This window comes from Cupressus sempervirens, chromosome 5, assembly GCF_028749045.1.
Source record: "Cupressus sempervirens isolate cs-2001-9-10 chromosome 5, ASM2874904v1, whole genome shotgun sequence".
NCBI classification, from domain to species: domain Eukaryota; kingdom Viridiplantae; phylum Streptophyta; class Pinopsida; order Cupressales; family Cupressaceae; genus Cupressus; species Cupressus sempervirens.
The window spans coordinates 671,858,267-671,930,355 of record NC_143122.1 but is presented as its reverse complement, the minus strand read 5'-3'; the positions used below and the strand labels follow the sequence as shown (position 1 = coordinate 671,930,355).

Here is a 72,089-nt window from a genome sequence, read left to right as displayed (position 1 = left end):
TGCCACATCTAAATCTATAGACACAATTTTAGGGTTTTTAGAAGCTGAAGCTCATGCCTTATAATCTAAAGGGATCTCCCCCTCTTCTAGCCTTCCATTATTTTCCTCCATTCTCCAATAATTATAAGGAGAAGAAAACATATTATCAATACTCTCAAAGAAATGGTATCCATATATATAATTATCCTCATATCCAAACTCACCATTAGCCTATTGCCCAAAATCACCCATACTCTTAGGGATTAGGTAGATTTGGAGATGCTCCGGAAGAATAGCTCAGGTCACTATCTCCCAAATAAATTATCTAGCTAAGGAGATCTTACCTTTCATCTTCTCCTCATCATGGGAATTGGATTTGGAGTTTGTATGAAATGACCATACCTCTTACATTTTTGGGAGTGTAAATCTACATTATCATAAATAAGATCTTGTATCCATAAGCCCCACTTGGATCTTAAAGAAATGTTGTTAGGGAGGAGTTTATTAATAACCACATTAACATTAAATTTGAAAAACCCAAGATAATATTTTTGGAAACTTATACAATCTTTCTTGATGATATGTTCGAAAGAGTTCCCAAACCATCTTAAATTATTTTTGTCATAGTATTCCATGGGAATTTCAAGAATTTAATGCCAAACTAGGGCCATTCTATTGGGATCAATACTAGGGTCAAAACCCATCTTCTATTTTGCTAGATCCAAATAGTTATTTCCTTAAATCCATATTCCCACCAAAACATGTTTATGTTAATCTTCAACAATAAATTAATAAAAGAAAGAGCATCTTCTACAGAAGCCACCTTCGCTGAGTTTTTCAAAATCTATTTCCTTGATACCCATTTCTTGACCATTTCAATTGTAAGTCTGAAACACATGAACTTTCCCACTAGAATCAAAGAAAAACCACAAAAAATATTATTAAGCACATAATCTAGGAGAAGGACCTCTATCCCACTATATCCATACAAAAATGTTGGTAGTTTCCTAGGTGATACACTATTTTTTGACTTGCCCACTAACACACGTTTCTATAATTATGAAGGAATGAAAAATTATCTTAAAAAATTATGGCTTCCTAAGAATCAACCACATGTAAGGGACAAGAGTGATTATGGAGAAAGGGGGCTCATCATTAGAAGAAGTGAGAAGGTAAATATCTAAACAATAATGTTCCAAATTCGAAGGTGATTGTTTCTCAAGGATAGTATCCAACATGAGTGGAGGTTAAAAAAGATTATTCCTACCAAAATTATTCAACATAGGAAAAATGCATGAATGAATCTTTGTGTAGCTTCCTTTACAAGGAACACATTCAATAAGCACCTTCACCAAGGCTAGCCAAACCCCTTACATCATCTCTTTCTTAAACATGTGATGTAACCTAGTTACTTTTTTACCTAACTCTCAAAAATACTCCCTGACATCTTTGAAAGATATTTAGTATTTCATAGAATCTTGACCCCTTCCATACTCAATGCAGTAATGGTAGAGATGGACTCTGGCATGATAACAAATGGGACACATCCCATTGTAATCTTACTAGCATCCCATGATTCCATGATTCTATATTATAGCCCTTCATGTCTATAGTCTATTTTTTTATTCCTTGCTTTTCAAGGGTCTCCCATAGCTCCTTGTCTTTGTGGTACTCTCTACATTCATTATGCTCAATATGATAAGAGTCTCCTTACATCCTTTTGTTCTAATGAAAGTAGAAAAAAATATAGGTTCAATCTCTAACAAATCCACAAAAGAAAAGAAACTCAAACTCAATTCTCTTGGTAGTTACATTAAACTGTAAAACTAAATTAGCAATCTAGGTCATAAAATATTTTTGGTAAATAGACCCCATAAATAGTAATAATGGAAATATCATTAATGCACAATCATGATAGATCACTTTGTATGACTCCACTAGGATCAACAAAGGGTCATCCCAAATTTTGAATCCTCCATATATCTTTCTATGGAGATATATAATCTCCCAATTTGAAATTTTTCTAGACAACTTCATCTATAATTTTTAATAGTATAATCTCCCAATTTGGAATCTTTCTAGACCACTTCATCCATTTGGTCTATTCCATAAAATATTAAGGTATTCAAATGAATTAATTTTGAAAGGTAACTCATTTAAAAGAATCTTCAAACCAATTGAACTCTATCTTCCATATTACCCTATAGCCATTATTTCCCAATACTCCCTAACCATTAATCCCATTCTATTAGTAAGCACATCCTTTAGAGACAAGAACATAAGATGAAAGTAAAATGCATGCATATCTACCCAAGCATTTGTCCAAAAATCCATAATTGTCCCATCACCCAACTAACGGGAGGAACCTTGCGACAGGAGAGAGATGGTCTTATTCAAATTATCCTAAATAGTCAATGCCAAAATAAGGATTTCCTTAGAATTTTGATCCTATTTTCATTATTGAGATACTTACCTCTTAAAATCTTTTCCCATTCAAAATCTAAATTCATCACATTCCATCCAACCTTCAAAATTAAGGAAAAGTTCATATGGTCAGAGTCCCCTATATTTAGGTATCATTGATCACTATGAGAGTAGGCCATTTCCCATTTTACAATAGATATCCTCTTCTTGTCCTCTAATCCAACCCATATGAAATTTCTATTATAACATACATCATTTTTGGTACAAAGAATTGGCATATGAAATATGGACAATACATATTAAGAAGAGCTTTATAGAACTCTTGTGAGCATCTAGAGTTTCCTAGCATTACTTCGAATAGATCCTTTCCAAGATACTAATTTTAACTAAATTCTTTCTAGAAAATTACAACAAACATTATTGTCCATCAAATCCAAATTCAAGGGCATACCAAGATGTACTATAAAAAGTTGAGCAATCTAGCGACGAATAGTAAAAGCTATTCAAATTTGGATCCTCTAGGGGGTATTATAAATGTACATATCACTTTTAGAAAAAATTAATATCTGATCTATAGCTAGGGAACAAACCTCTAGATTATTATTCTAGGCTTTATCTTTAGCTATAGTAGCTTCTCCAACCATTAGGTTGTCATCCACAAATGGCTAGTGCAAAAGAGTCTTCACCATAGATGAGGTTTTCAAGCCTTTGATAGTACTAGTGTCCATGATCCTACTAAGATTTCTACCAAGAACATCATCTCAAATGATAAAGAGATGAGAAGAAAAAGGAAACCCTTGTATTAGATAACCTGAAATGCTAAAGAAACCCTTATGGGAACGATTAACCGACACAAAGAATGTAGCCATTTTGAAGCATTCACCCATCAACTAAAGGATTCTCCCTCTAAATCCTATTCTTAAGGACCTCAATTAGAAAGCCCCAAAGTCCATGTCATAAGATTTAGAAATTTCAAGCTTGAGAATCATACTTTATTTTATTACTTTATCCATAGAGTGAATCACTTCATGAACTGTAAGGATAGAATTAATTTTTTTCCTTACAAGGACAAAGCCTTTTTGTCGAGGGTGGATAGAGAGGTCAAGAAAAGTTCTCATGCAAGAAACCATAAATTGGGAAAGAATCTTATGTATGGTATTAAAATGGCCAATAGCTCCAAAATGCTTCATATAATTGGCCCCAACCACCTTTGGAATGAGAACTATAAAGGTAGTGTTGATCATGTACCACGTAGCCACTAAAGTTTAAAAGTCTTTGGCTTCCCAAAACACATCTTTTTCCACTATCCTATGGTATTTTGGCAAGAATAGTGGGGGAAAGTTCCATCAATTCCAAGCTTGTGGGGTCTTAGGATAAAGGTTGCAGCTCTAACCTCATATGTAGTAATAAGTTTCTCTAACACCAATAGATATTCAGGGAGGATACAAGTGGAAACACAGTCAATAAAATTGGATATTCGAGCTTCTAAAGGATGATTGGAGGGTTGGGTAAAAATGTCCTAAAAGTGAGAGACCAACTTCTACTTGAATTCTACCTTATCCATAATTTTTCCTTTCTTTATAGCTAACTCTTTAATCAAGTTCCTTTTCCTATGCTTTAAAATAGATTGATGGAAGAATATGGATTTTTGGTCTCCTTCCTAGATCAATTGAATGTTGGAAGCTTATTTTGAAAAAATCTCCACATTAAGAATGGTATTATGGAGATAAAAAAAGATACTTTTACATCTTGTCCCTTTACTGGTCCAATCCCATAGATTATTTCTCCTTTTGTAAAGAATGTAAATTGTCCTTTGTATATTTTTTTGCTAAAAAAATATTTCCGAAGAATAATCTATTCCATTGTTTAAGGTACTCCTTTAGTATTTTAACTTTATGAACATGTTAAAACATGTTAGTACCAATAAGTTTATAATTCCACCATTCTTTGAAAAGATTGGGAAAATCCAAGTTAAGACTCCACATCGTTTTAAACTAGAAAGGATATTTATCTTCTTGTACTAAGGGGGTCAATTTGCATAAAATTAGATGGTGATCAAACCCAAATCTGAAATAGTAGAATCTAGAAATCATTAGTGATGTTCCAATTTAGGGAAAGAATCCATCTATCTAACCTACCTTCGATCAAGTTATTTCAAGAGTGCATGTTGTACCATGTAAAACTCCTACCCTACATGTCTAAATCCTAGAGCTTCCCCTTTGAGATAAATTTATGAAGATCTAGCATTGAGTCAGAAAAAATGATGATACAACCATTTTTTCAAAATGGAAAAGAGGTGTTTTGAAACCCCCCATTACCATCGAATGATTAGACTTATTGTCCTTACTAACCGAAAGGAATTTATCCTAATAATTCTTCCTTTCTCCAACCACATTTATGTCATACACTTTAGTCAAATTCCTATTGGAAATATAGGATAGGCTAGATTACTGAGAGGGGAGGGGTGAATTAGGAACTAGTAAAGCTTATTCTTACTTCACCAAATAATCCTTAATATTTATTATGATCTAATTGTATGTATGAAAAACTAAAAGAATTAAAACATTCATAACACTTTGACACAAGATATGGTAACCTATAAACCCTCCAAATAGAAAGTAAAACTAGGGTGAGGATAATACCCACAAGCTTTAGTACTGCAGTATAAAGTTGGTTGATTAAGGCTTACAATTGATCACTTCTAATGATCTACCTTGTTAGCAATAAGGACGGGTAGGTCCACCTTGTCAAAGGATTTACAAAACAACAACGAAGTACGCACTCACTAAAGAGATTTGTAAAAGACTGTTAAGTCTACCTTGTGAAAGGATTTAACTGTCCCACCTATTAGGATGAATTAGTAGCTAATATTTGATCCGCAACTCTGATTTGTTGGTTGAGATCCCTTTGGAGTGTAATTATCACCTTGTTGTGATAGATAGATCTATTCTACTCCTTATACTACTTGTAGCCCTTTTAATTTGTACGCCTGCTCTTATTACATCTAAATTATATATTCTTCTATTTCTTATTTGGATGTGATACAATACATTACATATATACCAATCCAAGTTATAATTCATCAAAGTCAACTACAATACAAGTTTCACCAAAATACACAAAGTTGGCTTAATTGTTGGTATTAAAGTTTTGAAGAAAAACTTGGTGAGGTTCTGATACTCAACAACCATTCTCAACACTCAACATCATCATGCTCTCAGTAGATGTAGAACCTTAGTTCATACTACTCGCTTCCAAGTAGTCTAAATTCGATCAACATTGGTAGCTCAATGAACACTATGAAAATTAGAATATAAAGTAAATAACTTGGTTGACTATCATGTCCCCTTTTCAAATTATTAAAAAATAATAATCTTTGATAAGGCAGGCAGGCCCAAGAAAGTGAAGTTTCGGAAAAAGGGGGTTAATCTTTGGAAACCGTTGGACTAATAGATGAAAATTATTATTAAAATATGTTTCATTAACCTGTCTTGGACGTGAGTTATGGTTATGCCCTCTTTTAAAGGGGTTGGAGGCATTTTGGCCTGATTCCAGAACTTGATTTTTGCTCATTCTTTGTTATTCTTCAGAGGCTACCAAACCTGTGGAGAAGGAGACCCAAGAACGAGAGTTTGCAGGTTTCTAGGGAGACCCAAGAATGGGAGTTTGCAGGTTTTTAGGAAATCTAAGGACAAGAGTTTGAAGCCATTCCATGTGCATGCTCATACAGAGTTTGACTTTGTGCTGAATAGTGCAGATTTGTGGGTTTTTGGGTGTGTTTTTTGTATGAGTTTGGTGTTTTCAGTTGAGTATTTCATATCAGTTTGGGTTGCTGCTGTATATCAGAATTTTAAATGTTAAAATAGAGCTGAATATATATATTGGGACGTGATTAAACTTCTGAGATAGATTATTAGTTTTTTTGTGGTGTTTTCGAGCATTTTTGTGTTAATTTCAGGAGCCCGATGAGCATAGTTTTTGTCCTACATTTGTGAACTATTGTGTAAAGGCTATATGGATCTTGAAATATCATTTTGTAGGCTGTTATGCTGTTGAAGTTTCTATAAAAATATCCATTTTCAGATTTATTAATAATTTGTGAAGTTGTGAAGCTTTTGGCACTATTTCTGGCATACCCAATTTGGGGTTTCTTGAGAAATTTGGTGGATCTTTGTGATATTAGTTGTTTGATCTTGAAAATCTGATTAGAGGCATGAAATATCACATAAAAATCAGAAAAGGGACATTTCAGTGGTATCAGAGCTATGATCTTTCCAGCCTGAGGGTTTGTAGAAGTTTGCATGTCAGTTTTGAGAACTACCCAAATCTTGCATGTCATAATTTATGGTTGCATGTTGCTTCTAATCAGCTGCATGTCAAAATTTATGGTTGCATGCTACTTGGTGAATTTGGTCATTGTAGAAGTTTACATGTCAGTTTTGACAACTACCCAGATCTTGCATGTCAGTTTTGACAACTACCCAGATCTTGCATGTCAGTTTTGACAACTACCCAGATCTTGTATGTCAGTTTTGACAACTACCCAGATCTTGCATGTCATAATTTATGATTGCATGTTGCTTCTAATCAGCTGCATTTCAAAATTTATGGTTGCATGCTACTTCTAATCATTTGCATGTTAGTTCTTGGTGAATTTGGTGGTTGCATGTTGCTTCTAATCAGTTGCATGTCAAAATCTATGGTTGCATGCTACTTCTAATCATTTGCATGTTAGTTCTTGGTGTTTGAAGAAGTTATATCCTATTGGGGTTACACTCTACTTTATCTAGAATGGACAGGTATAGTACAGAGTCTCAGAGGACACGATCTTGGACAATTGATGTCCAGAGTCAAAATAGTACAAAGGATGGTTATTTAGACATTCGAGATAAACTTATGAAAATAAGCCATGATATGTCTAAACAGTTGGTTGAGCCCCACCATATGATGAATGACATGTTTTTCAACCCAGCTAAGGTGGATAAGTTGACTAGATTTCTATTTGGCAAATTTTCTCATAGGACAGATGACACAATTACCAAGAATTTGCATGAGGAGTTTGAGAAACTAGCTTATAGCCAAGTAGAGGTCTCGGATTCTACTCTGCCATAGGAGGTGGTGGGAAAGGATATTACACAAATTGATAGTAATGGTCAACTTGATACTCAAATTGAGACAATTGTTTACAGGTCGTCAAAGGGTGATGCCACAAGTATTCAGGATGGTATAGTTAGAACAGGCAGTGACTACAGTGTAGTGGGTTCAGATGATGATTATGAGGATGTTGTTGTGGAGGATGGCGAGATACCTGGTAGAGATGAGAAGACATTGAGCATTCATGACTTTGCTAAGAAAGAGTACCAAGCATAGTTAGATGCTTCATCACATGAGGTTGAGGCTGGTAGTACTTCACATGATTTGTCCAGCCAGCTGAAGGTGAACAAAGATAGTATTGTGACTTCATTATCTCATCATGATAGGTATTTGGAGTTAGTTGGTATTGGTCATATTACTCAGGTGAGGAGTTTTCTTGAGTTACCAGTTGATTCTAGTTTACGAATATGGACTCTAGATTGTTATATTGGCATTTGGGATTCAGTTGACTGGAGATCTTTAACACTTTTTGGTAGCAGTGTTTGTTTGGGTGCTATCATGGATTTGATTAGTAGATTACACGGTGTTGTCTTTTCTTGTGCCAGTATCTTGTCCGATGTTGGTATTAGTTTTTATACACCGATGTTGGGCTTTGTTCATATATCCAGTTGACCATACTTGCTGGAATGTGTTGATGATATTTCATATTTGGTAGTGTGTATAGATGAGTCCCAGGATCATATTGGCATTGATGACATCCAAGAGGATGCAGTGGGCAGTTTTGAAGACTTAGTTTCCTTGGGTATAGAGGAGTTGGACAGAAATGCTAATGTTTTTGATACTCCATATGTTGATATGAGCTTTAGATTTGATTCACAAGATATGGATGGTAATACTCTAGAGACTAGTAACTTTGAGGATACTCGTTTAGACAGTGCATCAGAGGAGATTGGTAGGAGGCAGTCAAGCCAGTGCCATCATGTGTCTAATTAGTTGAGATTTAGTGACCGAGACATTGCTATCATTTGCCAGCATTTCGATGCTGCTCGTCAGTTGTTAGCAGTTTATGGATGGGGTTCTTCTAGTAGTGATGAGCAGGAAGACAGTTATCTTTCCTTGATAGAGATCCACTCTTTATGGGAGGCTATTTGGATTTTGAGATAGAATTATATGTAGTTGGTAGCCAACAGAGATTATCTTATGGAGTGGGGCAGTACAGGATATGATGCATTGTTGGCCAAGGAAGATGAGGTGAGTGAGCTTACTGAGCAGCTTGAGGTGACTTCTAAGATTCTTGAGAGTACACTGTTGGATTTCAAGGAGTCACAATTTCATTTGGCTAAGGTGACGATGGAGTTAGAGTGACTACAATCTTTACCTGATTCTATACAGTCACAAGCTGTGGTGTTTGGTGATCCAAGGATGTCCATGGCTGAGATTGTCAGAGACAATGGAGATGGGGATGCATCCATCGTTGATACTAACATTGGCATATCAGGTTCATTCCTACTAGAGTCAGGTTCAGTTGAGTTGGGTGTTGTAGCAGATTGTTGTATGCCTGACATAGTGGTGGCCTCTAGTACTAATGGCACGAAGACTAGAGATGTATCAAAGATCATGTGTGATGTTGGTGAGTTGGCAGTTGGCATGGTTCCTGCTAGTAATACTACTCCCTTGGTGATATCTTCGAAGGTAGTAGTCAGTTCCAACATGGTTAATGATCAATTGCAGTTAGTTTCATCTAGATTACAGTCTAAGCCACTGACTGATATTGGCGAATTCTATCGGTATTACACTATGAGGTACGCTCATCAATTTACCTTTGATGACCATGTTGATGAGATGATGATACAGAGATGTACTTTGGTTCCTAGTGCTTATCATCAGTTATAGGACAGTTTGATGCCTCAAGATGAGAGTTGTGATGGGCATGACATGGTGATAGGTTCTACAGTTGGCAGCTTGATAATATGTGACTTAGAGCAGGAGTTTGGGAGTGATGCTTCAATGGGTGTTGTTATTGATTCTACTCCTTTGGCTATGACATCTCCTGACTTAGCTAGTGATCAGTCACAGTGGATTGTATCGCTTATTCATGGTGAGCTGTTGACTGAGGTTGGTTTTTTTAATCAACATTATATTGCAGAGTATGTACATCAGTTAGCATTTGATCCTTTTCTTGAGGAGTTGATGGCAGGCAAATTTGGTTTGGATTCCATTTCTTACTCTTTATCTTGTAATGTCTTTTCACCATCAGCAGTCCATGGGAGTTATGGTTATGAGATAGTGGCTGGTGATTTGCAGAGTTGTGTTGACTGCAGGAGTTGTACAGTGTGTGGATTCTCCATACTTGGTACAGTTTCATTTGAGAGCATTCACCATTGTTGCAGAGTTGGATTGTACATTCCATATAGGCTAGTGGGATGCATTGATGGTATTTACTGTGTTGGTAGTTTGATTTGTCCACTTTACTTGGGTTCTAATGTTCTAAGAGTTTGTGTATCATGGGTTTTTGACTGTGGTAGTGGTGATTTTGGAGTTTGGTTGAGCTATAATTGTTAGTTTGATTATGGATTCCTCTTGGTCATATTGCAGAGGATATTGCAAGAGCCTATGTTAATTGGTAGTAGTATAGTTCATGACTACATTTGGGATCCAGGTGGATTGATTGGTTTGTTGTTTAGCCATTGCTTGAGGAAAAGAAATGTTTGGGAGGGGAGGACTTGTCATGTCCCCTTTTCAAATAATTAAAAAATAATAATCTTTGTTAAGTCAGGTAGGCCCAAGAAAGTGAAGTTTCGAAAAAAGGGGGTTAATCTTTGGAAACCGTTGGACTAATAAATGAAAATTATTATTAAAATATGTTTCATTAACCTCTCTTGGATGTGAGTTATGGTTATGCCCTCTTCTAAGGGGTTTGGAGGCATTTTGGGCTGATTCCAAAACTTGATTTTTGCTCATTCTTTGTTATTCTTCAGAGGCTGCCAAACCTATGGAGAAGGAGACCCAAGAACGCGAGTTTGCAGGTTTCCAAGGAGACCCAAGAATGGGATTTTGTAGGTTTCTAGGAAGGCTAAGGATGGGAGTTTGAAGCCATTCCATGTGCATGCTCATACAAAGTTTTCCTTTGTGCTGAACAGTGCAGATTTGTGAGTTTTCGGGTGTGTTTTTTGTATGAGTTTGGTGTTTTCAGTTGAGTATTTCATATCAGTTTGGGTTGCTTCTGTATATCAGACTTTTAAATGTTAAAATAGAGCTGAATATATGTATTGGAAATTTATTAAACTTCTGAGATAGATTATTATTGTTTTTGTGGTGTTTTCGGGCATTTTTGTGTTAATTTCAGGAGCCCGATGTGCATAGTTTTTGTCCTACATTTGTTAACTGTTGTGTAAAGGCTATACAAATTTGGAAATTTCATTTTTTAGGCTTTTATGCTGTTGAAATTTCTGTAAAAATATCCATTTTCAGATTTATTAATAATTTGTGAAGTTGTGAAACTTTTGGCACTATTTCTGGCATACCCGATTTGGGGATTCTTGAGAAATTTGGTGGATCTTTGTGATATTGGTTGTTTGATCTTGAAAATCTGATTAGAGGCATGAAATATCATATAAAAATCAGAAAAGGGACATTTCATTGACACTACAAGACCTGATCAACATTGACAATGTAAGCTTAGTATAAACTAAATCACTTGGTTCACACTTATTGGCTTGCTCAAAGCTATATTCACATCATTGATGCTACAAACTTGGCAAACATTAAAGACCACAGTTTTCATTGTACAACTTGATAAATACTATGAAGCTTGGTTTGCACTGATACTCATCAACTTGGTAGTTACTACTCAATGTGAACTAAATACTAATTTTGGAACTTAGTAGCAACTATAGAACTCAATAGCACCTAAATTACTCAATTAACACTATAAACAACAAGATAAGCTCTGCAAATACTAACCATTTGACTAAGTGTGAGTCACTAATAAAACAATTTAGTCATAATGTCAACAATTCCACTCTAGGTCTATGTTATTGTGAGAAAAGACCATATGCTGGACATATTTTCCATGGCCAAAATTAGAGCTAGTCAAGAGGATTGACCTGTAAAGAATGGCTAGCCTACCTAAAGTACCATTAGAGTTAATAGAAAAATAGAGTAATCTAGACTAGATTTACTTGCTAAGCACCAAGAAGAGGTAGAAGGAATTTTTATTTATTGTACTACAACAATATCCTAGTTAAGATTTTTAGTAAGGTTAATTACAATCATCTTCTTTTGTAGACTATTGAGACCCCTCATATTCTAGGAGACTATAATCATTGAGATCATTTAGAGAAGAGGTGTTAAAGAGTGCTCTAGTTCCTATTAGAAATGTCCTTCTCTAAAAACTTATTTCTTAAGTCTCTTTCTAAATGCCTCCAAATATTTACAATATGACATTTGGGGTCAAATTATAATGACAATTTCTAATGGTAGTGTTATTTGTGTTTGATTTTTATGTTTTTTTTCCAAGTGCCCCTGATGTTGTGATTATAAAGAAAAAAAACACATTCCCCATTTGGTCAACAATGATCATTCCCATGTGGAGAGATGTGAAGGAGTTGAAAGAGTGTGGTGGAAGAGTTGGAGGGAGTTGAAAGATGCCAATACTAGTTAGAGATGCCAATTCTTCCATGTCAATGCCGTGATGTTGTACCCTTGCTCTGCATTTGTCATTTTCCAATCCCCAAATGTAGTTGTGTGTGAAAAGGATCTAGGGAGAACATGAGCTAGGAGGATGCATATGTACTACAAGAAATTGTGCTACTCAAAGAAGTGCATTACAATTTCCTTAGGGCATCATTGACATTTTTTTGTGTTACTCTATCAACAAATAGGATGCATACTATTCTTGCTCCTAGTTTTTGAATTTTTTGATGCACTCTTTCCCTCTCTAACTATTTCACTTAGAATTATCATTATTGTATTACAATATTATCTCCAAATTGGTATTATGGTTATCTCCAAACTGGTATTATGGTGGGTTGGGTGTTCTTAGAACACAATATCGATATTGATCCTATTTAGATAAGAACAAATCTTCAATAAAATCTATAATAAGATAATCGATAGGACATCTTGAGAACATCTCTTAATCTAGATTTTTTAACTTTCATGATACATTGTCCATTACTGTTTGTGTTTTAATGGACCCAGCTTCTTGATTCCTTTCTTTTTTAATGTTAAATCTATTTAATGATATTTTTCATTAGGAAATTATTTGTGATAAATCCATCTTTTGTTAAATTTCATATTCCTGTTGATATCAATATATTGATTTTTCTCAAGAAATCTACTCCTTTCATTGATAAATCTTTGATGGTATTCCTAGTTTGGAAAAAATATAAAGGGATTAATTTTTTCATATGACTTTTGTAAAATTTTATGTTCTATTAGCATGTAGAACTTTAGTTAACCCGAATTTTAGTTAACTTGAATAGGGATGAAATGCAAAGGTGGGATGTTAAAAAGGAATAATGATGAATTTAAGCAAGTTGAGGTGAAATGCATTTCCCCAATTTGTTTCTGAGTTTTCCAACCACTTAAGAGTTTAATTGAACACCATATTTAATTCTTGCTAAACCCACAACAACTATTAGTTTCATATGGGTTTTTAGATTAGAATCACGCATGATAGATGACAAATTCTAGAGAGATCTAATGTAATTCCTAGATGAAAAGCAGTTTCTAAAAGACTAAACCTTTCTATAATTCTACTATCTTCAAAACCTTATGTCCAGATATAAACATTAAGTAAAACATGTCCAATAGTTTTTTCAATGTTTTCTCTCTAATATTAATGCGTATGTTGAAATGGTTATCAATGATAGATCTAGCAAGCACAACCAATTTAATAAGGGTACAAGAAAAGTTATTCACATGAACATGGGTCGTGTTAGATAATATAAGGAAATTTGATTAAAATAGGGAGACAATTGCTAGATTGTTGTCTAACTATCAAAAAGAAGGCAATGATAACTATTATTGTCCTTGCAAGAGTTGTAATAGCTTAGGGACAAGAAGAATCAAAATCAAAACAATTAAAGATATTGTAGGGAGAATGGTCACATTGAAGGGGGGTTTTATTTTCATCCATTAGTAAGTTTTTTATATGGTTTTTATAATTAATATACATATGAACCATGGAAGGGGGTTTGATTATCATGATTTTCTATATAGGTCAATCTTCATAGGGTAGTACATGATATGGACCACTACATCTTAGAGGAACATGAAGATGTGAATATGGAGGAACATGGAGTTGTGAATAATGAAGTTGAAGATTATGATCCCATGGAAGATGATGATCATGTGCCAGAAAACACATTTGAAGTTGATGGTACAAATGCATTGATCTATGACACATTTGGTACTAGTGCTACTATTGTTGATGTTGCTACTACTAATAATGATGATGATTATAATGAGGCTAAAAATGACATCATCCATGATATACTTCTACTTTAGAAGGAAAACATTGCCATTTACAAAGGATCCCAGTCAACTCTTCTCTTTTTTGTATTGTTGTTGGTGAATTTGAAGGTTACAAAGGTTCATCCAACACAACAATGTCACGTATGTTAAGATTTGTCATATACATCATTAAATTCTATAAAAGGTGAAACATGTACCATTAAGATTTTTTATACTAAGTACTTGTATTTTTTCTTATAGATTGATAGGTGACTTTTTCTTACCACCATAAAATGTTCTCCCTCAGTCATACTAAGAATTATGTGCCACTATGAAACATATTGGAATAGAGTATGAAGAAATAGAGGTCTATCCTAAAGATCATGTTATTTGTCATAATGAATATGAAAATGAAATAGAATTATCCAAATTCCATATGAGTAGATATTGAGATGATCAAGTGACAAAAGGGTGCCTCGCAAGGTTCTTTGTTACATCCCCATTATTTCACCTCTTAAAAGATTATTGAGGTGTAGTAGCTTGGTATAATTTATGGATTACCATGCACACAATAGAGGTTGAGATGACATTATTTGAATTCCTGGGGATGGCTCAAAATTTGTGGACATAGAGGGAAAGTTCCCACACTTTAAAGAAGGACCTCAAAATCTCAAGCTTTCTTTTGCAACTAATGGTTTCAATCCATTTGGAGAGATGAGATCTATTTACTCAATGTAGCCTATTTTCACTATATATGCCAAGTACACAATCTATGTCGAGTGATCCAGGAACATTCATGTGCTGAGAAATACAAGATATAACAAGTACCAAGCAAACATAGATATAACAAGTGCTGAGGAAATCAGGATATAATAGGTGATGAGAAAACTAGAAATGTAGTAGATGTTGAGCAATCTAGAAATAGTATCTGCTAAGTATCAGGAATACAATATGTACCAAGTAACTCAGGATAAACATAAGAGTTTGTGCCATTACAAACTAAGATGTAAAAAAAAAATTGCATGACTCACAAAAGCATAAGAAGATAAGATCAAATCCTTGCAATTACCTAGGAAATCAACATGCAGCCAATCAAAAAATTGGAGATAGCATGCAACCAATAGGTGAAAACAAAGGATTTCAGCATGAATTTCAAGTCTGTGAATGCATAGTAAACCCTAAGTCCACAATATTTTTCTAAGGAGACCATGACACCATATTGAACTTGTTGAAGAAGTTGTTGAGATTGTGAAGACAAAATTTGAGAAGGTTATTGATGGAGTTATCAAATTGTAGAATAGAGCAATTAATAAAGGTGTCAAAGGACTTAGTGAAATGGATTGAAAATATACATCTAATTCATCAGAACAAAGCAGGGGATACATTTAGAGATCAAATCAAGCAAGGATTAGAATGAGAAGAGAAAATATAGTACCTAAATCCAGCAATTTGTGATTGCATTCAATCAAGTCAAATGTTCTAATACTCTCTCACAATTGTATTAGAGGTTAAAATCATATGTTGATAGGTTAGCTTAACAGCTAGGTAGGAGAACATTTGGAAAAGGTCATGAAAGTCCTATTGAATTAGGTGGGTTTAAAAACCTACTATAAATCCTTTATCAGGGTGGCACTTCATGTAAGAGTTTGTAAATCTTCTAACCAGGTCACTATTGACACAATGTAAAGCCTTTATTAGGGTGGACCTTTCACAGGGAAAACCATCAAAAGTGGTTGAACATTGATTGTTGTAGTGATATTTTTGGGTATCATCCCCACCCCGGTTTTAACTTCTTATTCATGGAGGGTTTTTGTGTTATCAATTCTGGTGTTACATGTTATTGCATGTGATTGATTTTATGTTCTTTTATATGTTTACATGCATGCAAAAAAAAATCCAGTTATATGTTTAAAGGATAAAAAAAGGGGTTAAAAAAGTGTTGTACTTCTAATTCACTATATAAAAAATAACAACTGAAAATGGCATATATAGTGAAAATGGGCTACATGTATGAAATAACAACTGAATCCCATGCACTTCAAACAACTTTCAAGTTCTTTTATATTCAAGATTTTAGAATCTTGAATCTTCAAGCTCAGTGTGTGCAAAGTGTATTCATTTCCTTTGACCCTTCAAGGTCCAGTCTATCATGATCAATTGGCAACTTAGAAACAATCTTCCACTCCATGAGTTCATTCATTAAGAATTCTCATAGATCATGTTTATCAATCATTAACTATGCAGATGAGAAAATCCATTTAGAGGGCTCTTAATGAGTTATTATTTTTGGCATTTTAGGTCTTGAGTAATCTTTTGAATCCTACTTCACAAAGCTTGCATGTTTCCATTTAATTCTTCCATGAAGCAATTTGTATAAGTACTAGATAGCCATTTTGGAGGGCATATCCCTATTGTCAGAGTATCCTTCTCAGACATTGTGGAATATTTCATTCTTAACAACATCATTCTTTTTTTGTTTTCATTGTATACCTTGACCATGCTTAGATTATGTGGCCAAGGCATTGGTATCATTTCTTAGATTCTTTCCTTAGTTTGGTAACCTTTGTATTCCTCTTTTAAAAACATTGGAAACTCTCACACCAGATAGTAACCTTAGTAGTTTCTTGAAAATACCATTTTTTTGAATTGACAAGTTTGAACTATCCCTTGTTATAGTTGTCAACCTTAATTTAAAAACACCAAGATAGTTAATCTTTAAATCTGCAGTGTTGAGAACTATTGATCTACAATTCTGAATTCATGACTATAAGTCCTTTACGACTGAAAGTAACATCCATTCTCCAATTGGTATAAGAAAAAAAAACATCTAAACAGTTTGACAAAGAAATACTTCTCCCTAAAAGTCAAAACCACTAGGAGTTGTTTATGAAATGCATCAAGAATGAGTTTTTGATTGCACATAACCCCTGGACTGGCATGACTAAAAGAGAAAAGAAGCAAACAAAAATGAAAACCAAAGAAAAAGACTCAACTCAAAGAAAATTAACATCTAACTAGAAAGACTAAAAACACTAAGAAAAATAAAAACAAAAACTTATATATAGAAAACCATGGTTAATAAGAATGTGGGGTGGTTGTCAATAGATTTCTCATCATGTGTAGGAGTAATGAACCACCCCATATAGTCCTAAAAAGGTGCAGTTTTCTTTGTACTCAAAAAAATAAAATGAAAATTTTACCTCAAATTGCAAGCAAAAATCACACAAAATCAGATGTTGTGGTAACTCTCCATGAGCATGATTAATCCACAAACAAGTTCTCTTACCTGTAGCATCATATTCAAATTGATAATCATGAAACTAAGGGGCATAATGGGAAAATATTACCTAATCTTGCAAGTCCACCATCATAGTAGTAAACTCACATATTGTAATTTCTCCTTCTACTAGTCTTATCTCATGATGCACAACTCCAAGTAGACAAGGAAATATTAACATCTTTGATGTAATATAGCTATCAGAACAAGACCCAAAACATAGGACATTATTTTTATTGTCCTTATTATCACCATCATTAGCCTTAAACCATGAATTATCAACTTTAGGCTCTTTCAGACTAGAAAACTAATTCCTAAGCCTTCCTTTCGAATTACATGATTCATTAATGTCATTAATCAAGATGTTTCCTTCCTCATTTCCCAAAAAATAATGTTTAAAATCATATGTACCCTCCATTGCAATCTTCAAAGCTAATAAGAAATTAGAACAACTTACTTCTGAATGTAACTAAAATAGATGGATTCTACATGAATCAATTATTGCATTGTCTGATACATGTGTAGAATGCCCACATAATGAAATTTCCTTATTCAAGCTTGAAACCAAATTAAGCATTATATCAGTCTCTTCTAATGACATATCTTTTTTTGAGGGAGGTATCTTATCATTATCCAAAATGGAATCAATATCACAATAGGAAGTATTGGTATCTTCTTCTTGATGACTTAACTTATTCAAAAAGATCATCAACCTTGGGATCTTCTACTTTTTCATCATTTTTTGCAACTTTGAGAACTTTTGCAATCCTTTGAGTTTTGGAACTTCAAAAAATTTTGCATCCTCAAAATTTCTTGGGATATCCACAATTATTAGTGTAATGTTGGTTGGAGCCTCATAATTAATTGGAGTATTATAGACTTGCATGTTTGGAGGAGTAAGATTTAACCATAGAGAGATATCATCCATTCAAGATTTCTCTATACTTTTAAAGCTTTGTGTGTTCATATTATTTTTGCATAAAAAAAAGTGTCCTAGAGGGTCCATGCTATTTCTCTTGATTGAATGGGAACACAAACTCCTCTTGATCATCTTCATCATTTTTTCCTCCTACAAATTTATCATATGATTCAAATAACATTGCATTAAACTACAAAGGTTGTTCCTCCAAGATTTGGGGAGGATGATCCAAACCATAACTGTACCTATATCCATTTTCACTTGGACTCATTCCTATAATATTGTTCATGTAAATAATTAATTTTTATTACACTTTACTTAAGTTTACTTGGGATAATGCATTTTTATATTAGTTTCCATGTAGACACTTAGGAATACGCATAGACATATGAATTATCTTGTTGACAACACAAGAGTTAGTAACTTATTTGAGCACATGGTGTCTACAACATCTCCTTATGAGATACACCTATGTAAACTTATCCTCTCATCATTTCACAAACTCTTATGCTCAATGGAGGATAATCCACTCTTGGTGGACTTGTACTTAGTTGTGATGTTTATCTCTTTGCTGACTCCTAGTCATTCTTGTTGGCTTTATATACAAGACACTTCTATTATGTATTCATCTCATATCCAATCATCTGATATCAATTCTCATTTGGTCATCATTAGTCTCTCTTATGCTATCTATGGAGCTTCTTGATCTTGGTGTTGAATTATTATCTTAGATAAATTCTTACATGGTATCAGAGCCATAGGAGTTTCATCGTATAGCCATTGGAGAGATTTTTTTTTGCAGGTCAAGATTGGAGCTTGGTGGTACAAATCAAATATTGGCATCATAATCAAAAGGTCAAAAAACCCCTAAATCAATTTTTTTTTCATCAAAATGGGACATCTAAAGTGAAATCTAGAGTCATTTGATTTTTTGAGGTGCAACGGTAAAAAATTAGGAAAAATAATTTTACAGAGGTGATTTTCAAATAGTGATATCTCGCTCATACAAACTCCTTTTTTGAGCAATTTCTTTTTTTTGTTTTGGGGTAGAATTTTGTGATCTACACATTGGTGTAGGATGTTTGGATCACTATTTCTAAATTTTTCTTCTAATCATAAATCCCAAATTTTGAAACTTCAAAGGCTTAGTTCAGGCTCATATGGACACATATTTAGGTACTATTTTTTATTGAAAGTGCATGATTTTTTGACTACTTTCTAGATCTAGTATCAGTTTGGAGTAATTCTAAGTAGACATAGTACTTTAAAATTTTGGTCACATTTTGGCCTATTGGCACTTCTAATTAATTAGATCCTTAAGAGGTCTTGTGTCTTATCTTGTTGAGTATGATATACCTTCATATTTTTTGTTGTAACCAGAAAAATCAAAAGTCCACTTAGGCCCTAAATTAGCAAGTGGCCATTGTAATCGCACTAAATATAAAGTGCCAAATCATGCATTATTGGGGCTTCTTTGATTTTTTTTGCATTTTGGGGGTGAATACATTATTTGATCTCATGGAGTCATCTCAAAAGTTTCATAAGATTCAAATTGACAAAAAGGAACTATTAGAAATGGAGTGCATTGATGATTGATCATCTAAGTGAACATAAGAAAGTGTTTCCTTATCTATATTTGAAGATATTTCCACCTAATACTAATTGGGGATATCTTTCTCTTCTTCTTCACTTTATGTAGAATAGTATGAGTAAGGAATATTTTTCTCCTCTTAGTAAGGCAAGTAGTCCTCATGATGTTTGGATGTGCCATTGCATATTATTTTGAGATCCATGAGTCCCACCATTATCAGAGGACATTCTCCCTCCAGTCACTCTAGATGTGGTACCTACAACTATAGTTGAGATTATACCTCTTGATGCTCCTATTTCTTCTACCAATCTAGTTTTAGCTAAATATGCTCCTGATTTAGTGCTATAGGAAACACCATGTCTTCGTATTTTAGCTTCATGGGATGACTTCCTTCTAGACATTGTAGTGTTGTTTTTGGAGTCTTGCATTGAAAATTTGGGAGGCATTATTGATGAAATCCATCTTCACTTTTTTGAGGATAATTATTCTTCACTTGTTGCAAGGGAACATTCTTACCCTCAAACTTGATCTTTCTTTTGAGACTGACATGATTGTGGAAACTTCTTTTTAGTAGTTGGAGGAGAAATCTTTTACTTCAAAGGAGACATATTAGTCATTGAAGATTGTATGAACCAGTTTCCTCAAACATCATATCTTTTGAGGATTCTTCCTACTAGTTGGGGAGCATCCTCTACTACACATATGCAACCACTTCTTCCTACAAGGAGGAACATCATTTAGTTTTCATGGTGCAACTTCCTTAGTCATCTAGGAGCTTCTTTCATGGTTGTGCATTCATCATCCAAGGGAGGCTATAGTGCTTCTCTTCCCATATCTTCCTATAAGGATGATTCCTTGTCTTTGGAGTTTGATTCACTTTCATACATGGACATGTTATCTTGTTTGCCATCTTCTTTTGGGCATCCACCAGATTGGCTTGTGGTATCTACATTCATCAATGAGTTGTCAACATATGAGAAAAATTTAGAGGTAGCATCTTCAACATACTCCATATGGATTCATCATCCATCTTCATATCCACAATGGAAGTATACTTGCAACTATGCTTTGTGTATATTCTTCCTAAAGAGGGAAATGTCATTTGTAGGCATTGGATACCTTTTTGTCTTCATGACACCTTGCAGGAGATTATTCAATATGGGGGAATACCATCATGTACTTTTTCATTTGGGTAATTGTATATGCATGATGTATGTCATATTGTGGCCTCTTGATTACTCCATCCTTGCATCCATCTTGTATTTCTTCATCTCTCTTTTTGGAGGCAATTTTTCCATGATGTTTTTAGAGAGATTGCATTACATTACATCATATAGTATGCAAAGCATTGCATTTGTACATGGGTACAAGTAACATGGCCCAATATCTAGGACCCACATTGCATCTTGCATTTAGCTTTATGAGCTTAACTGCATTCCCCCAAGTTGTACTTAAGGGGGGGTATCAGTGTAAATAATTTATTATTATTACACTTTTCTTAAGTTTACTTAGAATAATGCATTTTTATATTAGTTTTCATGTAGACACTTAGGCAGATACATAGACATGAGTTATATTGTTGACAACATAGGATTTAGCAACTTATTTGAGCACATGGTATCTACAACATCTTGTTATGAGATACACCTATGTAAACTTATCCTCTCATTATCACACAAACTCATGTGCTCAATGGACGATAATCCACTCTTGGTGGACATGTGCTTAGTTGTGATGTTTATCTCTTTGTTGACTCCAAATCATTCTAGTTCCTTTATATACAAGGCACTTCTAGTGCATATTAATCTCATATCCAATCATCTAATATCCCTTCTCATTTGATCATCGTTAGTCTCTTTTGTGCTATCTAATGAACTTCTTGATCTTGGTGTTGAATTATTGTCTTAGGAAAATTCTTACAAATACCATTATTCTCATTATTGATGTTACTATAAAGGCAAAAATTTCTACTCTGATTTTGATATAAAAAAATTGGCAACAAGTTGTCTTGGATGATTGCCTTGGTTTCTTGAAGGATTCAACTTTATTTTGATGAGTTCATTGGATAAAAGAGACATCATCTCCTTAATGGCCTTAACCTCACTATCCATATTGTTCTTGAGTTGAGCAAGTGGAGAAGTCTTTTTCTCAAATAATATAGCCTTTAGGGGATCATACCCTAAATATGTAATTCTTGGCATTGGAGCAGTAGTAACCTGCTTTGTGAATGTAACAACTCCTTGAAGACCTTTTCAAAGGTATCAATATCTCTAGCTGGGAGTTTTCTTAGAAAAATAGAAGTTAATGAATCTAGTATACCCAAATAGATTTGGAAAATAGCCTCCTATGGTATAACGTAAGGAAATTCCATTCTTTGATATATCCTATAGAAATGATGATTGAACTATGAAATAGTCTTGTGGGGATCCCTCTTAATTGAGATGAACTAATGATGTAGGATAGTTGGATCAATATAGATCTCGAATTATTCCTAAAACTTGCTCTCAAAATAGTTCCAATTTTGTATTGATGTTGGTGATAGATTGAGGGACCAATTGAATGTCATTTCCCTCAAAGTGTAAGGAAAAAGGTAGCATATCATGTCCATATGCTGAATTTCATTTGATTATAGATCTCTTTGAAATCGTTAGTATGATCTAATGTTGTTTGTGATTCTCCATGGATGAAGCATGGGAAAATAATTTTAGGAATTTTATTTTAGTCATGTAATGGACTAGTTAGGTTCATAGGTGAAATTTAGGTATTGAAAAAAGACATGGTGCATAATGATGGGAAAGTGAGAAGTAGAATGTAGAGTTGATGATAAAGATGGATTTTTTAATGGAAGGGGTATAATTCTAGGAAATCTTTTGTCACTATGAGGCTTATGAAAATGGATGAGTTCTAAGAACTCTAGCTAACTATCTAAAGATTTTAAAGCTCATTGAAATAGCAATGATGGATCAAGATCTTCTAGCTTATGTCAATTCATGAAAAAGTGCTCCCCTACAAAAGCACACTTTCTCAAAATAATGTACCTATGCATGTTCAACACCTTGTGCACCTAGCGCACAAAGCACACCTCGTGTACCTTTGAAATTATTATTTTAAAAAAAAAAATTGTAGAATTTTCATACAAGAACATGGAATTTTTAGCTAGCCAAATTGTTTGCATGCCCTCCTTCTAGCACCACTTTTGTTGAGTTCGCATTTTGCATGATGCTTAACAACAAGAATCCTTTCAAACTCCTCTCTTGAAAAGCTAATCTGGAATCAATGCCAAGCTTTCGAATGATCTTGTGACCCATTGAAATCCACTTTGTTGAAGATAAATGTGTCTGTTCATACAAAGGCCTTTGTTGGTTTGGACCAATTTCTAATAAGATGTTCAATCTAATTGTTGTTTCAAAATAACCACAAAAGATATATGTTTTTGGTATTTTCTATTTTTTAAATGAATATAATATAAAAATTCAACTATATGAATTCCTAATTTAACTAAGGATTAGTATAGAAAATAATAAAGATAAAGTAACGAGAGATGAAAGAAAATAGCATGAAAGGGAAATTTCTAATAGACATAGACCACAAAAATAACACATTTGTGAGTTAAATCATTGAAAAGATTATGTAGGAAACCAATGAAAGTAGGAGCAACACTTCCTAAAATCTGTTGATGCAAATAGTAAATGGAAACTTAGTAAAAACCAGAATATATTTCACTTCTTATTAAATTGCAAGGCCATAGAAAGTACACTCATGTGAGACAAGACACTATGTAGGAATAACAGGGTGATTTATTCTTCAACTTCATATGTCATGGGAATTCATCAACATGTGGCAAATACCAGAACTAAAATATCACACAATCAAATTAACATAACAAAACTATTGGCTTCATTATTATCATGAATAAGAATCAACAAAAAAAAACACTCCAACAAGAATAAATATAGTCAGAATGATAGCACCATTATCATATATTATTGCATCAAAATAATGGCTTGGAATACATCTTACATTCCTAAATTTATAAGAAATCATATCCTCAATTTATGTTGAGAGTGAGAGATCTCTTCATGTAAAACTATGCTTAAAACTAATAAAATAAATCTAATTATGTACAAACTAACTCTCTAAATGGTGCTAAGTAGGAATCCACCCTTTTTTATATCAATTAATGAGTTCATGACCCTTTACATGTCATTAAAAAAAAGAGAAAAAAAGTAGTAGATAAGAAGAAGGAAGCTTTAAGAGGATCTGGGAGTTACTAGAAGCTCTAAAAATGGAAGCTCAGCCTTCTCTAAATGTTTCTAGGAGTTAAACTACCATCAAAATGTATTTTTGGTGCATGGAAAGCTCTAAATTTGGAACTAGCAGTTAACTATCGGTGCACCTTTGACTTCTTCAAAATTTCTAGCAAACCTTGCGCACCTTGGTGAAATTTTTGCAAGGTTCTTAATTCACTAAAAAATCAAAGTTCTCAATTTTTAAAATGGTTGTTGGGTTTATCTTAGAAAAAGTTTGGGAGAACTCCTATGTCTTATTTTTTCCCTTTTTGATTATTTATACCCTCTTTATAGCCCAACATTTTCATAGACTTGAACTCCTTCTTCTATCTAAACTCCCAAAGTACATATGTTGAATCTTATCATTAATAGTTTCATAAGATGGGGAACTTGTTCTAGTTCATGTGTCAAACCTCTGTATCTTTGATATTTAGTGTAAATTCATGAATCAACACTTACATGTGACTCCTTTGAAGGTGAAAGTTACTAGCTTTGGTGAGATCTCTACTGCTATTGATAATGAAGATGTTATGATGATCTATGAACTTTTGCATTATGCAACACACCCTCATGTCATGTACACTTCATGCACTATAAAGTCTATTCTTTGATTTTTTCTTCTTCTCTCTAGCTGCCTAATCCTTCCTAGTCAGAAACTAGGTAATCTAGATTATCCAAAATAATCAAATCTTTGAAACTTTTTCATATCATTTTTTACAAGCTTTTCTAGGCCCTTTTTAACTAGCTTTTGCAAAGGTCTTTTGCTCAAAATTTGAATTTGAAACTTTCATTGATCTATAAAACTAGGTAGTCAAAGGCTCACTATTTTAGGGATTGAAATTAGATTTTTAGTTCTTTCCAATGATGTAAATACTTTTGAATTTCAAGCTCTAGGTCAAAATTTATGACCCTAACAAGTTAAAAATCCCTTTCTATCTACACAAAAAGAAAAATATTATTTTGAAGAGTAAAACACCTAACCCAACATAAACCCTAACTCATAAAAAATCTAGCCCAAATGCTCCAAAATAGTGAAAAAACAAGTTAATCCCCTTTTACCCCAGATATGTACAATAGCACACTTATTGCACCTTGGCAAGTGCACTAGGTGTGTTGAAAGATCATTTTAATGCCATTTTAGTGTAGTTGCACATGTACCCATGTGCACACCTAGGTGAGTTGCACACATGCATGCGGTAAGTGCAAATGGGGAGGGGACTTAAGTCCATGCTTTCTTTGAAAAGAGTGTGCACATGCACACCTTGATGGTATGCATATTTTCACACCCTTAACATTTCCTTAAGGTTTTTGAAAGGTGCCCATGTGCATGCATTTCCTTAGGTAATTTAGTTTTGGACCCAATGCACACCCTTTGGAGCTATGCACATTCACATGTGCATAGGTGCACATCTCTGAAGGAAGATAAGTGTCCACTTGTGTAAGTGCACATTTATGCATTGAAAAACTTAAAATATGTCATTTTTTCTCAGTTCTGACACCTCATACTTGTTCGGTGAGAGACTACAACTTGATCTAGACTCAGGAAGATTTTCAAAATGACCCAAGCATTGGACTAGGGGTCTAGAAGACTAAAAATTTACCAGGGGCTCTCCATTTCTAAGATAAATGGGATGTGCAATGTGGAACCACAACAAATGGCCCTAGGAAAAGGGAAGAAATGATAAAGACATTTCTTCATCAACAAGCATTCTTTTAACATGTCTCAAATGAAAAATAAATCCCAAGCATTTCAAATTATTTGATGGTCAAAATTTTAGAATTTTTAATCTTGAAGCTTAGTGTATTCATTTTCTTTGATGCTTCAAGATATGGTATATCGTCATATTCTAGAAACTTAGAAACAATCTTCCACTCCACTATTTCATTCATCAAGAATTCTCATAGATCATGTGTATCAATCTCTATCTTACTAGATGAGAGAATTTTTTTGAGGGCTCTTAATGGGTTATCATTTTTGGCATTTCAAGTCCTAAGTAATCTTTTCAATCCTTCTTCATAGAGATCACATGTTTCCATTTGATTATTCCATGATGCAATTTGTATAAGTACTCAATAGCCATTTTGGAGGCCATATCCCTATTGTTGGAGTATTTTTCTCAAACCTTTTGAAAAATTTTATTCTTAACACCATAATTCCTTTTTTATTTCATTTTGTACCTTGATCATTCTTAGACTATATAGCTAGGGCATTGGTGTCATTTCTTGAATTCTTTCCTTAGTTTGATAACCTTTGCATTCTTCTTTTAAGAACTTTTGGAAACTTTGATGCCAAATAGTGACCTTAGAAATTCATTGAAAATACCTTTTGTCTAAACTAGCAAGTTTGAACTATTCCTTGTTATTGTTAACCTTTATTTGAAAACACCAAGATAGTCGATCATTAAATCTACCAATTTTGAGAACTATTGATCTATGATTCTAAATTGAAGACTATAGGTCATTTATGACTGAAAGTAATACCTATTCTCCAATTGGTATAAGAAAGAAATCATTTGAATTCCTTGACAAAGAAATACTTCTCCCTAAAAGTTAAAAGAACAAAGAGTGTTATGAAACATGTCAAGAATGAGTCTTGATTGTACCTAACCCCCAAACTAACATGACTAAAAAAGAAAAAGAAAGCAAATAGAAATGAAACCCAAACAAAAAGACTTGACTCAAAGAAAACTAACACCCAACTAGAAAGACTAAAAAGTCTAAGAAAAACAAATACAAAATATTATATACAGAAAACCTTGAATAATAAGAATGTGGGGTGGTTGTTTGTAGATTTCTCATTATGTGCAATAGTAATGAACCACACTATATAGTCCTAGAGAAAGCTGACTTGTTTTTGTACTCAAAAAAATTAAATTTGGACAATCTTGGTTAAAATTCAAGGTACAAATCACACAAAATTAGAAGTTGTGGTGACTCTCCATGAGTGTGATCAATCCACAAACAAGTTCTCTTACCTTTAGCATCATATTCAAATTTAAAAGTATCAAACTAAGAGGGATAATGGGAAAATATCACTTGATCTAGTGAGTCCCCCATCATGGGGATACACTCACATATTGTAATTTCTCTTTCTGGTGGTCTTATCTCATGGTACAAAACTCCACACGGACAAGAAAACATTAGCATCATTTATGAATATAGCCATTAGTACAAGACCCAAAAGATATAAAATTATTTTTATGGTCATTATTATCACCATCATTAGCCTTAAACCATGAATTTTCACCTTTAGGTTCCTTTGGACTAGAAAATTCATTCATAAGCCTTCCTTTCAAATTATAGGATTCATTAATGTCATTAATCAAAATGTTTCCTCCTCATGTCCCAAAGAAGTATGTTAAAAATTATGGATGGATTCTACATTACTTGGTTATTGTATAATCTAATACATGTGTAGAACATCCACATAATGACATTTCCTTGGTCAAGCTTAAAACCAAATTAAGCATTCTATCCATCTCTTCTAATGATATATCTTGTTTTGAGGGAGGTATCTTATCATTATCCAATGGGGAATCAATATCATAGTAGGAAGCATTGGTTGCTTCCTCTTGATGACTTGTTGATTCAAAAATCTCACCAACCTTGGGATCTTTTACATTTTCATCATTTTTTTATACTTCAAGAAATTTTACAACTCCATGGAGTTTTCGAACTTGAAATTTTTCTACATCTTCAAAATTTATTAGGATATCCACATTTATCAGGGTAATGTTTGTTGGAGCCTCATTATGAATTGGAGTATTATAGACCTACATGTCTAGAGGAGTAGGATGTAACCATAGAGAGACATCATCCATTAGAGATTCCTCTCTACCTTTTAAACTTTGTGTGTTACTATTATTTCTACAATAAAAAAGTATCTTAGAAGGTCCATGCTCTTTCTCTTCATTGAATGGGAACATAAACTCCTCTTGATCATCTTAATCATTTTTTCCTCCTACAGATTTATCATATGATTCAAACACCATTGCACTAAATTGCAAAGGTTGTTCCTCCATGATTTGGGGAGGATGATCTAAAACATAATTGTACCCATATCCATTTTTACTTGGAATCATGCCTGTAATACCATTATTCTCATTATTTATGTTACTCTAAAGGCCAAAATGTCTACTCTGATTTTGAGAATAATTATTTTGGGAAGCAAGTTGTCTTGGATGATTGCTTTGGTTTCTTGAGGAATTCAACTTTATTTTGATGAATTCATTGGATAAGAGATACATCATCTCCTTGATGGCCTTAACCTCATGAGCCATATTGTTCTCTAGTTTAGCAAGTGGAGAAGTCTTTTGCTCAAAGAATACAATCTTTAGGGTCTCATACCCTAAATATGTAATTGTTGGCAATGGAGCAATAGAAACCTACTTCATGAATATAACAACCTCTTTGAAGACCTTTTTAGTGGCATCAATTGTTAGAAATAGGAAATACTGAGAGGAGCAGTGAATTAGTACTCTAAAAAAATTTGTTACCAAATGGATATTATTTATTGTTAGCCTCAAAATGGTTTTTGACACTTGAGTGCCAACACACTTAACCACTTTCTACATTGGAGCCAAGTACACCATGTATGCTGAGCCACAACATGAGCCAAGTCAGGAAAGCCTTCAGGTGCCAAGTGAAGATTAGGTGTCGAGTGAAGATCAAGTGCCGAGTGATCTTCAAGTGCCAAGCAGCCTTTACGTGCCAAGCATGATACAAGTGCTGAGTGGTATTTGAGTGTCGAGTCATATACAATGCTGAGCAATACAAAAATACAATAGGAGCCGAGTAAGCCAGTTTGTTACATGTGCAGAGCATCTAGAATTAGTAAGTGCCAAGCAACACAGTATGCACATATGAGTTTGTAACTTTACAAATGCAGATGTAAACCATTTTCATGGCTGACATATGACAAATCTCGAAGGATTAAAAAGATAAGAATGAATCTTTTGTCTTTCCTATGCAATCTACATGCAGCCAATAAGAAAAATGGAGAAGGCATGCAACCAATAGTAAATGTGAAAGGAATGATTGGGAAATAGAGATTCAATATGGATCGTAGATCCATGTCTAACCCTAAGTTTTTGAATGTCTTTATAAGGAAGACGAAATCTCATTTAATCATATAGATGGATGGAGTAAATGAAATCACAAGTGGAGTTCTGAGTGAAGAGTAAAAAGACGTAGATGAAGATATCAGCAGTTAAATATTCAGTTAATCAAGAACAAAGTAGGTGACACAAATGAGTATCAAATCTCAAAGGATCAAGGTAAGAAGAAAGAAGATCAAGTGCCTGTATTCAGCAATCAAGGATTGTAAGCTATCAGGTTTATCATACCTAATACTCTTTAGCCATTTTATTAGAAAGGAAATCCTATGATGATAGGTTAGCTTAATAGCTATCTTGTAGATCCTTTAAATAGGTGATTAAATCCTTTGACAGGGTAACACTTCATGTAAAGTGTTTACAAATCCTTTAATTAGGTCACTATTGATACAGTATAAAGCCTTTAATAGGGAAGACCATCAGAAGTGGTCAAACATTATTACTGCAGTGATTTTGTGGGTATCATCCCCACCCCAGTTTTACCTTCTTATTCCTGGAGGGTTTCTAGGTTACCAAAATCTCAAGTGTTATGTGGTGATGCATATTTATTTCTCATGATTGCTTAATGTTTATATGCATGCATGTCCATTTCAAAGATATATTATTAAGGATTAAAAAAATAGGTCAAAGGCTAGTACTTCTGATTCACCCCCCCCGCCTTCCCCCTTCTAAAAAGCATTCTTTCCATTAAGATATTTCAACAATTGGTATCAGAGCCACTTTCTCTCAAAAAGGAGCCTAACAGTTTAGAGGAAAAGATCTAAAGATGGAAGTTTTCAAACTTGGCAAGATCATTGAGAACCAGGTGATAGATGTGCATCTTGTTCTATAAAAGGTAGAGGAAGCTAGAGTGGAATTAAGAAAATCATTGAAAAGAAGAAAGGAGATAGCCATAGGTAAAAATGATATACACTACAAGGAGATTGATGCCACACAAGTGTTTGCCAATGGAGACACTAAAGAGTTTGATGCAGCAATAGCAGAATTGATGGAGAAAAATAAAGCTCAAGAAAATAAGATAAGATCTCTCAAGATGGAACATGAATCACAGGCCATAATGTTATCTGAAATCACTCGACAAAAGAAAAGAGCAGTTGAGGAAAGAGTCATGATGGAAGATGACAAAAGGAATCTTGCAAACAAACTAGAAGAAAAATGTACTAAATTAACAAGGATCTCAAACATGCAGATGGATACACTAGCTCAAATGATGAACCTTCATCATGAACTTAACATGAAAGATATTGAGATCTCTTCTTTGAAGATGTAGAATGAACAACTGTAGAATGAATTGAACAGAGAAAAAGAGGTAGTAGAGAATCTCAACAAATCAAGTGAAGCCATCAAGTACTTTGAATAGTTGATGAAATTTCTGAGATCAGCCCATGATACATCAGGACTTGGATACAATAGCACTAAAATTGGAGAATCATCAAAGAGTGTTGAGCAAAGAAGTGACAAAGGTAAGGATTCTAAACCTACTTGTCATTACTATAAGAAAAAGGGGCATACTGCTAATGTTTGTAGGAGTAGAAGAATCAATCAACCTAACACACCCAAAAATAAGAGTTATTGTCACAAGTGCAACATGCAAGGACATATGACACAAGATTTGATGGACATTGTCATAATTGTAAGAAGTATGGACATAGAGCATTTGAATGCAGATCAAAGCCTATGTGGACATCAAACCAACCAACAAAAACAAAAGAAAATGAAATTCAGTACCATTGGGACTACAACACCAGGTATAGCTATCATTATTGTCAGGAATATGGATATATACCCCAGAATTGCATAAGAACACATTTTAGAGGGAATTATAGTAGGTGGCTAAGCCAAAACCACATGTTTCAATTGCCTGAAAACTAGTTATATCAGCAGAAACTATCCTACAAGGTCAAAAGCACCAAAAATTGAATCAAACAAGGGCAAAGAAAAGATTGATATGGAACACATTAGAAAAGACATGAAGAAGACATGGCAGAAAAAGAATGAATCAAGTACATCCAATGAAAGGGTCACTTCACCCACAAGGTCAAGTGATCATTTCTCATCCAATTAAATCTCAAGATGAGTCTATGGGGTTGATACATATAAGGAAGTATCATACATTGTCCCTAAACAATGAAGAAACAATGCAAAGTATAAATCTGCATAAAAGAAGATGCCAAATCAAAAAAATTTAAATGGTGATGCTGAGCAGTCTTTGGATGCCAAGTTCCTAACAAGTGAACAAGTTGATGACTAATGCCAAGTTGAGTAACTCCTATGGAAGCCGAGTAAAATGCAAATGTAGTGCAAGCTGAGTTTGTAGTTGAGCATTTAATGCAATGGAAATAGGGTATATTATCATGATTTCAATCATTTTTCATCATTGTGATCAAGAAGTAAAGAAGATAAAGAGCACAAAGTGACTTCACAGTAGGGAATCTAGCATTTCAAGTAGGTTGCAACCTCTTACAACATATTTTCATCAATCTTGAGGTATTTCATTCAAGTGTCGAGCTACGTAGAGTTTGAAAGCTTGTTTACATTTTAAAACCCTAGCTTAGTAAACAATGGCATCTGGGTCTAGAACCACTAAGGGGAAGGAAAGTCATGAAATACAATTGGTCAGTAATGAAGTCAAACAACTTGAATTCAAGCCCATTCTAGAATTCGCCTACAAAAATGACCTTGTTGGCACATTATCCATTATTCCATCCAAAGTAGTTATGGTGCAGGATGTAGGGAAGTGTTACAAATGTAAAATTGGTGCCATAGGTGATCTTGAAATTTTCCAAGCCTATGAAAAACTGTTTGAGAATAAAATTTTGAAGGATGAATACAAGATAGTTGAGAGAAAGGGTTTGACTAATGCCCTAGTTTATGCTACAGTATTCAACATTGAATGGATACGGATTATTCTAAGCAAAACACACAATGGATTTTTTTGTTGGAAAAAGGTCCAGTCAAGATTACTAAAAGAATAGTTCATAGGGTTATGGGTTTCCCAATCCTAGATCAAACAAAGACCCTACGCAGTGATTCCAAAGAAATCATTGAAAGAAATACAAGGGCAAAATGGAATAAGAGAGGTATGACAATTGATACCATCACTGATCCTCTCCTAAATTTTACTGTGAGAATAATATCCCACAAATTCTATCAATCCAGTCGATTGAATAGTGTGCCATGCATAGATGTTGATGTAGCATTTAGACTAGTAAAGAAAGATCATTCATATGACTTATCAAAACTTATGTTGCAACAGATAAATGAAAACCTAGGAGCCATAAGGAGATCAAAAGGTGCACAGTGAAAATTTGGTTCAGTCCTCATGTGTATTTTCTTTAATGTTATGAAAGAGTTTCCTTCAAAAGGAAAGGTGAATTAGGACTCTAACAAAATCACAATGACACAAATAAATGAGTTCATCGATCAGATGGGTGATAACTTTGAAGCCCAAATGACAAGCTATTTTGAGGATTTCAAGAAATCCATGAAGCAAAGGGTAAGAATACTAGTTTCCTAGTTGACATTGATTCCACCTATATTCAAGCAGCAGTTCCAAGGGTGTGATGGCTAAGGCCATTTGATTATGAATTAAATGTGGATGAAGCATCTGCAACTATCGCTGCTTTGCTTGCAGAAAGAATAGACAAGTCTACCAAATCCAAGATTGAAATATAATTAAAAATTGCCTCTATAAATAAGAAGAAAGATAAAATGGTGAAGAAAATAAAGAAGAAATTTGGTAAAGGAATTGAGGCGGCAGAAGAAGAAGATAAAGGAGAAGATGAAGAAGATACTAATAATGAGGATGAACAAGAGCAAGGCCCAATGGAATTAACTCAAGGTCTAGGTGAAGACAAGGAGGAGGGTGCTGACGAAGAAGAAGCCAAGGAAGAACCAATCCAGGCCAAGCCAAAGAAGAGAAAGGAAAATGATCAGCCTCCAGCTCAGCCTAAACCAAAGAAAACTTCCATGCCATCACCCCAAAAGCCAACAATCAGAGCTACAACAAGGGCCTCTACTCAAAAGGCTAAAGAGGAAGCTACAAAGAAGAAACCAATCAAGAAGACACAAGAAGAGCGAAGGAAAAGAAGAAAATATGTAGCTCAACCTGATACTGATGAAGAAGATCAATCTAAAAAGGTAAGCCATTTTTCAGTTGATACATTATGTAAAAAGATTGGAAATGGAGACTTAAGAAACATAAATAAAGTTGATTTAATTAAGTTCACTAAAGAAGAACAGAATAGAATAGAAGAATTAGTTTATGGAATGATGGCACAGTTCAAGTATACTCCTCTTGAACTAGATGGACGATTACCATATGAACTATCAAAAATTGTAGAAGACAGATGGCATTTTTGTTTGAAAATGGAGAAGGAGATGAGAGAATCAACCCTAGCAAGCATACTGCCTGATTTGACAAAGGAGAAAATAGAGAAAGTAGTCGAAAGGCATAATACTAGGTTTACACCGAAGTACAGGGCATTTTTCATTCTCCAAAACAAAATGGAAGAAATTGTACAAAGAACAATAAAATCATGGAAGAACTTGTACAAAAAGATTGAAGATTTTCTTGAAGAAGAATACAAGGAAGAAGCTACTACTCCACCTGAAGAAAGAAGGAAAATGAAAGAAGAGAAGATAGTAGTAGACCAAGGAAAAGAAGAAAAGAAGGAAGAAGAAAAGAAACAAGAAGAAGAAAACAAAGAAAAAGAGGAGGAGACACAAAAGCCAAATGAAATGGCAATAGTTGAGCAAGAGCAGCAACAAGACCAGAGTGTACAAGACACACAATTGCCACCCTTTAGCCCTCGTCATGTACCCATCACACCTATAGAAACTGTAATAGTACAAGATGTTCCTGACACTTCTGCTCAGAACATCAATCCATTAACTGCAGAGGATCTCAAAAGAATCCTTGACCAATCCATACAACAAGCAAGATTATGTACAAATCTAGTATTGGTCAGTGTGGATGAATTACAAAAACTAGTAGAAAAAACAATTAGAGATAAGGTGAAACCACAAGAACCACCTTCCATCATTTCTACAGCTATTGGTGGTCAACTTCAAGTGCCAACAATTGTTTCAATAGGCATAGTTGACACAACAGTTCAGAAACTATGTACAGTAGGAGAAAAAGCAATAGAACAAATAGGATAGACTATTACATCTGATCCTACAACACAAACTCAAGGTGCACTTCCTTAGATTACAATAATTGATCAAAGTAGACTAGAGGAGGAGAAAACAAAGGGAACCCCTAAAGAGTAGGAGGCAATACAAACATTGATAAATTTGCCTACCTTGGGAACTCCTTCACAAAAGCCATTACAAATATCAGCACTAGGATCTAGTTCTACCAAAGTTGCAAGGGTACTTCACTATGGAGACCTTGAAGTAGATGAGGAGATAGTCATACCAAGTTATGACTCAAAAATAATAAACATTGATCAAATTAATGAGGTGCATGAAGCATTAAATAAAAGAAAGAGGCAAGAGATACTTAGGAAGGAGTATCAACAAAAATAAACTTTACATGAAATTAAAGACATATTTATGGATGCCTTCAGTATTCAGTCACCAGATGAGTCCAAGCATATCATGGAAAAACTATCAGATATTGTTGACCAGGTGAAAAATGCAAACCAAGAGACAAATGCAAAACTTATGGAATGTTTTGAAAGAAAATTTGCAAGAAAAGTTAATGAGAAGATATCTAGTGAAATAGCACTTTCACAGATTGAATTGGTAAAGGTCATAGACAAAGTGAAAAAGGTACTTGAGAATATATTCTCATTGTAGAAAAAATTGTGTGACTTTTCATACTTCACACAAGAGACCAGCCAAAAGATAATGAGCCTGGAGAGAAATTTGAATATTTGTAGCATGCAGCTACGAAAAGATCCAGCTCAAAGTGAGAAGCATTTTTCTCAAATGCTTCACACTCAGAAAGAGATAGTTGTATTAACAGTAGAAGAGGACACCATCAAGGTAAAACTACTATAGCTCCAATCCTCCATTACCCCACATTTGGAAATCCTCCATAAAGAACAAGTCTGTGCTGAAAATGTTCTCAAGAAAGACCCTAATCTTTCTACTTCAGAAGGACTTATTCACCTCGCTGCAGAGATTGCCCTCCAGTATAAATCATTGGAGATTGCTTTGAATAATTGGGATGCAGCTCTCAGGATGATTATGGAGGTAAACAACACATTTTTGTCAAAATATGGTCTTAACCCTTAAAAACCTTTGACATAAGTGTCAACAAGGGGGAGACAAGAATGAGGGAGATGAGAGAACGGGGGAGATAAGATAAAAAGGTGGAGGATGATATACAGCATCAAGTTTTGGTTACCATAGCATAGATAATGGCAAAATCAACTCAGGGGGAGTTACAATAATTTTGAGGTATATATATTGTAAATTACAAAATTTTGATTAAGATTTTAAAACCTCTGTATGTACACCAAGCAGATTAGTAAATGTACTCATAAGGTCAGTTTTATCACTCATGCTAAAGGGGGAGATTGTTAGCCTCAAAATGGTTTTGACACTTGAGTGCCAACACACTTAACAACTTTCTACATTGGATCCAAGTACACCATTTATGTCAAGCCACAACATGGGCGAAGTCAGGAAAGCCTTCAGGTGCCGAGTGAAGATCAGGTGCTAAGTGAAGATCAAGTGTCGAGTGATCTTTAGGTGTCGAGCAACCTTTAGGTGCCGATCATGATATAAGTGTTGAGTGGTATTTGGGTGCTGAGTCATAGATGATGCTGAGAAATACAAAAATACAACAGGAGTCAAGTAAGCTAGTTTGTTACATGTGCCAAGAAACACAGTATGAACATATGAGTTTGTAACTTTACAAATGCAGATGTAAACCATTTTCATGGCCGACATATGATGAATCTCGAAGGATTAAAAAGATAAGAATGAATCTAGTGTCTTTCCTATTCTATCTACATGTAGCCAATAAGAAAAATGGAGAAGGCATGCAACCAATAGTAAATGTGAAAGGAATGAGCAGGAAACAGAGATTCAATATGGATCGTAGATCCATGTCTAACCTTAAGTCTTCGAATGTCTTTATAAGGAAGAAAAAATCTCATTTAATCATATAGATGGATGAAGGAGTAAACAAAATCACAAGTGGATTTCTGAGTTCTGAGTAAAAAGACTTAGAGGAAGAGATTAGCAGTTAAATATTCAGTTAATCAAGAACAAAGTAGGTGACACAAACGAGTATCAGATATCAGAGGATCAAGGTCAGAAGAAAGTAGATCAGGTGTCTATATTCAGCAATCAAGGATTGTAAGCTATCAGGTTTGTCATCCCTAATACACTTTAACCATTGTATTAGAAAAGAAATCCTATGATGATAGGTTAGCTTAACAACTATCTTGTAGATCCTTTAAATAGGTGATTAAATCCTTTGACAAGATAACACTTCATGTAAAGTGTTTGTAAATCCTTTAACCAGGTCACTATTGATACAGTGTAAAGCCTTTAATAGGGTAGGCCTTTAACAGGGCAGACCATCAGAAGTGGTCAAACATTATTACTATAGTGATTTTGTGGGTATCATCCCCACCCCAGTTTTACCTTCTTATTCTTGGAGGGTTTTTGGGTTACCAAAATCTCAAGTGTTATGTGGTGATGCATATTTGTTTCTCATGATTGCTTAATGTTTATATGCATGCATGTCCATTTCAAAGATATATTATTAAGGATTAAAAAAAAAGGTCAAAGGCAAGTACTTCTGATTCACCCCCCCCGCCGCCTCTTAGAAGCATTCTTTCCATTAAGATATTTCAACATTTATTACTTTGAATGTGACATAACAAAGTAAATAGGTAATGTTGAATAGTAAGAGTAACCATACACAAAGAGAACTCATAACACCATATTTTGTTAACTAGGGAAACCTTGGCCAAGGGAAAACCCCAGTGGAAATGGTTCCCAATATATATTTATATATATTCCTTGTTAGAGGATGGACCACATTAAGAGTTTATAAACACATTCAGTACATAAGAGTCCCTATTAGGAGACTTTGAATCCTTGTTAGGAAATTCCAACCTTGTTAGTAGTTGAGATACAATGGATGCAAGAAGAGCTCACTACCCAAACATGCACTTTCAATTACAAGAAGAGTTCACTACCCAAAAAAGTAATTTATCCTTTAACTTCCTCAAATATAGAAGTATATATGTTGTACCTTCTTTCCATGTGATTTTTGACCTCAGCTTAATCTCAGATCACAAAATAAGGTTATCAAAAACTCACTTCTACATATATAAAAAACTTTGCATTCATAAATTTTGCACATAAGTTCACTATAACCTCACAATATGTCTTTGCATAAATATCATGCCTTTTCACAAACTATTGCTAGGTTGGCTAGGACCAAAACAATTTTTCCCAACTTAGAGTAAACATCTAGTATGTTGTCACTAATATTGTAATTACTTTAGAATAACTAGGGGGGGGGGTTGAATCAGTTATTCAAGGTCCAAATGTAGCAAATAAAACTTTTTCACAATTCAATGAAACCATAAAACATTCATACCCATGGATGCATTCATTGTGTATTTACTAAAACTTATATGTTACTGTCAAATCAACTTGCAAAAAAGTAAAACAAGAAACACAACACATTCATTAGCACACTTGACATAATGATTTACATGGAAATCCAATTTGGGAAAAACCACCAGTAACATGCTACTCCTTTTTCACTCTTCTAAAGTGATGCCCTATGAAAGGCCAACCTTATTAAAGGTTATAATACACACTGTTAAATGTGACCCAATTAAGGGATTTCAATAACCCTATTAAAAGTGAGCCTTGTTAGAGGACTTTAAACCATTCACTTGGAATGCCGCCCTATTAAAGGATTTTCCAATGATTGTTAGGTCAACCTTAATCCAAAGGATTTACCCTAGATAGATATAATTGTTAGAAAGTAATAGTAGGGCTTTGATCTAATACAACTTACAACTTCACTTGTAGATTATAGATCTCTGTTTAGTCCTCAATTTTGCTTGGCTTTAATACTTTGCAACTCTGGTAGCTTTTTCACCCTTCAAGAATTCATCTCCTTAAGCCTTTTTTCTTGGTATGACATTGCAAACTCTTCTCTTGGGTCACTTGATGAAGCAAAACCCTTAATTTCTTCTCCTCCTTACGTTCTCACATATGACACCAACCTCTCTAACCTCTTTTCTTTATGACCAAACATTCCAATATAAAGGAAATTAGAATGCTTTTCCTACTCATTACACATTATCTAATTAGATTTTTGGATGGATTAGGTAGGATATAATGTAACTTACCCATATCTTGTCTATTCTAGAAACTTCTCCTAGAATCCATTTGAGTTTGCCTAAAAATAATTTATATCAAATTCTATGCTGCCAGATCATCAAATTTATCTTCCTCCTGGCTCACAAGTTCCAAAAATAAACTTCTTGGCTTAGATTTGGTGAATCTTTGATCTTTATCATAATGCAATAGCTTGGCATTATCAATCATTTGATGCTTGGCACATACTGTGTTACTCAACATCAATTATAAATTCACTCGGCATCAACTAGATTTTACTAGTGCTTGACATCAATTGAAATTTACTTGGTATCAATTGTTTAGCTCAACATCCACTAGAGTTTACTTTCACTTGGCCCAAACTAACTTTCTACTCAGCTTGTTCAAACTTTACTCGACACCTACTATCCACTTGGTCAAGCTTGGCAGACAAACTTTGTTTAACTTATTCTTGTAAAATTTCTAAGTATAACTAGCTATTTTCTAACCTTAAGTAGATCATCAATACATTATGTCATCACTTTCCTAACTGATCCTTGTACTTCATTACATAATCATAACTCAACCTTTCCTCTAGCTACTTTTGTTGCATCTTGTTGATCAAATCCTCTTCATGAATCAACTAAATGATAGTACTTGAATCTTATAAGCAATTGTCTTACTAGCAAATAATAGGTTTGACATCAGTGACAAAACATTGATTCAAACACATAGTCTTCTTCAATAGTCTCTTTCTTAAAAATACTCTTTTCCAATGATCCTTTCAATCAGATGTCAACACCTAATTGGTCAAGTAATTATTTTGTAAACAAAATAATTCCTTTACCATTCATTCTATTTATACGTACATAGTTATACTGGTAAACCATAAATTTCTCTTTTTCATACTATCCATACTAATGTCCAAGGTTTTACACATCAATGCCAACATGTATATTGTTCTTACCTCTCTCTCAAAATTAACATCATATAAACAAGTTATGTACTTTAAATGTTGTTCTTTGTTCCTATATGATAAACACATAATTGCATTCATTAGAACTTGAATAACAAGTGTTAGAGTTAGTATTCCTACAAGAAATGTTAACCACATGCTCAACTCACTGTATTCATCCTCCATGTAACCTTACTAGTCATAGTATGATGTCGGCAATAAGTTGCATACACAATAATACATTTTTGTAAATCATTTTCATACTTAGACAATTTTTTGAGTACCAAAAAACTAAATATCTTTATTTGTGATGTTTTCTACAAACATGTACATCATTTGTTTCCATTAATGAAAACATTTATATATCTACATATAGCTAATTGTCAAAAATCTCCCTCTTTGGCATTGATGGAAAAAAGGTAGGAAAATTGGTCAAGTATCAACATTTTACCAATACTTACAACATTACTATACTTACCATCTATTACAAATGCTTCATCTTCATTTATTACAAATGCTCTCACTTTTGATATGATAAAAAAATGCATGACTTACAATTTTCTTATACAACTTCTCCCCCTTTGACTTCAATGACAAAGGTTGGAATGTCCAAAAACTGTCAAAAAGTTATGTTTAACTGCTATAAAAATCTAGCAAAAATTGTGTCTTGCGACCTCAAGCTGATATCATCTTCATACAATCATAAAAACATTCCTTTAAACTACCCATACCTTTCTCCCATGTGTCCTTGGCTGCTTTGGCAGTAGTGAGAATTGCACATAACACATATGATACAATCTCAACTATATTAAGGTCAAAATATATGAAATTGGAATATGTGTCCTTTGTTTTAACATCTCCAGTTGTCTCTCAATGGTTGATAGTCTTAGTGCTATAGATTCTTTGAAATCTGATAATCTTTTCAAAAGTTTTTATTTTTCAATATCATTTTATAAATCATAAAAATTATTCATTTGCACAAAGTTTCCCTCATTGACAATAGCTATGTTAATCTTTTCTATCTTCATTTTCCAAAGTTTCCTTCTTTTACCTGCTGGTTGTTTAGAAGCAATAACCATTTTAGATTGTTTAAATTTTTGTTCCTCATCTTCTTCCTCACTAGAATCAATAATTATTACCAATGTTTTCTTTATTTCCTAGGTCCAGTAGCTTGTTGCTTGACTCCTTTTTACTTGTGACTCTCAACTTCTACTAGCCTTTTAGACTTCCTTTTGGGTTCACCTAGTTGCTCAGCTAATACAATAACATATGGGATGCTTTTCTATGTAGGAGTTGCTGCAATAGATACACCTGATGCTTGACCAACTAATATAGGTGGCACATACATCACACCTTGTTCACTAGTTTGTTGTAGTCTACAGATTGTTTTTCTAACTACTTGTGATTCTCTTTCTATCATTTTGGCCTCAATCAATGCTTTCTTCATCATAGTCTCAACCTTCTTATGAGATGCTTTTTCTAAGGATGCTTGGTAAGCTAACTGAGTCATCTCTTCATATGTTCCAAATCTATATGAGGCTATGTCCTTTCCAAATTTCAACAATAGATCAATGTAACTAATAGCTACATCATAACTCAATTCATATCCTAAGGGTTCAATAAAGGTTTATCTTGGTTCTACTGATACAACATAAGTTAGGTTTGTATCTACCATAAAGCATATGTCTTCCTTCAATCTATCAAGAATTTATAGTGCAATTCTAAATCTTTGTTTCATTTCATTCTAGGATGTTCTCATAATCAAATTGTCAGTATCCAAGGTTTTATATGTAGGATGCCTTCTACATACATCTATTATCTTATCCATAGTACATCTTTCACTAGTAATGCTCTCTGTAATTGATAGAAATAGAAACCTTTTTAGTAGATGAAAGAAAATATGATTGATTAGTGATTGAAATATAAATATATCATTCTTAGTTCTCTTAATCTTCTCCAAAATCTCAAGTTGTACTCTTAAAATATCACTCAAATTTACTTGTTCCTTCTAAATACAAATCTTATGGGTTGCATAGATAAAGCCTACTAACAACTCGTCACTCTTAGAACTTACACAAGTAGAATATGCAATGATTATGCTCAAGAATCATACATCATGTTGTCTAATGGTGTTGATCACCATTGCTTTTCTTTTATAAATTTCTTTAGTATTGAGTTCAACCTTCTTTCTGACTAATTTCTGAATAATGGGTAAATTGCCTTGTCTGCTAAGACCAGTAAGCTCATGAATAAGGTTGGTAGATATGTTAACTATATTATCTTCCATCCATACCTTCCCATTATGAATTATTCTTAGTATAATTTGAGTCCATTACTCATTCCCAAGTTCATGGTAAAAGTAATATCTAAATAGGTCCAAATCTTTTAGATGTTCAAATCTGGGCTTTGAAATTTTATCATGGTTGAAAATGATTTCGATAATCATTTTCATAAGTTCACTTCTAACAATTTCAAAATTCCTAGACAAGTAACTTACTATGTCTTCCAAGAAAACTACATTGTTTAGAGTTGTTGATAGCACTAAATTAAGGTTTTCTTCTAAGGGTTTCATAGGGACAACCTTCAATTTGGGTCTCTCAATATTCTCGGCATTGTGAACTCCTATCATATCCATGATTTCACCAAATAAAAATTTATCAAAGAAATTCAATGCAAATAATGATAAAATACCTTTTTCAAAGTAGCTTTTTCTCAAAATCACTTTGATAAATTGCTTATGGGTGCTATAAGCTCCTAAAATTATCACAATGTTTAAATAATTAAGTTCATACTCTATTTATTTATCCATCTTGAGATTGCATTAATTGTGTACTTTGCTAAATCAAAAGATCTATTAATTTAATTATGATATCAAATATTTTCTCAAAATAATTTGTCTAATCTTCAAATGCTATGTGAGGTTAACCATATCTTCCTTTCATCATAACAATGCTCCACAAAAATTCGGTCCATAAAATTTGTTGTGAAAACATAGATTTCATCTTTGTCATAGAAAAAAATTTCTCTATTTAATAATAACTCTTATTTCCTTCATAACTTGTTCTAATAAGCTCCTCCAAATAATAAGTGAAATTAGCTACAATCTAAGCTCATCTAGATACATTTTTTCCCAACCATGCTACTCATTGTTCAATCTCTAAATGAAGTTTCAAATTCTAGTGTTGTGAACAAGCTTAATTTAACTTGGTTGAATCAAACTCCATTGCTAACTTCAATCTTTCTTTCTCCACATCATCTAACTTTTCTTAAAATCCAATAGCTAATCCCTTTACAAATGTCTCATCAAGTTCTTCTCAATGTTCACTAACTACATTTGTTTGATCTTCATTATCTTTGTTAGTTATGAAGTTCCTTTTCTCATTTCCATAGTTTTTCCCATTGTTCCTTCTATTTATTAAGTATCTTCTATTGTTTCTTCTGTCCATTTTACAATACTTTGCTATATGTCTGATGTTATTGCATAACTAACACACTTGGGTTTTTCTTCTAGGATTATGTCAATAAATAGGTGCTTGACAATTCTAGGCTATGTTTCCAAAGTTGTTACACTTATAACACATGATCTACTTTCTTTCTTCATAAGGTCTTCTTTCTCTTGATGTCCTCTCATTAAATATTCTTCTATCTATAGGGTTAGTGTTTCCATACATTCTACTATTCCTTTTATCTTTAACATATTTAGGTTTCTTACAATCAATTGCTTTATGACCAATACAATGACAATTATGATAATAAAAATTTGTAACATGATTAAATGACTTATTTGTACAATCTCTTTTCATATGACCTATTTCATTACATAAAAAACACTTACCTCAAAATTCATACCTAGTTTCTTTAGGAGATTTAATTTTCTTAGGTTCATCCAATTTCTCAATTTGCTTATCTTGTCTAGCTTCTTTATATTTATTAGAAGATTGACTAGATTCAATCTTATCATCAAATTTATCTTTTTCTTTTAGATCTAATCCATTTTCAACTTTCTTTGTAGTCATGTTAAATAAGTAACCAAGACTAGTCTTATCATAGTAGTTCTTTGTACTAGCTTTTGTTCATCAAGCTTTTCTCTACTAGAATAAACATTTTAAGGTTTTAGCTTACTTTGAGTTGGTTTTCCTTTCACAATAGTGTTGTACTTTTGAAGTTCTTCATGATCTTCTTTTAATGCTTCAAGTTTAGATGTCCTCTTTGCTAGATTGGCTCTAAGATCTGAATTCTCAGTCTTCAAATTAGATTCAACTTTTCTAGGATCATTCTTCAAACTTAACTTTAGAATGATGATCTTTAATTCATGCTTTAAGATCTTGTAATCTATTTTCATCTTTGAATATTCATCATCACCAATTTCAGATTTTGTAGATTTGGGCTTGGTTTTGAGACATTCAATCTTTCTTTTCAATTGTCCAATGTATACTTTGGAGTATTCATATCTATTTTTTGATTTATCTATTTCTTCATTAAGGAGATCAATTTTCTTAAGAGCCTCTTCAAGGTTTTTCATCAACTATTTCATATCCATAGGGATCTTACTCACATTGTTAAGCCTCTTCTGAATAACTAAGTTCTAATACCAATTGTTAGAAGTAAGGAATACTGAGAGGAGGGATGAATCGGTATTCTACAAACTTTTGTTGCCAACTAGATATTATTTATTACTTTGAACCATACATAAGAAGTTAAATAGGTAATGCTAAATAGGAAGAGTAACCATGCATTAAGATAACTCATAACACCATATTTTTTTAACTAGGGAAACCCTAGCCAAGGGAAAACCCCAGTGGGAATGATGCCCACAAAGATATACTTGTGTGTGTGTGTGTGTGTGTGTGTGTGTGTGTGTGTGTGTGTGTTCATTATTAGAGGATGGACCCTGTTAGGAGTCTATAAATAGATTCAATACATAAGAGTTTCTATAAGGAGAGTTTGAATCCTTGTTAGGAGATTCCAACCCTATTAGGAGTTGAGGTACAATGGATGTAAGAAGAGCTCACTACCCAAACATGTAATTTATCCTTTAAGTTCCTCAATTATAGAAGTATACACATTGTACCTTCTTTCTAGCAAATCTTTGATCTCATCTTAATCTCAAATCACAAAATTAGGTTATCAAAAACCTACTTTTGCATATGATACAAAACTTTGCATTCATAACTTTTGTACATAACTTCACTATGACCTCACAAGATGTCTTTGAATAAATAAAATTCATTTTCACAAATTGCTGCTAGGTTAGCTAGGACCAAAATAAAAATTTTGAACTTAGATTAAACATCTAGGATGTTGTCCCTAATTGGTCAAGTAATTATTTTGTAAACGAAATAATTTTTTGGCCTTTCATTCCACTAATATGTACATAGTTATACAAGTAAATTATAAATATCTCTTTTGTATTGTCTATAATAATGTCCAAGGTTTTATATGTCATCATCAGCATGTATATTATTTCCATCTAACCTCTCTCTCTAAAATAACATCATATAAATAAGTTATACTTCAAATGTTGTTCTTTTTTCTTATTTGATAAACACATAATTACATTCACTAGAACTTGAATAAAAAGTGTCAGGTTTAGTATTCCTACAAGTAATGTTAACCACCTATTCAAATCACTTCATTCTTCCTCCATGCAACCTTGCTAGTCATCGCATGACATCAGCAACAAGTTGCATACAAATGATACACTACTCTAAACCTTTTTCATACTGAGACAATTTTCTGAGTACCAAAAAGCTAAGTATCTTTATTTTAAAATTTTCCTACAAGCATGTAAATCATGTTTTGCCATTAATGATAACATTTAGATATCTATATATACCAAATTGTCAACATCAATGTCTCAAGATGGGAGCCTTCTTAGAAAAATAGAAGTTAATGAATCCATTATTCTAAAATAAATATGGACAATAGCCTCTGATGGTATAATGTAAGGAAACTTCATTCTTTGATACATCCTATAAAAATGATGATTAAACTATGAAATAGTCCCATGGGGATCCCTCTTAATTGAGATGAACTGATCATGTAGGATAGTAGGATCAATATAGATCTTGAATTATTCCATAAACTTTCTCTCAAAATAGTTCCAAACTCTTATTGATGTTAGCAATTAGATGCCATTCCCCCTAAAGTGTAAGGAAGGAGGCAGGATACCACATCCATATACTAAATTTGGTTTCAATTATAGATCTCCTTGAAAATTTTAATATGATCTTATGTTGTTTGTGATTCTCCATAGATGAACCACAGAAAAAACATTTCAAGATTTTTCTTCAAGTCGTGTAATAGACCAATTAAGTTCAAAGGTGAATTTTGCATGTTAAAGAAAGACATGGTGCATAATCATGGCAACATGTAAACTAGAATGTAGAGTTGTTGATGATGGCGATGGATTTTGTAATGAAAGTGGTAGAATTATGGGAAATCCTTCATCACTATGAGGATTATGAAAGTGAATGAGTTTGAAGAACACTGGCTCACTATCTAATTCTTAAGGCTTGTTGAAATGGAGATGATGAATCGGGATCTTCTAGCTTGTGTTAATTCTACAAAAAGTGCACCTCTATAGAAGTACACTTTCTCAAAACAATGCACCCGCTCACCTTGCACACCTTTAGAATGTTTTTCTTTCTTTTTTTTTCCAAATTTTATAGAATTATTAACTATAAACTTAGGTTTTTGAGCCTGTCAAATGGTTTTCAGGCCCTCCTTCTAGCACCACTTCTCTTGAGTTATCATTTTGTACGATGCTCGATGGTAGGAATCCTTTCAATATCCTCTATCAAAAAGTGGATCTAGGATCAACTCAAAGGTTCCAGGAAATCTTGCAACCTACTAGGTTCTACTCATTTGAAGACAAATGTGTTTGTTCATAGGGAAGCCTTTTTTGGTTCAGACCAATTTCAAATAAGATGTTTAATTTGCTTGCTATTTCAAAATAACCACAAAAGAGAGATGTTTTTTGTATTTTCTATATTTTAAAATGAATGCATTCTAATAGTGGAACTATATGAATTCCTAATTTAAGCAAGGGTTAGTAAATAAAATAACAAAGATAAGGTATCAAGAGATGAAAGAAAATAACATAAAAGGAAAATTACTAATAGACATAAACCATAGTAACAACACATCTACAAGTTAAATCATTGAAAAGATTGGGTAGGAAAGAAATAAAAGTTGGAGCAACACTTCATAAAATCCATTGATGCAATCATTAATAGAAACTTAGTATAAACCAGAAGATGTTACACTTCTTATGAAATCCCAAGGCCACAGAAAGTGCACTCATGTGAGACAAGAACATACGTAGGAGCAATAGGATGATCTCTTCTCCAACTTGGCACCTCATTGAAATTTGTCAACATGTGTCAAACACTAGAACTAAAATATCATACAATCAAATCAATAAAACAAAAATATTGTCTCCATTATTATGATGAACAAGAATCCACAAAAAATAACACACTCTAGCAAGAGTAATTACACCCAATATGAGAGCACTAATAGCATATATTATTGCATCAAAATAATCGGTTGGAATACATGTTACATTCTTGAATTTAAAAGAAATCATCTCCTCAATTTGTGTTCAAAGTGAGAGATCTCTTCATGGAAAAATATAATTAAAACTAATTAAAAAAATTTAATTATGTACAAACTAACTATCTAAATAGTGCTAGTAGGACTCTTTCCTTGTTTATATCAATTAATGGGTGCATGAGCCTTTACATGTATTAAAACAAAGAAAGAAGAAGTAGATAAGAAGAAGGAAGTGGTAAGAGGATCTAGGAGTCACTAAAAGCTCTAAAAGTGGAAGCTCAACCTTCTCTGAATGTTTCTAGGAGTTAAATTAGAGTCAAAATGCATTTCTAGTGCATGGAAAGCTCCAAATTTAGAACTGACAGTTAACTTTCAATGCACCTCTAACTTCTTCAAAAATTTAGAATCACCTTTGGAGTAGTCCACCTTGCACACCTTGATGAAATTTGTACAAGGTGCTCAATTCATTAAAAAATCAAAGTTCTTAGTTTTGTTCAAATGGTTTCTAGGTTTTTCTTAGATGAGGTCTAGGAGCACTCTCATGTAGTTATTTTTTCCTTTTTGATGATTTATACCCTCTTTATAGCCCAACATTGTCATATATTTTAACTCCTACTTCTTCTATCTAAATTCCCAAAGTACATGTGTTGAATTTTATCATTAATAGTTTAATAAGATGAGGAACTTGTTCTGATTCATGTGTCCAACCTCTGTATCTTTGATCTTCACTATAAATTCATGAATAAAAGCTTACGTGTGACTCCTTTGAAGATGAAGGTTACGAACTTAGTTGAGATCACTATTGCTACTCATAATGAGGATGCTATGATGATCTATGCACTTGCACATTAAGCACCACACCTTTGTGATATGTACAATTTGTGCACTGCAAAGTCTATTCCTTCATTTTTTTTCCTTCTCTCCAATTGCTTGATCCTACCTTGGTCAGACACCAAGTGATCAGATTATTGAAAATAATCAAACGTTTGAAATGTTTTCATATATTTTTTAACAAGATTTTCTAGGCCCTTTTTAACTAGTTGTTTTAGAGGTCTTCGGCTCATAATTTCAATTTGAAACTTTCATCAGTCCCTAAAACTGGGTAGCTGAAAACTCACTATTTTAGGGATTGACGTTAGATTTTTAGTTCTTCTTTCCAATGGTGTAAACAGTTTTCAATTTTGAGCTCCAAGTCAAAAGTTATGACCCTAACAAGTTAAGGATACATTTTTATCTGCACAAAAAGGATAAATATTAGTCTAGAGAGTTGAAAATCTAAGCCAAAACAAACCCTAATTAACAAAAAACCTATCCCAAATGCTCCAAACTAGTGATAAAATATGTTAGTCCCCTTATTACCCCTGATATGCATAATAGCACACCTAGCACACCTTGACATGTGTGCTAAGTGCACTAAAAGGTCATATTAATTCCATTTTAGTGTAGTGTAGTTACACACATGTGCATGTCAGCACCTAGGTGGGGTATGCACATGCACATGTGCGCAACTACGCACATCCATGTGGCAAGTGCAAATGGGGAGAAGACTTAAGTCCATGCTTTGTTTAAAAAGAGTGCACACATGTGCACCTTGATGGGCTGTGCATGTGCACACGCTTAACATTACCTTAAGGTTTTTGAAATGTGTGCATGTGCACACCTTGGGGATGTGTGCGAATGCGAACCTTTCCTTAGGTACTTTAGTTTTGGACCCAGTGCACACCCTTTGGAGGTGCATAGGTGTGCATCTTCAAAGGGAGCTAAGTGTGCACTTCTGCATTTAGCACATCTACACACCTTGGATAAGTGTGCATGTGCGCTAGTTTGAAAGTGCACATTTATGCACTAAAACACTTTAAAAATTACAATTTCTCTTAGTTCAAACACCCCATACTTGTCTAGTTAGAGACTAGGACTTGATCCAAACTTAGGAAGAGTTCCAAAATGACGTAGACCCCACACTAGTGGTCTATGAGACTAAAAATTTACTAGGGGGTCCCCATTTTTAGGAGAAATGGGGTATGTCTTGTGAAAACACAACAAAACCAAATAGAGATCTCCAGTCTCCTACGAGGCATGATTAAAATCCATCTAGTGAGTAAGAACCAATATCTTCCCACTCAAACCAACAAAAAAATTAGGAAAAAGAAGAGTTGAGAGAGATGCTCTAGGAAATAAAAACTCACCAAAAATCTTCTTACCTTTAGCTTGTAGAAATCCTTTCAAATCTAAGGTCATCATTCAAACACCCCCATCCTTTGATCCACGTGCAAAAATCTCCTTGACTTCTCCACCAGCCAACTCTTGCTCAAAAGTTGTGGAGTACATTTAAAAGTAGAGCTAATATATTAAATCTTTATTTTGTGAAGATCATTAGAATCTCTTGTCTAGTTCTTCATAAAGACGCATATTTTTATTGTATTCTTTAACTTTTAAAATTAAAAAAGTTATAGTGATTATGCCAATTTATTCAAAAAGCAAAGTAGATATAATTATCTATCTAAATATTTTGAAAAACCACATGAAAAAATGTAAATACCAACATAAAAAAGTTTTCCAACATTCTTAAAACATCTTTATACAAATATAAAATAAAATAAAATATTGAAAGAAAATTTCAAAAGTAGGTTGAAGGATTCCCTGCAATACTTATAAACTATGATGAAGATATACAACTATTAAAATACTGTGTTAATTTATGTCACCTCCTATCATTTACAACTCTTACATTTAACAAAAGGTGCATTACTTGATGCTCTATAAAAACCTAGGATATTTACAATCTAGAAATTTATTTAATGATAAAAAATAATGAAACAATAAATATGCATATAAGGTGCTTTATTTAATACTTTTCATTAGATTATAATTTTATTTTAATAAGATCTACAATATAATCCAATAAATAAATAAAAATCATCAAGAATAGACATATGAAACCATGTTCTCCTATTTAGAAGAATGTTCAATTTTACGTAAATTGTGTCCTCTAGGTGCATTTATGTGTCTTGAATGATTCAAAATCATTATTTTATACACTTAGCCATTATCTTTAACAATGTTATATATCATGCATAAAAGTAGAATTAAGGTTCTTATATTGTATGCTTTAGTCCATAGAAATTTTATGCCAAACTGGGTAGGGATGAAACAATATTGTATAAGTGCAATATTGAATATTTTAGAATACCTATACTTAAAATAGATTATTGAAATGTCTATTAATGATGATCTATGATCTATATTTTCAAATTAAGAACTACAAATATATTTTTTATATAATTTTTTATTGATATAATAGATGAATAATATGTTTGAAATTTTCTTCAAATTTTCTTTATTTTAGATTGTTTAAAATCTGTGTTGTAATTGAATGCAAAATTTTAATTATTCAGAATATAAAACAAGCCTACATTTCTTCAATTGTCTGTTAGATAAAGATTAATTGACTGCTAGATAAAGATTAGGGAGAATTATCCATATTTTTTAAAGGAGAATTGAGTGCACCATTCGTTTTCAAACCATTACAATTTATATATAATTTTAAAAATGGAAATACAGTTTACAATTTCATATAGAAAATTAGATAAATTAGATGTTGAGTTTGAATAGGAACATCTTCGGTAGCCAGATAAATATTAAACAGCATCTCACGGTTGTCGTGGTACATCATTCAGCAGCAGAAATAACCAATATAAATCCAATCCCACTTTTAACGTCAATGTGTAACGAATAGTACTATAGCTCTGTATTCGAAAAATAAGATATTTAGAAAATGCAAACGGCTGCAGAATTGATTGTCAATCTAAAGGTTTACAAAAGACGTCGACCTTTAGATCAACAAACAAATCAGGGGAAGCTTAAGTCGTCCACCTTAATAACAGAAGCATTATTCTATTTCCCAATACAATCAATAAGATATTAGAAAGAATTATTATCTCCTTTCCTGAATGCAAAAGGATAAGATATATACTTGCTATACGTAAGCAATCAATAAGGCCTATTGCCAATATAGTTGCCGGGGGGATCATAGCTGCATATGACCCATGTGTCCTTACTCTTACATTTGATAATTGAACACCCGACTCTTTGAGTTGTTGCCCACACAATCTGAGTATAATGTGTGCAATCTGGGCCCGTGCAAGTGTTATCGGCATGGACATACCACTTCTTCTCATCAATCCAAGCATTCACCGCCTGCAGAGGTGTCCACTTTGGGCCACTGCCCCAGAAGATATTTTCTCCATATGGTGATCCTACAGAATGCTCGAGAAGGCAGTCATTTCTTCTCTCTCTCGCATAATCACGAGCAAAAGCGGCAAGTGTGCTGTTCCATTTCAGGGGTGGAGCTCCAACGGCTTTTCTCGCCACATTCTGCGGATCAAGGAATTGCTTTCTGGCATCCGAGCTGCTTAAGAAACCTTCCACACTGCATAATAATAAGTCCACCAGCAACACCATAATAACTAGCTGGCAAAGTCGACCCATCTTAATCAGATTATAACTTTCGATCCCTCAATAGCAACTAACAACAATGATAGAGAAGAAGAACTGATATTGACTTTTGAGAGAGATGAAAATACGAACATGTTCTACAACAAATTTCTTCTTATATAAAGGGACAACATTGAGTAATTATAAGTTTGGAGTAAAGTATCGATTTGTCTATGTGACCTACTAAAGAGGAGAGTGATTCTTATCCTTATCGCTGTGAGCATTGATCCCTTCACCTCTACGGTTAATACTTTCATTCCGCTGCCCATGCTCTAGTGCACCTCTTTCGACAGTGGCATAAGTCACAAGTTTTACAAGTCTAAACATGATGCGGGTTTGATACTTTTTAATGTGGCGAAGGCTGAAAATACAAGTTGCTTTAGACATTAGCAAAATTGATGACGGCTTTGCGTAGATTCACGAGTCTGATATAGTACCCCCTGTAGATGTGATGCTCCGACTATCCTATTTTACGCATGCGCCAACCGTCGACCATCGTTATTTCACCCGGTCAATATTTATAAATTATTTATTGAACACGAGCCCACGTTTTTGCATAATCTTTGACACTATTTATGCTGCTCGTATTGTCCTGGTGGATGACTGGCATGCCTTCCGATTTAATGTTTCGATTCAAGTTAAGATGTTATAGATTTAGAAGATGGTAAATCAAGATCGGTGAATGTTTTCCAGGTTTAATAGAGACATATCCAAGTATTTATTTATGTAAGAAATGAAATTTTAGAGGTATAGTGAAATATAAGTGGAATTAAGGACAGAAGTGGAGGTGGGGATAGAGTGGTAACATGAATAATAGAATGAGAGAAGAGCAATAGAGAGGTGAAAAGATGAATAGAAATTAAAAGTGTAAGTTGTTAAAATTGACTATTTTGTCTCAAACTTAATTTCTTTCTTAATGTCTGATGTTTAAGTGATTCAAATGATAAAGATATATGAGGTGATAGATAGATAGATAGATAAATAGAGAGCAGATCATTGAAGAGGAATTGAGTAAATGAAACTTTTTTATGTGTGCTATTATCTTATAACCTATGAATTTACTTGTTATCCTAGAATAATATGATTTAAATGAATAATGTTATTTCATATAACTTATATGCTATTAGCTAAAATGTATTGGCATTTAATTAATATAAATGTGTGAGTTTGAGATAAGGAACAAATGGAACTATATTATAGTTCTAGCCCATTTACATGAAGTTGTCCTAAACATTATATACATGAGAATAAAACATGTTAGTATAATGAAACCATGCCAACAAGTTCCATGTAACATATCTATGCATTATCATTAGAGAAAATGTTTGCACTTTAAATAATTGAGGATCGTAGTATATGTTGCTCCTATTAACAACTACACATGAATATTCAAGGAGCATCTAATATGGGAAAATCATATTTAATTGAAAAAGGGACTGAACAATAAAACACCCCAATAAAAGGGATAATTACTAGTGCCATCCCCCATAGTGGTTGTGGGATTTAACATATGTGCATCAATAATATATTCAAATCCTAGAATCCCTATCGAAGATCAAGGGCTCATACTATAGAAGGCAATAATTGATATTTGTAAAATTGACATGCAAGGAGTAACATCAACAACAATGTCAAGAGTAAAACCTTTAGATAGCCTTTGTATTCAACCCTATTTTACGTTTGAAAGGTATTCTAAAGTTAAAAACTAATCCATCTACAATTATACAAAAATCAAGGAATCTAACCTATGTTGAATGACTCTTAAAAAAAATAATGATTTTTCACATACAAACAATAAAGTTGGAATTTTCACACATAAAATATTTTAGTATATACCAAACAATATTATGAACAAACTTTCTATAGTAGAAACAAAATGTTATCATTTAATATATCTAACACTATGTGTATAACCCTTACACCTTTCAAAGATGCAAGTGCTAGTCTTAAATTACAATTTTAATATGGGATCAAATCTAGAAAAAAATTCAATATTCAAAAGTGTCAATTTAGGTGGTATGTATGGTTCATGTAGTGAAATCAGTTGCATTTTTTAATGCGTAGAATTAACTTTGTCATTTTCTTTAGCTAAAGTCAAAATAGTATTTTGCAATGCCTTCACTAATATTGAATTTAATAGAATGAATGGGTTCTTAGTATTTGTAATAATGTGATAGTTATGAATAAAATATAGCCACATATAGCGTATTCTTTTTATAAACAATTCTCACAGGCCACAGAGTGAGTTCTAAGCATTTGTCAAAAAAATTAATATAACTAAAATGTTGGATACTATGAGTGAGAGTGTGACTGAGGGGATGTGTAAGAATTTGAATTCTTCATTCACAAGCATGAAAAACAAAAACAAAATATTTTTATAGCCAACCCAAATTAGAACATTAGGAAAAAATGACTTACCACCTTTGGGTTTTGATCCAAACAAACTTGACCACTATTTAGGATCACCTTTCAAGAAAATAGGACCCTTAGAACCATCACCATAGTGCTTCATAGCTTTATTAGGAATATAATTTTTACTCACCCCCTATGGTATCCCTAGTACAGTCTCTCACCCAGGAATATTCTTGGTAGCCATAGAAATGGTATAATCCTTCCAAGAGAGATGAAAAATTGCTAGGCCCTTAGGTTCTCTAAGCCATTTTCTAGGACTCCTACCACATGTAGATTGATAGGAGAGCCAACAGATAGTAGTAAACCACTATCTACAAGGATAATGCCAAAGGAGTTCTTTACTTTGACCATTTACCTTTCACAAGTTCATGAAGGATGGTGCTCTTCTCAATTAGTATCTGTTATTTTAGCTTTTTAAATTAGCACATAGCCTTCTTGGGTTTATATATTGACAATTCTACTTAGACTAGAAAGAGAAACCATTATGAAAACTATTTGTGACAATTTTACCCTTATCGTAACATTTCTACATTAATCATATGTGCACAATGGCACTTACCAATTTTTAGATATTAAAAATATAGGTATGTTGTATTTATTCAAAACAATACAAATTATTGGACTTATTACATTAAATTAGGTTACTATCTAAGATTAGATTAAATAAATAAATTAGTTCAATATTTAGTTTGTAGGAAGTTAATCATGTAAGTAGTTTTTAAAGGGAAAATAAGGCTATATAAAGCTATTTCGATATCAATGTGATTAATTTAGTTTGTATTTGAATGTATCTAATGAAAATATGAATCAATAAAATTAGTCATTTTATATTTTAGCACTTTCATTTGCTATCAGAGTGGGTTAATCAATGGTGAGTAGAGTACTTTTGATGGATTTTGGATGATCAAAGTCTAAGTTTTTTAGATGATGAGATCTTCTACAAATTGGAAAGTTTGTATTGAAGAGAGGTTTGAGATTTAATGTAGCCTACGAGTCCATGAATATACTATGATTTTTTTTTATCAAGAAAAAAAAAGAGATCAATTTCAAACTACATGTACAAATGAATTATTTTAGCAAACTAAAGACCTTATCAATCAAAAGTTAAGAAAAATACAGTCTTTGTTGCAAATGAAGGTGAGACATACTTTTGTACTTTTGCAATACATGCAAATAATGATTATTATGATAGTCCGCCTAAAAATTATATGATATTTGTGCATTAAATCATAACAAATAAGTAAATAGGAGGTTAGAGGCAATGGAGGCTGGAGAATTTTTATCATCTCAAGCTAGCTTCTCAATTACAAATGATTACTACATGAGAAGCACCTATTTGTGTCTCTAAAGAGGAAAGGACAACTTGGTAGGATTTGAAGAAGATTTCTTGAACACTTAAGGTTGTGTTAGAGACACCCAAAGGAGATGTTGACTTTCAAAGGAAAGGTATCCATGTGAAGACATGTCAGTGGTGATTATCTCTACGACACTTGAGGAGGAGTTAGACACACTTAGAGGAGATGTGGATTTTCAAAGGAAAGGTGTCTCATGTGCAACACCATAGGAGGCATTAGACACACTCCAAGGAGATGTGAAATTTTGGAGAAACTATGTCTCATTGTGCAAGGGAGCTAGGAACAATCTTATTATGAGGACAACTTCAAGATTTGCAGTCTAAATTTGGAATATGAAATCTACTTATGAGGACAACTTCATGATTTGCAATCTGAAGTTGTGGAGAGATAATCTACTTCAATAAGCAAAGATCGGTGAAAGAATTTCATTAAATTTTCTAGCGAAGAATTTGGTGAAGGACCTTCATCATAGTTTCTAGGGTTGGGTTAAAATCTCTAAAAATTTCCCTCAACATTCACTTTTGTTGGATTGATGTAATAAGGGGGGAATGTTGGAATTAGTACATTAAATTAGGTTATTCTCCAAGATTTTATTAAATAAATAAATTAGTTCAATATTTAGTTGCTGGGAAGTTATTCACATAAGTAGTTTTTTAAGGGAAAATAAGGCCATATAAAGCTATTTAGATATCAATGTGATTAATTTATTTTGTATTGGAATGTATGCAATGAAAATTTGAATCAATAAAATTACTAATTTTATATTTTATCAATTTAAGTGGTCAACATGTACAACATAGCATCAATTGGGCCTTACGATTGTTGAGCTCAAAAAAAATTTGTAAGCTTTTCCAAATCACCATTTTTCTTCTGATATGATATCCTATCATTTTTAGAATCTATTGATGAGATGATACCAAATAATCCCATAGTCTTACAAAAAAAGGAAGGAGAGATTTAGCAAGTGCAATTTTAAGCAACATCAACATCCTTCTTCGCTCTCCCATGAAAAACACAATATACATGACAAATTTTAACATTAGCTTTGCCTTCTAATTTCTAAAACACACCTCCATCACTTAATTTCCAAACTTCCTTGCCATAACTTGGTAGGAACTATGTTGCACTGTAGCCCTTGCTAAAATTAATATTTATATCTAGGTCTTGAAAGTTTGCAATACTTATCTACCTAAACTTTGGAATCTTATTTTACACATTTTGACAATCCTATACCAAATGGCAACAAGTATGGCAATACTATAAAAGAGGTGAGCTCTAAGATTTCAAGGCACTGTGACATTAAATAGAAGATTAGTATATAGTCTATAAATTATTCTAATAATCATGGAGGATGTTAAATATACAAACTATGTAAAATGATTTACCTAACCATCTATAGAAAGTATTGAATGATTTCCTCTGATTTCATTATTATTGTGATCAATAATTGGTGTATGATAAGATTACATATCTCAAGCTAATGAGTGTAAAATAAATTTAAAGAGAAATAATATTTCACTGAAATAATCTACTAAAACTATCATGTATAATCATGATCTATAAGAATTGAATTTTATCTAGGAATCAAATACCTTGGAATTGTCCTTGTAATAGTATAAAATATAAGAAAATTATTTGAAAGCATAGTAGGTCTTGGACTAGTTGTAAGTTGGAATGAATATAAGACTTTTATTTGAAAATATTTTTTATTGTCAATAAGTTTCGGTGAAAAAATTGCATTTAAATGCTGATTTTATATTTTCTCATGAATTTAATTTAATGAAGAAATATTTATTCAATTAATTGACTTGGTCATTCTAAATTATATTTTATTATAGATTTTGTCTACTTGTGTATCCTTTCCCAAAAACTCAGGTTCTGATATTTTAAGGTTGAGAATTCTAAGACATGATCATTATCCATTTACATAGATTTTTCAACGTTGTGTAGTGCACTTGTTATATGGTTGAAAATAAGGCAATGTAAAAACAATTAGAGTCCATTACATGGCACAAAAGCACAAGTTTCCTAAAAGATGTTATGAAAGCACCTTTAATGAAGCTTCCCTTATGAAGCTTTACAATGAAATTCGTTGAAGGTTTATGATAAAATACATTACATTTGCATGACTAAGATTTTTTTAATTTTAATTTTTTAAATTTATAGAATTTATAACCCTTATGCATAGACCTTATAAACTTATTAGATTAAATGCACTTTTCTTGAAGTTTGATTAGTCCCTTTTTGTTAATTGCTTATTATGAATTTATAAATATCAATATCAATGTAAATTTATATTAATATGATCAATTTGTGACAACAGTTTACAATTATTACCAATATGAAAAATATGATATTAAGGTGTTAGAGATGGCATGAGTCTACGAGTAGGATACCATTGATGGGAATAGTGTGTGTAAGGCTGCTATAGATATCCATAATTGATTGCACATTCCTATTTTGGATACTCATTCCACACCTAGATGCCATCACATACCCAAATGCAAATGCTAGTAATACAAAAATTTGCACTATTCACCTTTAGAAACAAGTGCCACACAATGTCTTAGTACTTGCCTTTAGTTTTTATATAGATATAGTTTTAATTTAATAATTTTTTTATAATTTATAGAACATTTTAATTAATAAAAATATTATATATTTATAATTTTCTATAATTCTATTAATTATAATCATAATTTAAATTTTATATATATATATATATATATATATATATATATCATGTGATACTATTATATTATAAATAAATCATAATATCTTTATAATGATAATATATAATAATATTTATTAAACGATTATATAATATAACAAATATCATATTTTTAGTATTTTTAATTGAATGACAAAAATTATATTTAAAAAAATACAATATTAAAATATAAAAATCTAAACCAACCCACTTACATTCAAAAAAATATTAAAAATGAATCATAATCACCTTAATAAAAAATAACTATACAATCCATCCGACCCAACCCATATAAGAGCTAAATGAATTCACCCAATCAAATCTTAGAAAAATATTTTCGAAAAATTGTAAAGTTAAAATATTTACATCTATGCTTATGCAACATATTAGTTTGATGAAAAAGTTAAAATCAAATACCTCATACTATAGAAAAAAAAAAAAAAAAATCACTAGTTAATGTGTAAAATTTAAAATGTGTCACAATAATACTTAGCCTATCAACAATCTCTAAAAAGCGTGAAGTTTCATTGTCCATACCTCCGTTATCATCTTTTTATTTATAAAGTGCGATGGTCATGGCATGGGCCCTTAGTCCTTAGCACTATGTTACATGTAGACCACAACATTCATGGCAAACCCATAGTCAAATGCCCCTAGAGAGTGATGCACAATTTTTCAAAATCATAAAGTATTTCAGGCAAGCACGAAAAAACAAGGTGGAGAAGGAAACATTAATCTTGACTTTCACTCTATGAGGAACCATAATTACATCTATATTACTATCGTATCATGGATGATCATTTCTACCGTTATTATATGCAAACCCACACAATTAATAAACACCACTACTACAAGGTACGACTTTTCAAGACCAAAATTAATTATCATCTTAGCTTTATCTTTTATTTTAATTTTATTTATCTATTAACTTTGATTTTTTATTTTTCATCTCAAAATTACATAATGACAAGGTAAATCAAAGCTAGAAAGTAATTTCATCAAAGGGCAGGCCAATCTTGAAAAGTTGAAAACCTAGTAGCCTTGGAATTCTTGGCTTTGCTCAATCTGTGCACCACCCACAATAGGTATTATGAAAAGGGATCTGGGATTTGAGATTGAACAGCTCCTCTTAGGCAATCATTGTCAATTAAGGTACAAAATGTTTAGTTACATTTAAGAAAACAAATAATAAGGTTTCTTTTGGTTTTCATGGAAATAATGGTTGAAGCTTTAGGGTTTTGCCTACATGTGTACCCCTCTTCAAATCACAAGATTTACTCTTAATTTTAGCCATACCCAATTTTGTTCACTATCTAGGAGCCTAAGTTCTAAAAATTGTAGAGGCCAATGGAATATAGTCTGATTAAATATGCAAATGCCAATGCTTTGAATGAAATGTTAATTTTATTTTCTTGATTCTCACCTAAAGTAGTTCTTCAATAGGCTTTGCTTAGCTTTACTGGGGAGAGGTAACTTGAATGATGTCTATGGACTATCTTAACATAGAAAAAAATTGTGAATGGAGAGCAAAACAAGTGCTTTGCAACCACCAAAGCTTAGATTGTTATGTGTTTTTCCATTGAGATTAGGGCATGCATATTTTTTGATGACTGTTTTTGGCTTTATGAAAGCCCCACTTTCTTCGATCAAGTATTGGATGTTGGACACTTAGAAATATCCATCTTTGATTCTTCCTCCCATCTGAAGCTCTAAAATCAAAGGTTCTCAAAAATGGGGTTTCCACTATTGATGAAATTAGTCCCACATTTTACTATAAACCATTTTTAATTTGGCTATGTGCAAGCTCTAACATAATTTGGCCCTTTGAATTTTTTTTGATTTATGTATATTTTTAGAGACTTAAAATCAAAGCATAAAACCTTGTATAGATCTATGAGCATTTTCTTCTGTTGGTATTTTGTGGTGTTTGAAACAATCTAGTTAAGTAAGAATGCATGTTTTACAACCATCTATTATTATCATAAATGGTAGAATCAATAAAACAATTTATCTATTTTCTAATCTTATGTTTCTTTTAGAGCCAATGCTCTGAAACTAGCTTCACTAAAGGTACAACCTATTACTCTAATTTAAGAAGGCACAAGAAACTCTACTAATTTAAGTAGATACAAGTAGTAGTGTACTCAACTAATTAAGAAACTATTAACTGGGCAATGCTATGCAACTGTCCTCACTAAAGGCACAAATTGATAAAAATAGATAAAGTGGGAGGATGCATGGATGACTATAAAAGATGGATGGGTCTTCCAAAATATCCTATTCTAATATAGGAAAGATTAAATAAAGAAAAAATTAGGTTGTGATTGACATTTTTTATTCTTTTTTATTTTCCAATTTAGCATATGTGCAAGCTTTGAATATTGCGTAGAATAGTAGTGTATGGCTATTTGACTAGGTAACCTAAGTAAAACATCACGTCCATGAAAAAAATATCTTCATGATTTTTTTTCAATTTATAAAAGTTTTGGTGTTCAAAATGCAATGCAATCATCAAATGTGACAATGAATTCCAAATAGGTGGAATATTAGGTATTAGTTGGTAAAAAAAAAATAAACTAGGAAAGCATTAACTAAGAGCAAAACCTTACAACATGCCTTTAGTATTGTCTGGCATGTTGTATCCACTCTCGCAATAATGAGAGGAGTAGAATAAGACCAAATAATGTTAATGCATAAATCATGATTTATAGTTTGATTGAGTGTCATTCATTTTTTTTGAATGTCCTTTATTAGTTTGGAGAATTTTAGTTCTACTTTGTGATCTATAAGGGAGATTAGCATTCAAGAGGAAGATAAGGCCAAATACTAATACTATATAGTATTCAAGAGGAAGATAAGGCCATAATACTAATACTGTGTAGTCATTCATATACACATTCCAATTGTTCTTGCTATTGAGTGTGGAGTTCTTGGTTGGCTAGCTTCTTTATTTCTTTTCAAAATTTCTCTTTTTGGTTTTGGGTGAATGGCAAAGGAGTTCTTAAAGTGTGAAGTCTTCTTATTGTGGGCATAATGGACATAACTCTACAACATGTTCTAGAGCAATGAAATTGTTTAAATTGAAGCTCATAGAAATGGATGTGGATATGTATATGAGAAAGAGTGTAAGTACAGGGGATCTCATTCAATACCATGGGTTTAGCAGCTTACAGGTAGATTCTAGATCAGCTAGACATGAAGGGTATTTTTTTGATGGACTGATTCGTACTTCTAGAAAATCTAGAGGCAGAAAGAAAGGTGAGAAAATTTCCAACAACTCTAATGTAATTGAGTTCTTTTTATGGTGTTTTGGTGTCTTTTACTTCTCATTGTTTTTTGAATGAGATTGAGTCTCAATAATAAATATTTATCTAGAGTAAGGTTAATCTATATTTTAATGTATTGATTATTCCCAAAATTCATTTAGACTACATTTTAAAAATCAACAAAGAATGGACTCAATATAGTTGTATGCATGGCAAGGATTAATTATGATTATAAATCCAAAACTCACTGCTTAATAAAATCTTTATATGTTTGTGTTTTTTTTTTTATAGTTAATTTAGATTGCATCCTTATGCTCTAAAAAAGGGATCATTACATTTGAATCTTTATATGTTTGTGTTGTTTTTCCATAGTTAATTTAGATTGCATCCTTATGCTCTAAACTGGGGTTCATTACATTTGTACCAATCCATGACAAAGATCCATGAAGACTATGAATTCAATTTTTCTTTTTTGAAGTTGATAGCCTTTCATAAGATACTTCTTTATTAATTTATGAACTCTCAAGTAAGATTTAGATAAAGTATTTTTACCCATCCATGATAGGGATCCATGAAGACTATGAATTCAAAAGTTCTTTCTTGAAGTTGATAGCCTTTCATAAGAAACATCTTTATTAATTTATGAACTTTGAAGTAAGATCTAGATAAAGTAAGCTTCCTGTGTTCTTTAAGCCAAAAAATGTTCTTAACTTTTTTAATTGTTCTTTCCTTATTAGCAAGATTTGTTTTATCTCTGCTTTTAGATTAGGAGTGTCTTCTAGATCTTGGGTTTTAAGGTTATTTTCTATGGTAAAAATTTGAAGCCTCCTTTTTAACATGATAGATGATTAGCATATGAAGTTTTGATCTCTTTACAAGATAAATTCTTCAAATATAGGCTATCTTGATTGAATTATAATTATAAATAGACTGATTGATAAAAATGGTTATTATCTTCTGAAGTTGAGAAGACCTGTTCATTATATTATCTTAGATAACTTGATTGAATTACAATTATAAATAGTTTGATTTATAAAGATGATTAATATCTTTAGAAGTTAGGAAAGACTTTTTCATAATATAATCTTACATCAACTAATGCTGGAAGAACGTTCAACATCTCTTTACTCAATTCTAATTTCTCATCTATGACTTTTATTATCAATTAATTGGAGGAATAAAAAAATTCCATAAATTTGTGGGTATTTTGTACATGGGTGCCATGGAGTGAGGAGAAGCATAAACTATTTTTTGCTAGACTATAAAATCTTGGGAAGGGTGATTGGAGAGGGTTTCCCCAAACATTTTGTTACAAGTAGAACTCCAACACAAGTGGCCAACCATGCTCAGAAATATATTTTGAGACAAAGCAGTTTGCCCAAAAAAATGTTGATCAAGCCTCTTTAATATTTGCCCACATGCACAAAATGTATAAATATCTCATTTCCATAACTTAATCAAGATTTCTAAACATTTTTCTTTTGTAAATTACCTATTTTTTTATTTTTTTCTCTGGTTTTTTTCATATTACAAGCTGCTTTGTAAATTAGGAATCACTAGAAAACCCACAAGCATCTTCCCACAATTTATATGAGGATATACATTTATTAGAAGAGGTAGTTCTGAATTTATCTCTCTTCATATCTAAATATGGAGAAAGCATGGATAACTTGAGCCACATGTATTTTTTCCTTCATGGCTAGATCTAAAACAAAGTAGTAGAAGTGATGACAATAGTGATAAAAATAAAGAGATACGGGTAGAAAAGAATAACCTTTTCGTTATCCTCTTTAAAGAAAAAGTTTCTATATAAAATATTATAAATGTGCATATTATAAATTGTACATATCATAGTAAAAAAAATTATAGGAAGAAAATACCATTTCAATTGGTTTTATGTTTATCAGTATTTACAGCTAAAACTAGCAACAATATCTAAGTCTCTCAGTTTCTGCTATTGCTTCAACATGCATTGGTATTAATAGTGTTTTTCATGACAAATTGTGATCATAGTAGAAATTCCAGTAGAAAAGGATTCACCATATCCTCCATGTCTAACAAAGAGTTGCTATAGAATTAATTTCATATGCATTTGTTATGAGGTACCCCTAGACCAAAGTTTTTTTATATTTTATAGATCTTAGACACATTGTATTAGAAACTAGAAATTATTTATTTGACTATTGAGACCTATACACTCAATGGCCAACTATGCCAACTTAAAAAAACAACAACCTCATATTACATTCTTCACTTGTATAAATTAAATGGGAGAAATGAGTTGAATACCATTTCTCCAATAATATAATTCATTATTACTTTGGTTTGAATTTTAAATTAAATTTAATTGAAATAAAGTTTACCTAATATGGTAAATAAAAGCAAGGAACACAAATGAGTGATCAATTGTTCCTACTACAGGCTTGACGATAAATGTTTGGATTATGTTGGACACAAAATTTTCTTGATGATGCAATTCTTTGCAGAATTTAGATAATAAAAAATTATAACATAGAGAATTGGTTGATATTATATAGAATGCTCAAAATGAGTTCACTTTGATCACCCACTTCGATCCATGTTGGTTTACTCCATGGAGTCTAAAATTATAGGATTTCCTCAAAATAAATTTGACTAGAAAGTTCTAAAGCTTCATTGATGAAAGAGGGAAAGATTTCGTAAATTGTGTTTTTATATCATGTTAGATGAAAGGGTGTTAGGGTAGTTCTTATAGAGGAGGGATCAAAATAAACATTTTTTTGGTCTTGATTCAGTTTAGAAGTACTAAAAAAGGTTTCTAATACAAGAGGGATCAAAATAAACAATTTTTTTGTTCTTGAGTCAATTTAGAAGTACTAAAAAAAGTAATTAGTATTATTCTATGACCAAAAGGCAACTCAACTACCTCATAGGGCTGGAGGCATTATGGTAAAATATGAGAGAAAAGATAACTTTGTTAGCTTCCCAACACATAGTAAGAAGGTCTCTAATGTTGGCTAGTCCATATCATTGTAGGTATATCATTATATTCCTTTAATTGATGAGAAACACATGGAAATCAAAATGTAACCATTTTATGGCTAACAAAGTATAAGCTTAATCTTCATAAAGGAACTCATGAAAATTTCTCTATACTTTCCACATCAATTTCACTTTCATATTGGATAATCAACCTAGGTTGTGTTTCTATTTTATATTTGTATGGAAATGACATGTGTGATGGCAGATAACTCAACATGAGTACAAGATTACTACTAAATAGGATTGTGCTTATTATGTTATCATTTCTAACCCTATGAAACATTTACCAAATGGAAACATGATGTGTTTTCTAAAGCATCAGGTAGGGGGAACTTAACTAATAAAATGAACATGTGGAACATCAATTTAATCAAAATAAACCCAACTTGATGTAGTTTTTTCCCTTTGGAACAATGCTATTTTCGCATTCATCCTTTATCTAGCTTTTATTATAAAAAAAATTGCTTCACTCTTAACTTTTAATGTATATGTTACATGAAAAGTAACATTTTTCATGTGCATGGTGTGAGACACATATGTTCATTGACTATAGGTTTTTGGAGTTGGACCATTGGACCCATATGCCTTTGACTAGTGGTAAGTTACAACAACTCTAGAAAACATAAATGTGTTTGATTTAAAATAAATAGTTTGTCATTAAATGATGTCCATCAACTCTAGGAAACTTTTTTTTAGGCAACCATTATACAAAAGATACACATGCTTTAAACCAAATCAAGGCCTTTCATCTTTTTTTATGTTTTCTTGGGTTAGTGTCATTAGTAGGAAAGGTTCCATTATATTTTATTGTTAAAGTATATTATTTGTTTCCGACAAAAATGGACTACTACTAAACTTAGTTTTTCTTTAGTTGACAGTCTATTAGCACATCACCTTAGCATAAAATTATTTCAAGTAATGTCAAAGCATAAGACAAACAATAATGTGACAGCATATGATACTGAATGAATTATGATATTGTCCATTATTGATGTAGAGACTTAGATAACTAACAGTTGCATAATCTATACAAGTGAGATTTTATTATATGAACTATTAATATGAATTTCTTGGTTATATTCCTTTGTGATCCCTTTTACTAAAATGACACTGATCTATTCAAATAATTTTCTTGGTTATATTCCTTTGTGTTCCCCTTTTACTGAACTACCAAAATGTAATTTTTTTTTGTAGAGTGCATTTCGGTATCAATTATGGCTGACTAGAGCAATGACAGAATATTCAATCAGAACTAGTTGTGGGCCTAAAACTAAAGTTTCCCTTAGACACATGGATTTTATATCTAGATATTATTTCCATATTTCAACATCAACCAAGTAAGTTTCATATGCAATAGTTCTATTTATTTCATTAGTGAAGTTTTCTTTAATTTTTTTACAAAAAGGAGACACAAATACAACCATCTGGAGTTGCAAGATAAATTCTACAACATTATATGATAATATGGAACCAAGTTTTCCTTGGAAAGGAAGATTGGTACTCTATTAAACTCCCTTCATAAGCAAACATAAATTTCTAGAATGGGCTAAAGTTTTTGTTAACTACTCATTTGATTACAATGTAATTTGATGCATCTCATTTATAGGAATTCTTAGTAATTTGTTCTCTGATCTTGGATGGTTCATATGAAGTCAGTTTCAATGTTATTAGGTCCATCCACATCTTGAGTTCATGAATTAATTCTTAAATATGGCAAGACTACATCCAGACATCAACTATACTTTCCATGATTTCAACTATGAATGAATGAATTCAATTACATCCTAAAATCAATTATACATTTAATGTGAATGCGACTTTGTATACATGCTAGGAGTTCAACCAGGCTTGATATACACATTTAGGCATAAGAGAGAATACTTGGAGGACAATATGTGGACCTTAGGATCACTATAAAAACTTGCCCTTTCTCTTCTCTCACATGTTTCTAGTTCCTCTATTATAGACATGAACTACATATATAGTTGTATTGACTCTCTAAATTGAATGTGTTTACTTTAGTGATAGTGGAAAATCTTGTTGGAGTGCATGTTGTGTTGCATATAATAAATTGCAACACAACTGAGTTGGGCACACCTCAACACAATGGTGGAATGTAGAGCTAGAGGAGACATGACTATGTGATGATGAACAAGATGTATAGATGAGATTAGAGGAAATAGTTGCACTTCCTTAAAGTTATAATGATGATTTTTCTATATCCATTTTTGATAGTGTATCCATATTTGTATCTATATCCATATCCATGCAACATTATACTTTTTTCTGCTAACTAGTCCCTTGTTGCAACTTTATCTCTTACTTATAAAACTTTGAAACCATCATATTCCTTGTCAAAAATACCCACTTTATTTGTTTACTCATCAAGCTTGTGTGGCCACAACTTTTGGGTCTACACTAAATAATTTTGGCACTAAACTATTTTCAGCACTAAAAAATTCTTTGTAGTTCAAATATACCTTTATTGTAATCTTTTAAGGCATCCGGATGACCAAGTGAATGAAAATATATAGGCAAAACAATGAAATGCTACCACACATTGAAGATGTGAACCAATGATTGTTTCTGCAGACAATCATCTCTCTTTCAATTAGAGTAAAGATATCCATGATCATTTTACAAATTGCAAAGGACATACTACTTGGTCTGTTTTCATTTTCAGTAGTGGGTTAGGGCCAATGGAGTAGTGCAATAGGAGTGGAAAGGGGGAAGAATATCACAAATGGACAACAATAACTTTATTGTTAATGTAATGCCAATTGCACGTGCATAAATTTTCTTGACAAATTCTATTTTAAGTCTTGTTGGAACTACAATACATAAAAAATTCAAGTATTCAAGGAGAGTTGAAGTAGAAGTGATATAACCTTCATAAGGCACCAACAACATAGTAGTACAAATTCTAAGATATTTATAGAATTTTAACATTGAATGATGCAGAAGTTGAGGTTTTAGTTGAGCTGTAACAATGATTTGGTAATAGTATGAGCATGAAAGGTTCAATAGAGAGCAAGTTTTAGTTTCTTTTTGCAATGCCATTCGTTCATGGCCAAGGGTGGAATTTAAAGTTTCTTTGAAATGTGAGACACAAACAACCTTTCTTTGTTTCTCATGCTGCACATTATCAAGTTGATGTCCCTTTTCCCATATGCAATTCACATGTCTTGAGGTGACTATGGATTACTCTTGTAGTATGGTTTCTCTCATGGAAGCAAGCTTGTTAACTTTGCGCTCTTCACAAGATGGTTTAGATGTTGTTATGTAGGAACCTTTGATGAGCTAGATGCAAAATATTTGTTATGTGTTAGGGGTTTGCATGGAATCTTCCTTGGAGAAAGTAGAAATACTGATGCACTATTATGAGAAGTGCAAGTTGTGGGCACACAGATGAATAAAAAAAATAGTCAGGGCCTTCTGTAAGGATAGAATAGTTTTCCAATGATATAAATATGAAAATTAATTATTTTACTAAGGGTCGGTATCAAATTTAATTGTCTAGTAATTTTTTGGTGATTCAACGGTCTATCCTCCTCTAAGTTGATTGGAAGTCATCTTAACCGAGAAATATTTTATTGCTTAGTCTTTGTACTATATTTTTAAATGTTCAAACATCTTTGTGGGGTTATGTAATCTCCATAACAAATCTAACATATGAGGAATTCAGCGGGGTTTATCTTGGATAAAATGTACTGAAAATCATTTTCTATTGAACTTTTGAAGAGCAACAAAATATTTAGTCAAGAAAGTGTTTTTTAATTGAAAATTTCACTCAAATGTTTGTGGAACTTAAAGCCATAAATAATTATTTTTAAGAGTAGTAATATAGTTTTTATGGCATGGAAATCAATTTTTGTATAATATTAAGTATGGTGAAATTTTTTGAGATGGTGGTACACAGGTGTTGAGTTGAACTAATTATTTATTGCTAGAGCAGTTATGTTTCCAACATGAGAATTTTTTAGTGGAGCATATGCATGCATCAACCTATGTTCTACATTTAGTTATAAAATTTCCGTGCACAAATAACTATTTTTGTGTGTAGGTGAATGAGCTAGCAAAGTGCTTCTTCTCAAGAATCACAACAAATATAGAAAAAATGTACAAAACATTCCATTTTTAACTTGATAGCAAGTTTGTTTCTTTAAATCTATGAAGCTTCATAACAATAATTATATGTAAAAAAAAATTATTATTTTTTAATTATTTCACACATTTTGCCAAATGTTAGAACTCCATAGAAAGGAATAAAGTGTTGAAAGCATCATTAGATGAGCTTCTGACTGTGGGGGTTATATTTGATTTGATTTTGTATATCAAATTATAGATTGTAGAAACCTAATAGTTTTAGTGATATTGTATTCATATAATTAATTCATATTTTATATCTTATATTCAAATTTTAGTTTCTTATGTTAATCACAATAGACTTATTTCAGCACTTACCATGTATTTTCCATGGACTCTAATAAAACTCTTCTTGTAGGATATGGTATATATATCATTATCTCATCCCAAGAAATTGGCTATGATATTTCAATATTCATAAATGGAGGAAATTATATGTGTGAGTTTGTTGCTATAGTGTTTTCAAGCCTACAACATGTGGTTGCAATTGTTTTTTGGGATGCACATTATGTGAAAGAAAGCAGAGTTTTAGGTATGAACAACTAAGATAGCATGGTATGTATGGATTGACCACAACTAAACAAAACTTAGAATACACTTTTTTAGGGGTTTTTGTTGTTTGGAATAACCTCATAGCTGTATTTTACTTAAGACAATAAATTTATCTAATCTTTATAGTGGAAATGTTTGTAAAAGTCCTTTTTGTGCTGTTCTAAACTGGACTAAAACCAGCAATATCATTTCATGGAGCTTTAATAGCATCTTATGAAAATGAAAAAATTCACATATTTACATAATAGTGTTTGTAAGTATTCACTTCAAACATATTTAGTATTTAAATTGGGGCTTGCTACTCCACAATTGCTAGAATTGGATTTATGTTTATATCATTTTCTCTTTTGAAAATAATTGTTACTATAATGGCTTGAGTTACTTTTTGAACTTGTACATTAAGTTAAGATTTTAGATTTGGTGCTCTTGTATTAATGGTATGTGCAAGATCATGGTGTGCCAAAAAGTGGCAATCTGAAAAATCTATAGTTCTGAAATATCTCAAACCATTTCAAAATCTATTCCAACTTTTTTCCCACCCACCCTGATACTAAATGAAAACAATTAATATCTTTTTAAGGTCTAATATATCTTTTGATACCAAACCTATATGGTCAACTTTAAAAACATCCTTAAAATGTGCTTTTGACCTATTTTTATGTGACTTTTACTTCAAACATATAGCTAATGACTTTTTTTTAATGAAAAATTGATGAAATGAAAAAGGGTTTCATAAGAATGTTCTTATCTTTCCATTAATGTAAGGTTTGTCAAATTATGAGTTTAGTAAGTAATTATTACTTATTTTCTAATCGAGTTACATATAAAGTGTTGACTGACACACTACTTGAAAAGAAACTATAACTTTCAAATGGTACAACGTTTTTTAAATCTAAAAGATTCATCACATTCTATGTTTCTTCTACTATAAGGGAAAAAAATTAAAAATTGAATTTTGTAGAGTTTTGAATTAGTTAAAGTGGTTAGACACGAGAGTTTTTTTATTCCAAAAATACCCAAAAATATGTGTCACATCTAGGCATGAGTCTAATACTTATATCTAGAATATTATTAAAAAGTATTGTTATTTGATTTTGATTAAGGTGGTTAGACATATGTCTACTTATTTTTGTTCTAAAATTTTTGTAATATTGCATTAAAATTCAAAAATTTAACAAATTATTTTTTATTTTTTTGAGATAAGTCCTAGTAGTTTAGAAACTAGATTCAATTTTCTAGAGATTCTTTTCTCTGAACTTTTTTATATAAAGTTAATAACAAGTAGAAAATTGCATGTCAAGTTGACATAACCCTAATTTTTTAATTTTTTATTACCACTTAAGAGCATAGTTTGGTTGATCGTGATCTTGCACATACCCTTCAAATGCATGGACATATTCTTTTATTGTGATAGTATTTTTTATAGGTCAATAAGGATTCATCTACATTATTTTCATACTTTTTTTATGAATTGTCTCTTTAACTAGCTAGTGGAATAAGAGTGATGAAATTGGATTTTCTAAAACTTTGTAATGTAGTTGTTTGCAGTGTGAAGATAGAACATTGGATGCCCTAGATCTTGTTGATGATAATCATTTGAATCTTCTGGATTGGAGTGAGTAATTTTATATTTATAGCTCTTGGCAATGTAGTTCACTTATGGGATACAAATATGAGCATTAACTTTGAGCTATTGAGTGTAGATAATGGTGTTGCTCTAATAAGTAGTGTTAATTTGGCACCTGATTGGAAAAATGTTTCTATTGGACTCACTAGCTCTTATAATTGATAGATAAAGATTATGATTTTTTGATGTTCTAATTTTATTTTCTTGTCTCTGTGTACTACATTATTCACATAGTAGTTTTATCACACTTGAATGCAATTAAGATCTTTAAAATGTCATTGTGGCCATGTAGACTTGCTTTCCTAAAATGACACTATTCTTGCAACTAGTGGTAAGGTTAGCAAAGTAATACTCCACGATGTTTGTATTGGTAATTCCAATGTTAAGACATAAAGAGGCCATGAGTAGGAAGTGTTTGGATTAAAGTATATGCCATCCTCTAATGTTAGAAATTGGTATCTTTAGAGGATGGAAAAACATTATAATGCAATCATAACCTTGGCATGGTGCCATTTCTAGCACAATCTTTTAGAATTTTGTGCAGGTCTTGTAGACCAGTCAATTAAGTTATAGAATAGTATTACTAGATTATTCCTTAAGACCAGCAACACTAACTCTTAAGTTTGTGCATTATTGTGGAATAAACATGAGTGTGATCTCTTGAGTGCACATGGGTATATTGAGAACCAATTGACATTATGGAAATATCTGTCTATGGTAACGATTGTAGAACTTATGGGCTATACTTCTAGGGTGTTGCATATGGCATAGGTATGCATGCTTTTGGAATTTGGATACGTTTGCATTAATTCCTTAGTTTAACCAGTTCATACATTAACCCTCACTACATTTTGTATTTTAGAGACCAAATGGATATACTATTGCATTAGTTGGAAGAGACAAGACCTTGAGATTTTGGAAAGTCTTTGGAACTCATGATAGCTAAAAGAGTACCAAAACTAATGATCCAGAAAGTATCCTTGGCAATAATTTTATGCATAATCTTAAGTAGTTTGTTGATTACATAGAATGGGAACATTTTATACTCTAGGTGATCTTAGATTCTTTTTTTCTTATTGTGTGATTCATTTATATTCCTTAAGTAAGAACGTGTTGGTACTACAATAATTTTTATGGCTATTGGTGTGCATGATGTAGTTTATTATGTTGCATAAATGACCACATTTTATGCTAACACTACTAATGTTTTGTATGATCACATTCTAGTTATATCTAGTCTTTGTAACTCCTGAATAATTGAAGGATGATTCAAGGTAGAGACAAGGGAAGCTAGGTGTATATGTTTCTAGATTCGGGAGTAGACATGTATGTAGTCTCTTCTTTTGGAAGCAGCATTTGCAAGGGAAGAAAATGACTTATTCTCGAGCAAAGAACAACTTTGAATCTTCCATAAGTTCTAAGGGCCAAAAAGTGAAGGGAATTTCAAGTGAGGAGATAAGAAACATTCTTCTTATTAAACAACTAGTACATATGATCTTGTAAAATGAGAATTTATCTTCCATGACCAAGATTGGATTT

At 32.5% G+C, this 72,089-nt stretch overlaps 2 pseudogenes; one reads left to right on the top strand and one right to left on the bottom strand.

Annotated features, from left to right (window-relative positions):
* Positions 1-50,957: 50,957 nt before the first annotated feature.
* Positions 50,958-51,458, bottom strand: LOC149557733 (pathogenesis-related protein PR-1 pseudogene; annotated as a pseudogene).
* A 331-nt stretch (positions 51,459-51,789) lies between these two features.
* LOC149557732 (cell division cycle 20.2, cofactor of APC complex-like) lies at positions 51,790-71,562 on the top strand (annotated as a pseudogene).
* The last annotated feature ends 527 nt before the right edge of the window (positions 71,563-72,089 follow it).